This window comes from Ictidomys tridecemlineatus, chromosome 8, assembly GCF_052094955.1.
Source record: "Ictidomys tridecemlineatus isolate mIctTri1 chromosome 8, mIctTri1.hap1, whole genome shotgun sequence".
Taxonomy (NCBI): domain Eukaryota; kingdom Metazoa; phylum Chordata; class Mammalia; order Rodentia; family Sciuridae; genus Ictidomys; species Ictidomys tridecemlineatus.
In genome coordinates, this window is record NC_135484.1 from 128,305,465 (window position 1) to 128,356,878 (window position 51,414).

Genomic DNA, 51,414 nt, shown 5'->3' on the forward strand with positions numbered 1-51,414 from the left:
AAAGTAGAAGAAATAAACACATATCAACACATTCCGATTGACATAAGATTCATTTTTCTATATTTCCTCGGTCACTCCTTTTTCCTCATTGTTCTAAATCTTAAAACATTGTCTGGAAATGTCTGTTAATATCAAAAGGAAGTCCATATATAAAGAAGCAGGGGAAGAGGTCATCTGTCACAGTGGAAAACAGATGCAGAGTAAAAGGTGAGTAGGTCACACTCATCATAGGTGTCTTGGGCACTTTTATTTATTTATTTATTTTAAAATTTTAAATAGACACAGTACATTTATTTATTTATTTATTTTTATGTGGTACTGAGGATCAAACCCAGTGCCTCACATGTGCTAGGCAAGTCTTCTGCACTTTCGTTGGTAAAAACAATCCAATTACACCTGCTTTAATAACCAGGGAATTCCTAGAGATTTCTCATCCATTGATGGTATCTTTTAAGGATTTCCAATACTTTATCTTTTCAAAATTGCTATTATCTGTGTACATATTTCCTGTTGAGTCGAATAATCTTTGGGAGGGAATGGAAGCCAGTATTTGTCCCAGTCTACCAGTCCAATACTCTTTGTCATGGATGTTCTTACTTCTTGATTCCCTTTTCCACTGAAAAAACAACATAACGATATTTAGGAGGGACACTGGTGAAACCTGCTTGGTATGGATTGGTTGTGTACCCTGGGGGCAATTCAGAATATTTTTCTTTTTGGAGGGAGGTAATGCAGACATTCTGTGTGTCATTGTTGCTGTTGTTTTTCTAGTATGCATTTGTTCTGTCCAGGCACTTTACGATCCTCAGCACCACATACAAAAACAAAGGTGTTGTGTCCTCCGAAAACTAAAAAGTAAATATTAAAAAGTTCTCTCTCTCTTAAAAAAAATTAACGACTCAAACCACCAGAGGAAACAGAAACCTGTATTTGCTTCATATCAGGGATGGGCATGGGTTTTTCATCTCTTTCAGATCCTCAATATTTTAGGTGATTTTGGAGGTCACCCAAAAGAGGTCTTCATTTTCCTGTGGGCACCAGGAAATAGACACCAGGAGACTCATTCTAGCAAAAATACCTGTGGCCTTGTCAAGCTATTTGAAGCTTCTACTACAAAATACACACTTGGAAGATTCCAAGCCCTATGACAGAATTGAATCACTCTCTCCATCCTCATGATTGAGACTCCAACCCCAGCTGCCTCTCTAATTGGTCCAGTCTAATTGGTCTTAAGATCATATTGTTAAAATCTACGCTGTGTGTGAAGTGTAATGGCAACATCTTCCCAGTATTGTCAGACTTTTGCCATGGAAAGAAATGTCTTTATCATTAACAGACTATTCCTTTCCCTCCTTGGGAAAAAAAAAATCTCACATCTCACCCATTGCTTTACTTCCAATTAACTCATGTAAGGGCCTTCTTGGCTTTTCTTGCTTTTCATGCTTCCAAGAGTTGGATGTCGACAATATAGAAATCTACTGCAAAAGTGCAGGTGAGATTCTCTACAAAGAAATTCGGAGTCTTACTTAAGTGAAGAAAAGGTTAAGATTAGATTCAGAGGTCTGACTCAGCCTTGTAGGTTGAAACCCTTACTCTCATCTACTTAGAAACAAAGCACTTCTGAAAACCATTTTAAGTTTAATTTAGTGTTTTATTGACCAACTTATTACGCACGCGCGCATGTGTGTGTTTTGTATTCCAAGCTTAACAGGCTAAAAAACTTTATCCTATCAATGATGCAGGCGCAAGCGTGCATAGCTTCTACATTCAACACTTTCTCTTTTACAACCAGGTGGGGATCCGAAAAAAAGTGGCTTTCCTTTGGTAGCCATCAATATCACCAGCAAGTACTGAAAATTAGAACTCAACCATACGCGTGCTCCCAAGGCCTTAGCGACGAAAACAATGTCGAGCCTCCCTTAAAGCCTTAATGGCCTTGGAAACAAAGGCGGATATTCTTGCGGGAAAGCGATTTTAGTTTACTTCTTTTACCGGAAAAGACCTCTCTTGCTGATTACGGACCGAGGAAGTGCTGCGGAGGTGGGCGCCCGGGATGTTCCCAGCCTTCTTGCCTATCCAAATATTGCGCAAGACTGATTTTTCTCTCCCACTTCTTTATCCCTCTTTTACGCGGTCGCCGCAATCACGCGCACTACCTTGTTTCAGATTCCCTCTCAGTACAACAAGTCGCATTACAACCAACTATCCTCCTATTATTGAAATTCCTAAGTAAATCAGCTCGTTCACGTGCCAGTCTCTAAGATTTTGTCAAATCTGATATGCAGAATCAATGTGAGAGTGAAGCAAAGACGGGGGGTTGAGGAACGGGGCGGTTAAGCAGTACCGATTCTTGGCTCGCTCCAGCAGAGATGATTTAAGATTTTCTCTCAAGGTAGTACCTGAGGATTGGCTGAACTTTGGAAGCCCTTTTCGCACAGAGAAAAGGGGGTCTAAGAAAATAACTTGGCAAACAACGAGTTCGTTTAGCAGGTGGTCCCTATCTTTCATTTCTTGGAGTCTCAGAACTAGAGCCACAGGGTTGTCAAGATGAAATGAGTACTGGGTTTGGCTACCACAGGTGCTGGGCCGAGTATTGATGATGGTCTTGACTGGCAACCATTCACATCATGGGTCTTAATTTTGTTCCAAATACTGTGAAGACTTCCTTTTTTAATCGCTTCACTCAGAGGTAAACCCTCCGTTTATCAAAGAGAGAAAGTAGCATTTTCCTTTCTCTTCCTTTTTATTTTTTTTTTCTGTCTTTTCCTCTTATTTTCTTAGATGATCGGTAAGTGAATGTAGTCAAGTATGAGCTGAAGAGATGGAAGCATCTCTGAGGTTTGGTATACATTTGCTTCAAAGATGTGCTGCTCTATCCTATATTTTCTCACGCAATGAACTTGAATTCTGAGCTAGTAGAAGCAATTGGAGCAGCTAGCAAATTTGTCTCGAACTCAGAATCTAGTTGCTCCTAGTATTTTCTTTTAATGAAGTCACAAGCAAACCTGATAAAAACTCGGTTTTTTACATATAAATAAATATTTAGTTGCTTTGTTTATTAATATGCGGTGCTGAGAATTGAACCCAGTGCCTCATGTGTTTGAGGCAAGCTGAGCCACAACCCCAGCCTAAAAATCTCAGTTTCCTAAATTTTGCGACCTGCATGTCAGAGAATTAAACTCCAGGATATATAAAGAACTCAAAAAATGTAACACACATACACACACACACACAAACCCAATCAATAAATGGGCAAAGAAACTGAACAGACACTTTACAGAAGAAGAAATATGATCAGACAACAAACATATTAAAAAATGTTTAACATCTCTAGTAATTAGACAAATGCAAATTAGACAAATGCAAATTAAAACTACACTGAGATTCCATCTCACTCCAGTCAGAATGCAATTATCAAGAATACAAGGAACAATAAATGTTGGCAAGGATGTGAGGAAAAAGGCTCACTTGTACATAGCTGGTGGGAGTGCAAATTGGTGCAACCACTCTGGAAAGGAGTATGAAGATTCCTGGTTGCTCCTAGATCTTCTTCTATAGTAGTTGCTCTTGATAAGATCACAAGTAACCACAAGAATGGGAATGAAATCCTAATTAGAATAAGTTATACTCCATGTTTATATGTCAAAATACACTCTACTGTCATGTATATTTAAAAAGAACAATAAAAACCCCTCAGTCTCCTGAAATAAGGGTTCCTCTCCTATTATGCAAACTCCTGAATGCAAAAGTACATATATAGATAATTCATGTTGCCCTGCAGAAATTGGGACAAGAAGAACCAACACAAATATTTAAGTTGTTTCCTTTTTTTCTTTCTTCTCTCTTTCTTTCTTCCTTCCATCCCTCTCTCTCCTTCCCTTTCTTCTCCTCCTCTTCCTCTTTCTCCTCCTCCTCTTCCTCCTCCTCTTCTTCCTCCCTCCCCCACCCCTCTTCTTCTTCTCCTGTAACATACTGTCTGTTTCTGGTTCTCTAGTCATATATTTTTTCTGTCAAAAGTAAGGCAGGCAAACTTGCTGACTTTCTAGTAGGGTAAAATTTCAAAACCTTCTCACTTTCTGACTTAATGGAAAATAGAGAGATTCCTAAAACATAAATAAACTATCTTCTCCAAATGCAACTAAAACATAAATAAACTATCTTCTCCAAATAAGGCCAACAATGATTAAGTAAAATGGTATGTTGCAAAGATAGATATACGCATAAATACATTTGGGAAACTGCAAAGAATAACATAAAAGCTAATTACTGGCAAACCTAGAGAAAAAACATGACCCAAACATTCTGGTTCTGACAAATCCAAGACAGTATCTAATCACATACCATCTTTTTCAGATTCTAGAAATGTTAAACATCCAGCTGATATATTGCAGATTATTTTGAATTGAGTATAATAGGACATGAATGGGTTCTGTATACTGAGTATAATCTTTAAATCACTAGAAGATTCTCTATTAAAAAAAACTATCCTATGCCTTCAGCACAACAGGATGGTTCAACATTAGTATAGTTAGATAGTATACCTATTGTGACAGATATTTAATAAATAATTCTGTGGTATAAGGCAGGTAAAAAAAGAAAAAGAAGAAAGAAGGAAAGAAAGAAAGAAAGAAGTTCTAAACCAACACTTTAATACAAATGTTCATGAATCTAAGAAACATCCAGTTTCTCTCAGATGCAGCACCAAGAAATGTTCACTCAGCAACTCTGGAAACTTTCCTAGTTGTACTTTTGTATGATCAAACATCTAAGTACACTTTTCCTTCCTCAGCAGCATTTTGCCACATACATATACATTCTACTCATACAATAGAACTTGATCTTTGTGTATGACAATTCTCTAATTTCCACTTCTGTAAGCTCATCTCTTTTCTAGTATTCTATTTGACCATTTGTATAAGTCAACTGAGAGAAATTCTGTCAGAATAGTCTGTTTCCATAAGTTAAATAATGGGCTCAGTGGTATTTTCCATAAATGAATGTGAGAGTAAAGCAAAGTAGAAAGGATAAATAACCACTAGAAATGTGAATAGAATTTCTCTTTGTCTTCATCAAAGTTTCAAGAAGCATAACACTAGCCAGTGTAAACTTCAGGGCTCGAGAACACTCTAGCCATGAACTCAATTCTTTATTTTCCACAAATGTCATTAAAGAGATCCTAATTTCCAAATTTGACTTCAGTTCCTCACTCAGTCCATTTCCTCCTAATATGAGCCTAATGATTACTCACTATTTCAAGTCTCCTGGCCATCACACTCTACTGACTTCTGTGTGTATGTCTTTGTCAGACATCTGTAAGATGTTCCATAAACATCTTAAATTCAACATATCTAGAACTAGACTCATCCTCTCTGCCCTCAATTTCCCTTTCTTCCAAAAGATTGAGCTATATCTCCTTTTACATTCTTCTTTAGGCTAAATAACTTCATTATACTTCATGTTTCTCCAAATTTTATTCTTTCTTCCTTACCTGCCCTGAGTTGCATGGCTGGTGAGGGACAATGGAGAATTGAGAAAAGAATTGAGAGGAAAAGCTGAGAGCAGGTGGAACATTCTCCTCTGATGGAGGAACAATGACCCAGAGCTAACTTAGCACATTTTTTATATAGGTTTTATCATCAAAAGGTTATTTGTGGGAAAGTTTCTGCAAAGCAGACAGACTTGAAGTTCACAGTGAAACTTGTGAGACATCATGGTTATTTTGTTATGCCCAGAATTCCCTACCCCTGGCAGATTGTGAGCTCAAGGTCCAGCCTGATATAGCTCCCTGCTTGCACAGAGCCACCTCAGGCCAGGCATTACCATTACAACTGGGCAATCTTGATCTGAATCTTTGCACAGGAAGTTCCTAGTGCAAACGCAGCCATAAGGCAGTCAGAAATCATGATCCAAGACATAGCTCTCTACCCTAACTGTGTGTTTATTTACTTTCTGGATCACTTTTAAAATTCTCTCATTCTTTCAATTCTTCAGACTGTTGTGTATTTCATTTCTGAAGCATTTATCCTCTGTAATATTGACCAAACTTTCTAAACTGCCACTGTGCTTAGAGTAGAATAAAATGATAAATGAATTGTTTAACAATTTATCACAAAATACTAAATAAATTATTCCATTTCTATTCTGATGCTAGTTTTCATCAACAAATCCTGCCAGGTCCTGTTTAGTTAGCAAAAAAAGTGTGTTAATCATGGAAAAGTTGATTTTAATATCCTTGCATTTTAGGTAAGATATATCTGGTGAAAATCAGAAAAGTCCCAAATGGAGACTTGATTCTTATCACTCTTAAGGGAAGGTTAAATCTTTAACAATTTAGCTGCTTAGAACTGCAATGTAAATTGCATGCAGTTATTATTTGATACTTATTTCTAATACTTTCCTCTTGTTATAAGCTGCTACACAAAAGAAACGATAGACTCACCACTTATATATTTGTCTCTTTTCATTACTGTTATGGCACCCAGGACCTCACACATGTTAGGCAAATGCTCTATCACTGAGCCACACCCCACAGCCCTTAGGTTCACTTTTTTACATCTAACACTACTAACAAAATGTGCAGAAATCGGGGCTTCAGAAAATTAGAGGTATCCCAGAGATGAATGAGAAGATGTAGCTTTGTAGTGACCAAGCCTTTAAATTCTCATACTTTCCTTTATTGTGACAAAACTTTAGTCAGGTCCCTGGAGTTCCTCCCTTCTACTCTTCTGCCTTCAGGCTCTTCAAATCTGCTTTTCTGAAAGCCTGAGCAAACACTAAAAGCAAAATTTTTGCCTAGCACTCTCTCCCTATAACAGGAAAGTCTTGTCTGATTTTGAGATAATTTAGGTTTCTAAGATTGGAGTAGTCACCCTTTTGCAATAATCTTTCTTTTGAATATGGTCTGTTCTTGTTTGTTTGGATTTTTTATTTGAGGCCCTTGTTTTAACTCTCTGTATTTTTAAGTTTTTACTTTTTTTCTGATTCAAACCTACTTCTCCAGGAGTTCTGACTCAGCTCCTTCCCCATTTCTTGGTCACATATAAAGTAAAAATATAACCCAACAGGGAGCCTTTTAGTATCAGGGATTCAACCACTAAGCCACATCATCAACCCCTTTTTGCATTTTATTTAGATACAGGGTCTCACTGAGTTTAGGGCTTCACCAAATGTTGAGGCTGGCTTTGAACTCACAATCCACCTGTCTCGGCCTCCCAAGACCGTGTAATTACAGGCCTGCACAACCATACCCAGCCAACAGGTAGCCTTTGATGCTCTCCTATTTATATTTCTATTTGGTCAGGTTTAGCATTAGCCAAGATAATTGAAGCAGTGGGCAAGGGAAGGAGGAAAAGGAGAAACAGCTTCCTTTTGCAAGAACTCTGGATCATGTTGTTTTTGTTTGTTTATTTTTAATTATATTATTATTTTCAGCTTTTTCTGAGAATTTTTGTTTTCTTGCTTTTCAAATACACCTATTGAGGTGTAATTTATACTGCAATGCACACATTTTAATGGATGAGCTTTGATAAATTCATATAAACATATAACTACAATAAAACCTGTCAATAACGACAAATAGAACACTCATGGCAGTTGATCTACCCCTCAACACTTAGCTACAGGCAACTATGTTTCTGCATTCTGATTTATATTGTTTTCTTATTTTTTCATGTTGTATCTAAATTACATAAAATTATATATAAAATTTTGTGTTCTCCCGCTGTACTTTTTGTCCTTTTGGCATCTTCGTAGGCAGTCCCCTTAAGGGGACTGGAACTTACACAACGACAGCTAAAAGGAGTCTTTGTAAGGGCAAGACTGTAGGCAGCCAGCGTTTCTCCTTCTAGGACAGCTTTCAGAACAGGTCCAATTCAGGAGTTTTGGAAACAGAAATCAAGGAGTCTTTACCTTACCAGGACTTAGAATGGCCTCTTTAGATAAGAGTGTAAATCAATAATATGAAATCGTGCAACTATTGCATGCTGGGGGTGTAGCCCAGTTACCATGTGCGGGGGTGTAGCTCAGTGGTAGAGCGCGTGCTTAGCATGCACGAGGTCCTGGGTTCAATCCCCAGCACTTCCACTTCTGGTGTTTTCTTTCACGGTTCCCCCTGACGCGTGCACTTAAAGAATGATGACTTTGTTTCAACTTTTTCTCTAACCTTGTACTTTTCCTACTCACAACAATGGTAAACTGATACTCATTTCAATGGACCTTGACGGTCTTTGGGTCTCCTAATCTGCTTTTGCATAATAAAACCCTTTACTGAAATAAAAGAAACTGCTAACTCAGTATTTCCTGAAAGCAAAACCACAAGGATGCCAGCCATGGAAGACTCGTTCCCCTTTGCTGTCAGAAAAAGATGGAAAGAGACAGGGGAAAAAAGCTTTGGGGAAAGTTTCTTCAGTTCCCTCCCTCTCCCTGTCCCAGTTGACCTGTGTCAGTGGACAGACGGCAACCTCTGAGGAAAATTTTCCTTTCGCCAACGTTCCTACATTTCCACCACACTGACTCTTGGTGGGTGACAAGAGGTTGGTCCGATAACCAGTCATGGTTAAGACGCTGTCCAAGGGAATGACGCTTCTGGCTAAACTCCGAGGCCGCCAAAGTTGAGGAAATTATTTTCAGAGGTAGAGCTGATGGTCAGTCTCAAAGCCATGACAGCGGGGCAGTGAGTGTTGCGCCTTCCTGTAGGACAAATGCTTTTAGTCCACTTCCCTTAGGAGGAAGGGACCTTCTGGCTTCCTGCATGGAAGACCAAACAAAGGAGACGAGACAATGCGGGCGCCCTCGGGGGCATCAAAATTGTACTTACGGGTAAAAGACCTAGCCCCAAGCTCTCTTTCGCCCCTGCTCCTCTTGTTCCTCCTGGGCAATCACTTGCTTCCTTCTACCCACCCCAACCACCCCAGTTTCCCAGCTTTCTTCACGAACTCCCTTCGTCTCCATTTCTCTGCTTCTTCCAAATTAAAATTTCCCCAGCAGCTCAGGTCACTCCAATTCCCGCAGCTCCGCTTCACAGGCTAGCTTTCCTAAACCTGGATGATAAACAATGGGGGAAGACTTTTCAACTATACAGGTCCCCATCCTTCAGCCCATGGAGTAATTCTCAGTTCACTGAGGAACCATAAGGTGGAAACCCAGTTCTCAGGTTCAGGAACCAATGTACTCCAACCTAAAACTGCTTCTGGCTATCTTATTCACCACATTACTTTTAAGCATCCTTTGGCCTGTAAGTGTCCATCTTAGCGATTTTCCAGTGCTTCACTCAGTCTTTCCAGGGTGAAAATGGGAGACAACTAGAACTGAGTAGGAAATAGAAAATTGATGTATACCTAGTTTATTCTGGTATTCAGGAAGATAGGACTTTTGCACAAGTAAGAAAAAACATTAGAATGAAAATTTCAAGTAAAAGAAACAACACAATGGTTTAGAATGACCCTCTAAAACTCACACATGAGCCAGGCCCTGTGGCATAAACCTGCAATCCCAGTGACTCAGAAGGCTAAACCAAAAGGATAACAAGTGAGAGGCCTCAAGCAATTTAGGGAGATCCTGTCTCAAAAAATAAAAAGGCTGGTGATGTAGCTCAGTGGTAAAGCATTCTGGGTTCAATCCCAGTAGCATCAATCAATTATATATGAACATATTTGGACATCCTAAATCTTGGCAACAGGAAGAAGCATCTACTCTTCTTGCCACTGTGATGCAGAGGTTAGAGAATTTGCCCATGGGGTAGAAGTGAGAAAGTTATTATAAAAGTGTAATTTGCTTAGCAGTTCTTGCTCTCCCTCCAAAATTCCTTAAAGTTTAAGTTTCTTTGTGAGTCTTAGAAACATAACTGCAGCCAGGCGCAGTGTAATCCCAGTAGTTTCAGAAGCTGAAACAGGAGGATCAGGAGTTCAAAGCCAGCTTCAGCAACAGGGAAGCACTAAGCAACTCAGTGAGACCCTGTCTCTAATAATATACAAAATTGGGCTGGGGATGTGGCTTTGTGGTTGAGTGCCCCTGAGTTCAATCCCTGGTACCTCCCCGCCCCCACACTCAAAAAAATAAAAATAATAAAAAACCTACAAAACATAACTTCAGTATACCCAAGTCAAAGCCACTGCCTGGTTTCAAGACCAAGATGCCCCATCAGAAAGTTTTTGAGAGGAGTGACTGTGACAGCTTTAACTTATGTTTTAAATTTGGAATCTGTGTTTCTTTAACCAACTAGACCTAATTTTTAAAGGCAACTTTTCAGGTTCTGATGTTTTGTGCCCTCCTAGCATTTCTTACTGGGCTGAGAGCCAAGTTATGAATGGTATGGGTCATGGTATGGGAAATTCACGATACCTCAGAGTCTATCTGGCAAAGGAGAAGCACATTTGGTGTTCCAACCTGAGGCCCCTTGAATTGTCATTGTCTATGCATGTCCCTGGCTGTGTTCAAGGTCCTAGGGCATAGGGTTTTCCACTTTTCTTGGGAAAAAAAAAAGTGTTCAGAATATTGATTCCCTTGAGAGTTAAAATGGCCAATGCTCTATTGCTTTATGGAAACTTCTTACGTTCCACAGCTTTGACAGCTGCCTGAGAGATTCTCCACACTGGATTAGTGATATTGTAAAGATGAGAGGGAAAAGATGCATTGGCATCTGTGCTTGGTGAAATAGAAGACGATCCAGGTTGTTTTTTGCTTCCTTATTTAGAGCCAAAGTAATGAGAATCAAAAAGAAATAAAGTTCATTCACTTAGTCTTTACCCATAGATAATTTAAACAGCAGCACAACCACAACATTCCTGACAGGGATAGCTCAGAAATGGCCGTGGTAGAATATTCCATGGTTTAGCTGATTAAAGCTTAGTTCTGTGTTTCAGTCCCAGAGGGAACTGTGCTTGTAATTGATTCCTGCTCCCTCTCCAGATTCTCAAGGAATATGCTTTTTTTTTTTTTTTTGGGGGGGGAGAGAAAGAGAGAACAAATTTTTTTAATATTTAGTTTTTAGTTTTCGGTGGACACAACATTTTTATTTTATTTTTATGTGGTGCTGAGGATCAAACCCAGCACCCCATGCGTGCCAGGCGAGCACACTACTGCTTGAGCCACATTCCCAGCCCAAGAAATATGCTTTTAGCTTCTCCAAAACAAAGAAATTTAATGTCCTTTAAATAAAATGACTTCACAATAAAAACATGGTAATACAAAAGGCAGCATGCAAACAAAGGCTTTGGTAAAGAAAAATGGAACTGGTTGAGTAGATACACTCAATACATGATTTGTACAGAAAATAAAGTGTTTCCATTTGGCCAGCGTTGACTTACTCAAAAAACTTGGACCTAATGCTCAGCACTTCTGTTGCTTATGTCCAATTCTCTGAGGCTGAGGAGATGGAGGAGTGAGCCTGGAGGAGAAAAGTGTTAGGAAGCTCATAGTAAGCCTTTCTGTTCCTTTGCCAAACATGATCCATGCTCCCAAAAATGAGACTCAAGGAAAATTTTCGTGGACTGCTAATTTTTTTCCATTCTTTTCTTGTCTTGGCTTCTTAGTTATACTGCCAAGTGGAAACTAAAGTCTATTAATATGGCTTCAGACTTGATAATCTCTCCTGGGGAGGAGATTCTGATAGATGGGTTGGATTCTTTTCTTCTCTTTACTCTTTCTTCCCTGTGGAGTCCCACATTTTGGAAAGCACTAAGGTTTACAGAGTAGAAATGGCATAACTAAATGAAAATAATTCATTTGTGGTCTCTCCTCAAATATTAAAAGTAATACGAGGAGATACATGTGAAAAACCAGAAGTAGAGGAGCCAGAATTTGAACCCAGTACCATGTACATGAGAAGCATATGTTCTACTACTGAACTACACCCCATAATCGCAAGTTCTTTTGCAAATTATTTATAAAATGTTGATGTGGTCTTCAGTTTTTGTTGGCAAAAGTTCACTGGCTTAAATTTTACTGGTGATGAAATTACTAACCTGGTACTATCTGGTAGCTTTACTAACACTGTTAAGATTTGGGTTTGGATAACATTGTTTCTGACCTTAGGACTTTGTCATATTTGTTAGCCTGCTCCACTGTCTACTTGACTGCGTGAAAGTTACTTGCCTCTGCCAGGAAAAAACACAAAATGTCCAACACAAATCTCCAGCAATACTGATTCAAAGTGTTTCTCAGCTCAGAGGCAACTGCCCACTTCAGTTGAATTGGAGAGTTGAACTGCATACCACATTGAGTTGGGTGCAGAGCCAGCATCTACTTTCCAGCTGACTCTCAATCTTCATTCACGCATTACAAAATTTAAGAATTATCCTTTTTTTTTCCTCTTTTACAACTCTTATGTTTTGTTTACTTATTTTTATGTGGTGCTGAGGATTGAACCCAGGGCCTCAGACATGGGAGGCAAATGCTCTACCATTGAGCCACAACTCTATTCCTAGAATTGTTCTTAATTCTGGCTCCACACTACTATCTCTAACTCTCACTTCAGGTATAGGGATGTTCACAAAGGATTTCAAGAAAAGAATCCACTAAGATCCCACATATTTCAATAATTTCCTTTTCCTGGTGCTGGGGACCAAAGTGTGAACCTCCCATATGGTGGAGTAATTTTGAATAACTGATATTTTCCAGACTGGGAAAATGAACAGGGCATCAGCAAACATAAGGCAGAGTAGTAAAGACAGCCTGCTGGATACATACAGTAGATAATTGAAAGACTAAATCTCCTAAGATTGCCAGTAGTGAATTTGAAAAACACAAGAAAGTCCTGGAAAACACAAGAAAGTCTTGGAAAACACAAAGCAGATAGGATTGTATTGAATGACCAGGGAAGAACAGAAGTAAAGTCTTATTCTCTTATGGGGGATGTTTTTGGCTTTATGTATATGGCAGATGAGCTCCATAAATAGTTCTAGGTCTTATGGTGCTTCTGTTTCAGGAACTTTGATACGATATTGACGGAAGTATTCCAGCAAGGTTTTAATTTAATGGTTTAAAATACTGAATATAAGTGTTGATGGGTGAAGATAGGAAAAATTAAAGACATGCATTTCCAATTCTTCCTATAGCTCTCCCCTCACTTGGGTTCACACTTGAACTGATTGATGGTAAGTTGATATATGCCAGCAACTCTTCAACAGATGGTGCTCGAGAAACTAGATATTCTTATTTAGAAGAATGAAACTAGATATCTATCACCCTGTACAAAAGTCAACAAAATGAAAACCATCATTTTGTATAATTGAGAAGTATCAATTTTTTTTAAAAAAGTATTGGGTAATAAGACATCAAAATTTAAAAAACAAAAAAACCACATACACACTTATGGGCATGCTGGGAATCAAACCCAGGACCTCATGCATGCAAATCATGAGCTCTACCACTGAGCTACATTCCTACACATGTAGTACCTTTTCTTTTTTTACATCCTATATCAGGAAATAAGATGCACATTTTCTGTATTTAACAGTTTTTTGGGGGATGGGGATGTGGCTCAAGCTGTAGCGCACTCCCCTGGCATGCACAGGGTGCTGGGTTCTATCCTCAGCACCACATACAAATAAAATAAAGATGTTGTGTCCACTAAAAAAAATATATATATATTAATATATATATATATATAAATATATATATATATATATATATATTAAAATAAAGTTTTTGGTTCTTTTTCTTTCTCTTTCCTTCCCTTTCTCTCTTTTTTTCCCCTTTGCAGTTATGCTTGGAGAGTAAGGGAATTCTAGATCAAATTGCCTTTCTTGCCAGCAATCTACAAGAAAAAAACAAGATATCATTCTTCCCTGAAAAATCTAGGACATATTATGTACAAAATGTACTCTAAAACGAAAATCATATCTTCTTATTTCCAATCAAGTTGTTTCCCTCAATTTCATATCTTGAGAAATGTCTTCACATTGACAAATCCAGAAAGGGGGGAGTGAAAGAGAGAACATGCTGATAATTTAAACTCCTTTCCCCTTTCTTCCTGCCTATTCATTCCTAAACAGCCAGTGATCTAATTGCTGTCACTAAAGATTAGTTTGCACTTTCTAGAGTTAATTATGTTTCAGTGATGGTGTATACTTTTCAGATTGGACTAAAAATGACCTAGGAGCACAAGCATTGTCAATTGGTCTGAAATTCAATAATTTCTCTCTTGGTGTAGCAATTATACAGGGTCCAGTTTGGTGATTTCAGATTTATTTTTCAGTGGATTTTCTCCTACCAACTATTAGATTTTCTAAACTAGAGATACTTACAGTATTCTAAGCTCTATTATGTAGCTTAGTTACCTATGAGAGTGTTGTTTGGTAATAGAATGTGTACTTAAAGTGTATGTGTTTTTCATTTCATTTCCTGATCCTCCTTCTCTGTTCCTTAGCTATTCAACAACACCATCTCCTTTTCTCACATTTCTCTACTAACATATAATACAATGGACTTCCACTAGGGCTGCTTCAGTTGTACTCCATAGATTTCTGTACCATACAGGACAAAAGACTAGGGTAAAGAGTAGATGAAAGAGGATAAAGGAACAACTTACTCAAAATCATCTGTAGGAGAGAATTCTGGCCCCATAAAAATTAACTTTGGGTTCTGTTTCTCAGCTCTTTGACAATTATAAAAGACTGAGCAATAAAAATAATGAGTTCCTAATTTTTTTCTTTAGTTTTCTTAATTTCCTGAGCTGTGTGGTCAACCACAGGATGTGGAAAAACAGAAAGGCCTTTTTGGAATGTGTCACAATTTTGTCTTCCTCTTCTAGTGATCTGGCCCACAGCTGGCAGGTATTGAATCCTATCAATATGCACGGGAGACAATAAATTTCTGAATTTTTCTGGATGGGTAAGTACATTGGACAAAAAGCAACCTTTAAGAATCTGAAACTTTCTAAAGTTGAAAACCATTGAAATATTGAAAAGGAAATGGAAGAAGCAGCTGAATGGGAGGGGCTGAGATAGCTCTGTTGGGAGAGTGGAAGAGTGAAGACCTGAAAGTCCCAGGTTCAATCCTGGGTCTCAACATTTACTTTGAAAAGCTAGCGACCCTATTAAGTCTACTATCTTGAAATCTAATAATCAGTTATATCTTTGAATTTGTGCTTCATAGTGTGATGGGACCTTAACAAAGGAAATGAGCAGAAGATGTTTATGTCTACATTTCCATACACACAGGGAGATCTTGACATCCCATGAATTTTGGTGGCAAAACAAAAATAACTAAGTTTTTGGAGTGTAAAATAAAGATGACCTAAGTTTATGTTGAGAATTAACAATTGATAGCAAATTTAAAGGTACCAGGAGAGGCCTGGGAAGAGAGAAATAAACTGATAAAGAATGGAAAACCAGTATATTTCAGTACCTTTAATGGCACCTTTCCTTGCTTTTTGCTTAGGGAACCTCATATTTTCATTTTTCACTGGGCCTGTACATTTATAGGAGGCCCTAATCAGTATTAAATTGACATTCATAGCATGCTTTCACAAATTTTTTTAAGACATCTGAACCTACTCACACCTATAGTTGAATTTTTAAAATTATTATTAATTCCTTTTGTTTCACATATTTATTGGTGCATTGTAGTTGTACATAATGATGAGATTTGTTGCTACATATTCATACATGAAGACAATATAACAATATAATTTGGCCAATATAACTCCCCAACATTTCCCCTCTCCCTTTCTGCCTTCTATCCCTTGATCCCTTTCCTCTACTGATCTCCCTTTGATTACCATGAGGTTCAACCCCACCTTTCTTTTATTTTTCCTCCCAAGCTTCTACACCTGAGAAAAAACATACATCCTTTGACCTTCTGAATTTGACTTATTTCGTATAACATAATGATCTCCAGTTCCATTCATTTTTCTGCAAATGACATAATTTTATTTTTAAAATGGCTGAATAAAACTCCATTGTGTATATAAACACCACATATTCTTTATCATTTATCTGTTGATGGATACTTAGGCTGGTTCCATAGTTTCATATTGTGAATTGTGTTGCTATAAACATGGGTATGCACGTATCACTGTAGTATGAAGACTTTAATTCCTCAGGATAAATACCAAGAAGTGATATACCTAGGTCATTTGGTTCCACGCCTAGTCTTTTGAGAAATCTCCACACTGATTTCCATAGTGGTTGTACTAATTTACAATCCACCAATAGTGTAATAATACTCCTTTTTCTCCATATCCTCTCCAGCATTTATTATTATTTGTATTCTTGATGACTGCCATTCTGATTGATACAAGATGAAATCTCAGTGTAGTTTTGATTTGCATTTCCCTAATTGCTAATGATGTTAAGCATTTTTTTCATATTTGTTGGCTATTTGCATTTCTTTTTTTTGAGAAGTGTCTGTTTAATTTATTGGCCCACTTATTTATTGGGTTATTTAATTTTTCTGGGGTAAAGTTGTTTGAGTTCTTTATACATTCTAGATATTAATCTGTCAGAAGAGTAATTAGCAAAGATTTTTCTCCCATTCTGTAGGCTCTCTCTTCACATTCCGTATTGATTCTTCACATTCCTTTGCTGTGCAGAAGCTTTTTAATTTGATACCATCCCATTTATCAACTCTTGGCATTATTTCCTGAACTTTAAGTGTCCTATTATGAAAGGTGTTGCCTGTGCCTATGTAGTGTTGACCCTATGTTTTCTTCTAGGAGTTGCACAATATCTAGTATAATTCCTAGGTGTGTGATCCATTTTGAGTTGGATTTTGTGCAGGGTGAAAGTTAAGGGTCTAGTTTCATTCTTTCACCTATGGATAACCAGTTATCTCAGCATCATTTGTTTATAAGCCTGTCTTTTCTCCAATGTATGTTTATGGTTCATTTGTCAAGGACCACATGACTGTATTTGTGTGGGTTTGTCTCTGTGTCTTCTATTCTGTATGATTGATCTATGGGTCTGTTTTCATGCCAGTACCATGAAGTTTTTGTTACTATAGCTCTGAAGTAAGGTACTGTGATGCATCTAGCATAGCTTTTTTCATTTATTTTCTCCTCCTTCTCCTCCTCCTCCTCCTCCTCCTCCTTCTTTGTCTTAGAAATTCTTTGCTATTTTAGATCTTTTATTCTTCCAAATGAATTTTAGAATAGTATTTTTTAGTTCTGTAAAAAATGTCATTGGTATTTTCACCTCGATTTCATTGAATCTGTATAATATTCTTGGTAGTATGACCATTTTAACAAGATTAATTCTGCATATCCATGAACATGGGAGGTCTTTCCATCTTCTGAGGTTTTCAATTCTTTCTTCAATATTTTATAGTTGAAGAATATAATTTGCATTGTAGAGGTCTTTCACTTCCTTGATTAGATTTATTTCTAGGTATTTTATTTTATTGGAAGCTATTGTAAGTAAAATTGTTTTCCTGATTTCTTTCTCAGAGATTCATTGTTGGTATGTAGGAAAGCTGTTGGGTTTTGTATGTTGCTTTTGTAACCTGCTGCTTTGCCAGATTTGTTTATTAGCTCTCGTAGTTGTTCGGTGGAGTTTTGTTTGTTTGTTTGTTTTGTTTGGATCTTCTAGGTACAGGATCAAATAATCTGCAAGCAGTGATAATTTGACTTCTTTGTTTCCTATTTTTATCCCTTTTATTTCCTTCTTTTATCTAATTGATTTGGTGAGTGGTGAGAATGGACATCCTGTCTTATCCCAGATTTTAAAGGAAATGCTTTCAGTTTTTCCCCACTTACTATGAGTTTGGCTTTGGGTTTTTCATATATAGCCTTTATGATGTTGAGGTAGGTTCCTCCTATCCTTAGTTTCTTCAATGTCTTTATCATGAATGGGTGCTTGATTTTCTTGAGGGCCTTTTCTGCATCTATTGAGATAACTACGTGATTTTTGCTCTTAATTCTATTTATGTGATGAATTACATTAATCGATTTGCATATATTAAACCATCCTTGCATCTCTGAAATAAAACCAACTTGATTGAGGTGTACAATATTTTTATCTTTTTTTTAGATGTTGATGAGCTTTTTTTAAATTCACTTATTTATATGTAGTGCTGAGAATTGAACCCAGTGCCTCACACATGATAGGCAAGTGCTCTAACAACTCAGCCACAACCCCAGCCCTGTGGTGTACAATCTTAATATGTTGTTGAACATGATTTGCTAATATTTAATTAAGGATTTTTGCATCTAAGTTCATAAGGGATGAATTGTATCTGTAGTTTTCTTTCCTTGACGTCTCCTTATCTGTTTTTGGTGTGATATAATTGAATTTTAATCTCTAGATTGATGGCGGGTATCATATTAAAATCCACATCCACAGTCTATATGCCAATTAGTTGTTCTTAGTTCTCTGTTTGGCATTCCTGAAATAATACTACACAGCAAAAACCCAATGGTAGATTCGGTTTGGAAAACAAAATAGGGTAGAAAGGAAACTTTAATCTCTGTCCTGCTCTTTTTTTTTTTTATACAGTTCTGCCTTGGGTGAATGTTTCAAAATTGTTTCCAATTTTTTTCCTCTAGGCCTTTTGGAACCTCTTTTGTCCCAAGTCAGAGGTGGAAGGGAGCCATCCATGGTAGAAAAAGAACTAAATCTAACATTAGAACTCCAAAGCCCCACAGAGATCCAAACCTAGGGCTCCCACATTACTAGACAGGTGCTTTAACCAGCTGAGCCATGAAGCCCATAAGATATGCTTCTCTTTACTTTTGGCACAGAGTAGTGGACACATAATGTTTTAAAAGAATGTCAATAATATCTAAACTTAGGGAATGGCTGAGAACATTATAAAGATTCCTGAACCCACTACTCAACTCCTAAGTTGATTAAAAATAAAGTGGTGCGGGCAAGAATCTTAATCATTTAAAATCCTTTCCGATGATTCCGGTCAGCCAGGTTTAGGAACCACCTATGAAGTTCAATGAATAAACATGAATAAGGTAAAATACTGGTAAACTTCACCAGGAAGAGGAAATTGGAGGAACAGACAGAATAAAAAAATGCCTGGAGTCTTGAGGAAGTTAGGCAGCAAGGTTTGAGGGTGGGAGAAGAACAACCCAGAAGAGGAACAGTCTGAGGAAAAAGGGCTTGTACATGTTTTTCAAAACGTCTAGTATTAGAATGTTCAAGTTCCTGTCCTTCCTTTAAATAAATGGGAAGCAAAGAGACGCTCCTTACCTCTAGAGAAGTTGGCTAAAGGATTCTTCCTACTCTCAAATCTAGCTTGATTTTCCCCCAAGACCTTTCAGTTGAAATCATTGTGACCATTCTATTTTGAATAGAAAGGCTGAACATTTTAAGGATGCTCTTGAGATTTAGGTTTTTGTTTTTCCCTACAGGAGGCATTAGTTTGATGGCTCTCAAAGAGCCGCAGGAAAGTTGGATTATCCTAATCATGCACTTATGATGAAAGCAAATTCGGTGTGTTAAAAAAAAAAATAGAAGAATAAACCAGCAGCTCTGGGTTGGGGCATCACTAACAGGTGGAAGCAGTTGATTTTTAAAATCTTTTTGGTTGAAATGCAAAGCAAAGTTTGTATTTTCCTTGAGTAGATTCTTAAGTGAATCCCTGTACCTATTTACCTCAGGTGGTAGAGGATCAGATTTTGAATTTGAGGATATAACTTCCAAATTTGTTCAGGGTTATGTCCCCTCCACTACCATCTTAAACTTCTAGAAAGAAACCCACTAAAAGCCTGTGTTTTGTTGAGTAAGCAGTTCTGGGCAATTGCAAAGATGTCTTATTCTTAGCGCAAGTCTGAAATACATAATTGTGAGTGAGGAAAGCCAGAGTTGTCAAAGAATTATTCAAAACTGATTATGTAGCCACCTGTTATTGTTTAGATATTAGGTGTCCCTCCAAAGCTCATGTGTGAAACAATGCAAGAACATTCAGAGACGAAGTGATTGGGTAATCAGGGCCTTAACTCAATCAGTGAATTGATGGGATTAACTACAAAGGCAGGTAGTGCCTAGCAGGAGGAGGTGGGCGTGCCTTTGGGGTATATATTTGGTATCCAGTGAGTGAAGTCTATCTCTCTCTGCTTTCTGATCATCATGCTAGCTGCTTTCCTCCACCACACCTTTTTACCATGATGTTCTGTCTCACCTTAAGCCCCAAGGAATGGTGCTGTCTTCCTATGAACTGAGATCTCTGAAACCGTGAGTCCCCAAATAAACTTATCCTCCTTAAAACTAGTATGGCATTATGTAAAAATGTGAATGTGTAACCTATGTGATTCTGCAATCTGTATTTGGGGTAAAAATGGGAGTTCATAACTCACTTGAAACTATTGTTCGAAGTATGATATGTCAAGAGCTTTGTAATGTTGTGAACAACCAATAAAAAAAATAAAAAAATAAAAATTGTTCTTGTCAGGTCTTTTAGTCACATCAGTGGAAACACTGACTAAAAATCACTGTACTATGTCCTAACAGAAGGGAGACCACTAACCTTGGGGAAGCACTTAGAGTGGTTCCATGAGTGAATTCAAGAAGAACTTTAAGGATGAAAAGGAGGTGTCTAAATGGAGTCAGAAAATTTAAAGGCGTAGGATTAGATACTTGAGAAGTTGGGGAAGCAAAAGGAGCAATGCACAGAGGAAGGCCTATTGCTTGGTTTTGGGGCACATGCATGCAATTTGGGAATTTGGTCTGGGGTTAGATAGAGGAGATGAATTGGGTTTAGAATATGGTGAAAGATGCCTGAAGGAGAGTCTCATTAAAAATATATGCTCACCATCTGACACCTAATTTTTCATATGGCTATGGAGAAAAGGAACCCTGGATGTTAGTATAATGAGAACTGAGCAATCAGAATTGAAAGACTAAGAGTTCATGATGGATATTTTTTAAAAACAAAAGAATGAGGGCTGGGGATGTGGCTCAAGCGGTAGTGTGCTTGCCTGGCCTGCACGCAGCCCTGGGTTCCATCCTTAGCACCAAAATAAAGATGTTGTATCTGCCGAAGGGGAAAAAAAAACTATAAAATAAATATTAAAAAATTCTCTCTCTAAAAAATCAAACAACAACAACAACAAAAAAGAATGAGCTTGTTAACTCTTGGACTCTGTGTGACTTGTATTTGCCATTGTGATTCTGATACTTCCTTGAAATATCTGTAAAATTTCTACTCCCCTTGTCCAGGTTACAATTGAGGTGATCCTTATCTCTTCTTTATTTGGAATTTGGTGTACTAGGAAACAGATTTTATACTAGCAGTGCACTTCCAGATATTATCTCCTTTGATCTTTACCACAACCCTTTGATATAGTCATTGTAGCTCCTACCACTTGGCTAAATTCAAAATAGTAGATAAAGGGGAAATATACTAAAGGAATTTGAACATTTACCATTGGATTCATAATTAGATCTGTTGTCCATCAGACTGCTGAAACTCACAGTGTGAGAGTATTCTTATTTCTATGGAAAGCAGAGATCAGAAAAATTTCTTGCTTTAACTTTCTCAAAGGTTTAATGCAATGAAAGTAAATCAAGTATTTGCTCCAGGTATTTTCATTTCAGGCTGTCTAAGGCAACTGACTTCCTGTTTATGTTGAGTCTCTGACAGGGGTTTAAGACCCACCAATTCTTTCTTTTTAGGTGACAGTTTCCAGAAGTAAGCTCAGGCAGTTCCTATTGTTACAGAGCCGGGGCCTTACAAGAAACTGAGGCAGTGCAAAGACCCTCCTTTCAAACCCCAATTCTTATGACCAAGTCAGAAAGATTTCAGACATGTCACTCAGAGTAACAGTAATGAGTTTATTGAAGGGCTAGGAAAAGAGAAAAGGGAAACTCTCAAGGAAGAGAATGGGTCCTTTCAAAGAAGGACAATGTGCCTCTCCTGCACTCCAGTTTTATTGGGGAAATCCCAGAGAAATTTCCAGACTTTTGATTGACAGCAGGGTGACATCAGACTTTCAAGTCTCTGCTGCCATGGCATTCGAGGTCACCTTGGCCCATGCTGACCAGTTTCAACTGGATTCTTAACCATACATTCTTACAGATTTTATGAAACTATCCTGATGTCCCAGAGTTTCAGGATCTAGTCCCAAAAGTCTCCGCCTTCAGGGGCTCCTCTTACTAGCATTATTTGGGGCCTACATTTCTCCTGCAGTTAACAGATCATTGGCTGAAGAATGTGACATATCCTATCCACTTAGGCCAGGCAGGTTTGCAGGTAAATTGATTCTTGGAAAAGAAAGCATATGGGGGTCAGCATAATGGGCCCATTTTAAACAATTATTCTCTTGACTTCTTGTTTCCACCACTCCCATTTGTTTGTTCCCTAACATGATTTGCACATGTTTGAAGAGGAAGACAAAAGTGTAATGAAGGAGAAACTAATACCCTCAGTGGCTTTTTGGGGTGTAGTTCAGTGGTAGGACACATACACAGCAAGTGTAAAGCCCTGGGTTCCACCCAATTACTTTTTCTAGTGCACAACACAGGTCTGGTATTGAACCCTTAAAAATATGGAAGAGAGGAGAGAGAGAAACTGGGTTCTTGAGAGTTAACAACAGTAGTCTCTTTAAAAAAAAAAAAAAGGAATTTTTAGACAATACAAAGGAGATTCACAGACTAGGACAAGGGCTATCAAATGAATTAGGAGAATATATGTGCTCCATCCAAGTCTTTAAGTCCATGTAGTTTAATTAGTAAGCTCTTAAGTCACCAAGATAGGAAACAAAGCTTTGAGGCTGTCTGTACAGGATAGATCCCTCTGCTTTTGTTACTAATCAGTTCTAACTCATACAGGGCTACCAAAATTGTGCTTGCTCTTAATCTTGGTATTTGCAATGGGGTCCTCTGCCCCAGGTGAGTAAAAGATTGGTTGCAATCTAAGAATATTTTTCTACATTAAAAGAAAAACAATATATATGGAATGCTTCATGATTTTTGTGTATTTGTTGTACAGGGCCAGGCAAATCTCTGTATATTCCAACTTTAGTATGTATGCTGCCAAAGTGAGCAAGGGTTTTTACATTTTAAAAGACTGAAAAAAATAACTAGTATTGCCTAACATGCAAAATTTTGTAAGTAATTCCAATATCTTTCTTTTTTGTGTGTGGATGGGAGTATTGGGGATTAATCCTAGGGGCACTTTAACACTGAGTGACATCCCCACTCCTTTTTATTTTTTGAGACAGGGTATGGCTAAATTGCTGAGACTAACCTCAAATTTGTGATCCTCCAGCTTCAGCCTCCAGAGTCTCTGGAATTACAGGTATGTCCCACCACATCTGTCTGAACTTCAAATTTCCATGGCTACATACACAATTTTATTTCAACACAGACCCCTCATTCATTTGTGTGTTGTCACTGTAGCAATAGTTTTAAGACTTTCTTTTACTTTACACTGCAACTCTGTGTCCCTTAAATCATAGTGACTCAGTGACATTTTCACGACCTTTTCAGTGTCATGCACATCTCTACCAGGACAATTTTTTAATCATACACATCATGTCAAACAAAAAAGTTGTCTTTGTAGCACATTTCTTTACTGAATTTCAAATATATCAAGAATTATTGAGTTATACTAAAACCAATCCTTTTACTTAGTTAACACCACTATGTGGTATCTAAAATATAAGGGCAGTCAGATTCTGCTCTAATGGATCATTACATTCTTTACTCATATCGGAACTATTCAATCATCCTTTTGTTGAATTTGAGTAAACAAAACCTGCCGAGACCCGGGATTGAACCAGGGACCTTTAGATCTTCAGTCTAACGCTCTCCCAACTGAGCTATCTCGGCTCCTTGGAAAGGGTGGGCTTCTTTCACTTCACTTCCAATATTTTGTTTTCAACTTTGATTTTTAGACTGGTTCAAATTCTGTTTAAATTCCATCAGACCCAATCCTTGTCTCCCACGCAAACTGGATCAAAGTCCTGGCACAGTGGTGTAGATAAATGAAGGAGGGAGACAGAAAAGAGGGGACAGGGATTTAACAGAAAGCCTTTCTGGGATCTCACCACTAGAGTAGAGAAAGGGGAGAGACAGGGAGCAGGGTATGGGGAAGTACTTTAGATATAATTATGAGTAGAGTAGAACAAGCAGACCAGGGAGAAGAAAGAGGATTGGGAAACATGAAGGTAAAGTGGAATGAGCTTGGTCAAATTGTTATGTGCAAGTACAAATATGGCACAATGAATCCAGCCATTAAGTATAATTATAATGAACCAATAATAAAAAGGTCTTTTATGCTCTTCCACAGACACAGCTCAGAAAATTAAGGAAATTAAAGAAAAAAAAATTCCTGGGTTCCTTATTTTTTTTTTCTTTTTTTCTTTGTTTTTGTCTTTCATAATCTTTAAAGATATCAAGAAATTGAACTTGATAATTCTGTAACTTTGCAAAGAGAATATATGTGAATGTTAACAAAGCACTCATCACAATACTCCCAACTTATATGAATATAATTCTAAGAAAAATTAGAAAATTAAAAATGGCACTTCTCATCATAGCAGCTTTTCTTCATAATTTTTTTTTTTTTTTAACGATGAGGGAGGACAGGTAGGCATAATACAGTGGCAGAATAATATTTCTGGTATCCTGAAGATCATGGTTGGAACCCCTGTGTTTCTCAGAATATCCCTTAACCCAGGCTCTAACCAAGCATGGCCATGAAAGAAATATTTGCCATGATGAGCCGTGTTTCTATTTTAGTAGCCAAAGAAATCTGTCATGAGAAAATAAACTTGTGAAAATGGTTGATAGAAGACTTGAAGATAATGGGAGTGGCATCAATTGTTAAAAATACAGGCAAATAACTTTGTTTTCCATTGGTGCTACATGAGTCTACTGTTACCAATATTAATCCGTTGTTTATTCAAAAAGTCAATAATAGTTTAAAATGAAGAAATAAACTCAACTACCTACATGGAACAACAACAGTGAGAATGTTTTCTAAGAAGTTGAAAAAGCAATAATTCATTATAACCTGAAATGAAATTGCTAAGCCAAATTATAACTAAGGATGATAAAATTATAAAAAGAACAGAAAAAGATTTACTTGAACAAGTTTAATTGCTTATAAAAATGTGAAAAATATTCGAGTGCATCGTGTTGTCGAACAAGTAATCGCGACAGAAAATTTAATTTGTTCTGGAAGTGCACTTTCATTGTTGTGGAGAGAGATTTGAATCATCCCACCAGTATAAAACAATTCTCCTAAATCAGTATAGACAGAGTACTGATACACTTCTTTGATGCTTCCGTATATGCTAAGTTCATTTCTATTTTTGCAGACTTTTCAAGAATTTGCCCTCTCGCAACTACTCGGAGAGTCTGAGTTTAGGACTGGTGGAAGGAAGAAATGTTGTTACCACAAAATTGTGTGAGGTAAGGCATGGATATAATATATGGATTATCTCTATTTAGCTATTGTAATATATTATATCTGTTTCAGAACAGGTACACAGTAAGTGCATACAATTTTGTCAACTTAAATAATATGATTTTTAAAAAAAATAAAATGTATAGCTCATGAAAAAAAAAAACATAAACAAACAAAGTTTGCGCATCCCAAAATGATTAAGAAACTTGCTAAGAAAATATATTGTTGCCATGTAGAAAGAGTAAGAATTGCAGACAGAAATTTTTCAAAAAGGGACGGTTCTCCAATTGGAGGTGCCGGGGATTGAACCCGGGGCCTCGTGCATGCTAAGCACGCGCTCTACCACTGAGCTACACCCCCGCTGGCTTAACTTTGCTTCAAAAACATATTAGTGGCATGTATCCGCTTGTGCACTCCCCCGCCCCCTGCATACCCAAGCCTGAAATTTAATACGTACAAAGATTTTTTTTTTATTCTGTTTCTTCTGAATCCTCTATGTTGTACTCTGTCTCAAAGCTACATCAAGAAAAAGTTAACAATATTAGACAGAAAGGCACTGTTCAGAGAAGTTACACATTCTTGTCAGCCTACTCAAAAGTCGGCTCCCAAGATGCCTGAAGAACACATTTCTCCACATGAGGGCGTCCCAAGATACAGTAATCTCCTGCATTTTGAAAATTTTTCGAGTGACACTTTGTGTAGAAATTCTTTGGAATCGTGTTAATGTTTTATATAGGCAAACTTAAAAATCAATTCAAGAATATAAAGAAAAAGTACTTTAAACTTGAATATAAATAGAAAAAAAAACCCAAAATGATCTCAAACGAATAAGATAACACTAAGTAGGAAAAAAAAAAAAAAAGGAAGTAAGAAAGAAAGAAACAAACAAACACTGGACAGGGTTGTGCATGCTTGTAATCTAACTCTTCAGGTGGTTGAAGCAAGAAGATCTCAAGTTTGAGATCTAGGTAAAAGGCAAGAGTCCACCTGGTGAATGAATAAAGTAAGAGAGAGGAGTTCTAGCAAACGTTTTACACGGTACGTTGACTTCTTAGAATTGCATTCTGGATAGAAGAGAACTACAAACAAATCTTAAATTCTACTAAGTATGTTTTTGTTTGTTTGTTTGTTTGTTTGTTTTTTAATGATGCTCTGAATGTTTTTAAATCACCGACAAAGGTATACAGGAAACTAGGACAGAGAAAAGCAAAAAACAGTGCAAAAACATTACATGTAGTAGCAAGGAGCAGAACTAGTTTTATACCTCTATTTCTAAAAACGGATCTCCATCACAAGGAATCAAGGTTTCTATGAGATTTTAAAGGGCTGGAGCAGGGAAAGTACAAGATAGGCCTAGAACTTCTTTATGTGCTATCCTGTAAGAAGGTGTTCAAAAGATGATAGGATGCTCTAAAGGACATAGGACCTAATAGATTTTTAAAACACTGAGGATTTAAAAAAATTTTTTTGAACAACAAAGGAATATAATCTGTTGAATAAAATAAGAATACTTGAGTTCATACTGATAAGAAAGAACAAGAGAAAGATGAAAGGAGAGAAGAGAAAGGTTTTCTCTTTTTTTAAATTTGTTTTAATTAGTTACACATGACAGTACAATGATCTTGACATATCATACATTTGAATCAGATGGGGTATAATTTCTCATTTTTCTGAGTGTTCAGGTTGCAGAATCACATTGGTCATGCAGAAGAGAAAGGTTTTCTTACAGTAGTTGCAAAGTTATAAGTGTGGAAGGAATGACAGTAATGCAATGGTTGATTCAGGCAAAATTAATTAATTATGCAATGCTAAAGTTATGGGTGAAAGTCTGATGAGGAACAAGACATTTATATAGTTTCCCAACAGATTACTTATGAAAATGGTAACCTTACCTTGAAGAAATCCAAGTGGTAATACTTTACCCACAATGACCAAACTGACATCACCATGCTGGGAACATTGAAATCATATAGTGCTCCTCTACAACAACTCTCCTACAGCATTCTGGCCAAAAACAGAATCAGAGGCCTTAGGTGAGGATCCACCTTCATTTTTTTTCAGGTGGATATCCAGTTTTCCCAGTATATATATATTAGGGTATATAGCTGGGGATATAGCTCAGTTGATAGAGTGCTTGCCTTACATATACAAGTCCATGGGTTTACTCCCCAACACTACAAAAAATAATAAAGAAAAGTATAAACCCTTAGAGGAAGAAAATTAGGAAAATGTCTTCAGGATCTAGAGGTATGCAAAAACTCTTGAGATTTCCTAAAAATATAAACCATAGAAGGAAAAACATGTCTACATCAAAATGAAAAATTAATATTCTGTGAAAGACCTTTCTTATAAGATGAAAATATAAGGTAAAGAGTGAGAGAATAGTTCCAAATCACATATTCAAAAGGGCCTATTATCTGGAATATATAAAGAGATAACATTTACAATTTTTTTTTTTTTTTTTTTTTTTTTTTTTTTTTTTTTTTTAAAGAGAGAGTGAGACAGAGAGAGAGAGAGAGAGAGAGAGAATTTTAACATTTATTTATTTTTTCTTAGTTCTCGGCGGACACAACATCTTTGTTGGTATGTGGTGCTGCTGAGGATCGAACCCAGGCCGCACGCATACTAGGCGAGCGCGCTACCGCTTGAGCCACATCCCCAGCCCAACATTTACAATTTTTAAAAATACAGACAAAAAAAATTTACAATGCAGGTTAGAATATAAAAGAAAAGGGTAAAACCTTTTATACACATCTGTCATTATAATATAATTTAGTTAAACACTGAATTTAATAACATAAGTTTTTCTTTCCATGAAATATTTATCTGTTCTGTGGTGACAGTGTAGTAGCAATGCACAGGCATAGATCTTACTGAGAGCAGTTTAATTGGCAAGTGGTCCCAGTTCTTGCACTCTGGATTTATCTCTGAATCTACCACCATTTTGGTTCCACAGTACACTTTCCACACACTGTTCTCAGTTAAGGAATACAAAAGGCAGGCCTGTTCTTGCCATACTGCTCCAATCTGTGACTTTGGTAGAAGATTTACCACTGGTCTGGCAGTCTGAGATCCTGCTTATCCAATTCCCCTTCCTTCTTTTTCTTCTTCAAAGAAAGCAGGTCTACATCAAAATCTGGTGACTTTTCTGTCTCCTCTCCCTCTTTCTATTTCTCATATTCTAGGGCCTCACAAAGAAGTGAACTTGAAAACCATTAAAATTTAAAACGTTTAAATTAGGAGTTAGTGAGTAAATAAATTTTAAATCTTATATCCATTAAAAAATGTCATATTTCTCATTTCACATTGTATGGTTAGGGGAAAAGCAAATGGTTTCTAGTCCTAAATTAACCAAAGTAGTCTAATTGTTCTAAAGATTCCTAAGAATTAAAAATAACAACAAAATTTTCTTATATAATTTTTAAGACTGTTTTTAGGTGAGATCTTTCAAGATTTTTTTTCTTTTATTTTATAAAGCTGAGGATCAAGCCCAGGACCACCTGCACTAGCACTCTACCACTTAGCTACTTTCCCATCCTCCTACAGATTTTTTAAAGCAGGGGTTGGAAAACCATAACTTGCATACCAAATTCCATCATTTGCCTATTCTTGCAGACCTACTAACTAGGGATGGTTTTTACATTTTTTTGATGGTTGACAAAATCAAAAGAAGAAAATCTCATGACATGATAAAATTCTGATATTTAAATTTTCAGTGTCCAACAACACAGTTATGTTCATTCATCCTTTTGTCTACTTTCCAGCTGTAGCATCAGAATTGAGCACTGCAACTGAATACTGTAGTCCTGAAAGCCTGACTTAGTTACACTGGCTCTTTACAGAATAAATTTACAAATCTCTGCCATATACCTTTGGGTGGGACGTTTGTGTAATGTTTTCCTTAATGAGACCCATTGCTTCCTCTTTCTTATCCTCAAATTCTATCTTGCTGATAGGACTATTTGAGGCCAGATATGAGAGTAGTATGCCAAATATTAAAGAATAAATAAGTTCCTTACATGAAAGAGGACTCCATGAGATTCCTGTGAATAAGGTAAAGACTCCATGTGAACAGAGGGCAAAAGTCAGTTAATAATCACCTCATCTGGAAGCTGGTAACTTGAAATTGGTTTTACTTGAGCTTTCTAAGAACTTCAGATCAACTAGTATGAATCTCAGAGTTTTATACATTTTGAATAAAGGCAGAAATGTTTACATTTGTGCCCCAGGAACATATAGGGTTTGAGGACCTGTCCAGATATAGGGAGGCTTTATAAAGAGCTAATTCCTTTCTCTTGTTTCCTTCATTTTTGCTTCACTGGAGAAAGGATTCTGTCTGCAAGAGGCACTAAGTCAATAAGAGTGCCTTTTCTAATCCTTTCACTGGGGTCTTTAGTCCCTAGGGCTCTCAAACTTAAGGCAAGCATCTTGGGCAGAATGCTTTTTCATTTTTCCAGACAACAGTGCTGTACATATCAGTTTACCACAGTTGTGAATGACACATTCTTTTCTCTTCATTTCACTGATAGTGTGAATTTATTCCAATTCACTTGTATCTCCCCATCTGGACCTAAATCCAGGTTTTTGTACTCCCCAACATTACCTTTTATGTTTTCCTGGCAGCTCTTAAATAGAAAAGAAGGAAGTTGATGCTTTAAGAGAATATTCCATTCTGGGACTCTCCTTGGTAGTGAAAAAAAAGCTGTAACTCAGTAAGTGCCAGAAGCAGTCCTTGCAGAGTTTGGTTCTACAGTTGTGAAAGATCCTAGTAGGATTAATGGAAACTTTCCATCCAAAATGAAATTTAAGGGTTTCCGGGACAGCAGAGTTGAAAAATAGATTCTGCCATTTTAGCTTATGTCTGGGAACACTGGCAGACAATTGCAGTATCTAGGTATTTAAGAGTTGTAATGAATGTAGAGAGTGGGTGTGGCTCAGTGGTAGAGTGCATGCTTAGCATTTATCAGGCCCTGGGTTCAACCCCTAGCATCTCCATGTATACTCTTGGTACTTTTTAACCTGGTGGAGTTGACTCCTCTCAATCTACCTACTTCAGTACAACTACATTAGAATTAACACTCTTTCCTTTGGGATGGTATGTCTGCATATTTCTACTGTGTTGAAGCTTCCAAATTGGGAGGAATGGAGGCCCTTGGAATGAAAATGAATTAGTACTAAATACTCAGTTGTGATAGAAGAAGGAAAAAAAAAACACCAACAGAAAGGGGAGCAGGCTGTGTAAGAAGTCCTGAGCAATTTATTTTAGATTTACCCCTGTACCTCTACCTCCCCATGCCCATTTCAATACACAGACTGTGAAGGACAAGGACTTCACTTTCTTCTCTTTTGCTTACTCTTCACTCTCCTTTCATATGCATCCATTTATGCCTGGCATGTAAAAAGTCATTTGTATCCATGTCCTGGAGAGTTATGATGCTAGTTCTTACTAGTCTAGGGAGTGGGTGGACGTACCAAGAAAGAACTCCCAAGCATCCTTAAAGCATGAAAACTGGACAGATGAGAAAATAATTTGTAGAAATGTTCCAGTGTGCTAAATCAAAACAAACCACCCCCGCTCCAAAACAAAAAACAAAACAAAAAAAACCCACCTCAGTTGGTAGAGCCTATTTAGCTCCCAGTCTTTCCTATGGAAGTTTGTTGGTTTGGGTCAAAATGAATTATTGGCTTTCAGGTCATTTGTATTAATTCACAGATACCTTCTTGCATTCACTTCTGAAAGGCACAGTGAGAAACAGAATTCAGTGCCCTCAGTTATTCCTGGCTTCTCCACATTTGGTCATTCTTTCCCACTCCCTTTTTTTTTTTTTTTTTTTTTTTAGTGGTAAAGTAAGCATATTATGAAATTTGTTAGCATCTATTTTTAAGTTCAATGGCATTAAGTATAGTTTGGTGGCATTAGCATATTTCGTATTTTTGTGCAACCATAACCAATCATCCAGCTCCAATACTCTTTTCAACTTGAACCCATCACATAATTACCCATTGTTCCCTTTCCCAGACACTAGCATCCACCATTCTATTTTCTGCTTGTAACTTGACTATTCTTAAGTACCTTACAAAGTAAAATCATACAAATATTTGTCTTTTTGTGACTATAATGTTTTACTTAACATAATCACTTCCAGCTTTATCCATGTTGTAGTACATTCTGGAATTGTTTTCCATTTTTAAGGCTGAAAAATATTCCACTATATGTATATACCAGTTTGGCTTATCCATTTATCTGTCAATGGAAAGTTGGTTACTTCCACATTTTAGGTATTGTGAATAATGCTGCTGTGAACATGGGGGTACATGTCAAGACTGTTTTTTATCCTTTTTTTATATACATAATTTGATGGATCATGTGGTAGTTTTATTTTTGTTATTTTAAAACCATTCCATACTTTTTCACACTGGCTGTACCATTTTACATTCTCACCAACAATGTACAAGGATTCCAATTCCTCCACATTCTCACCAACACTTGTTATTTGCTATCCTAATAAATTCGAGGTAGTATCTCAGTGTAGTTGTGGTTTACGTTTCCCTTATCATTAGTGATGCTGTGTATCTTTTCATGTGCTTATTGGTCATCTGTTTATTATTTTTGGAGAAATATATATTCAGGTTCTTTGCTTGTTTTAAAAATGCAATTGTTTTAGTTGTTGATAGTTTGGGGAGCTTTATATACATTCTGAATATTTACTCTTATCAGCTATGTGATTTGCAAATATTTTCTTCCATTCTTTGAATAGCCTTTTCATTTTATTAATAGTATTTTGTCAAATGCATAAATTTTAAATTTTTCATGAAGTTCATTCTGTCCATTTTTTCTTTTGTTGCCTACAACTGATGTCATATTTAAGAAATCATTGCCAAATTCACTGCTGTGAAGATTTTGCCCTGCTATCTTCTAAGAATTTTATAAATTTAAGCCTTTCATTTAGGTTGTGATCCATTTTTAGTTATTTTTGTATAGTATTAGGTAAGGGTCCAGCTGCATTCTTCAGTATGTGTATATACAGTTTCCCCAGAACCATTTGTTTAAAAAATTTTATTTTCCCCCATTGAAAATTATTTGGTCATATATGTGAATTCTAATCTATTCAAGGTCTGCATATTACTCAGGAGTAAGTTCACACTCCTTTGGGTTTATTTCACTGTAAATTGAAGAACAGAAAAATGAAAGAAGTATAGGGAGTGGAAGAGGCCCTTGGGGATCTTTGTAAATAGAGCCTTTTGTATTCCCAGTTGTGCCTATGTGAAAGCTGAGGAGCAGAAAACCTACCCACTGATTTTTCAAGCCCTCACTTTCCTTCCACACACAGATGGCAATAATTTGAATCAATCACCAAATATGGCAGGATATTTATTCCGACTTCTGAATAAAGGGAAAAGGGAAAGAGCTCTAAAAGAATGAAGGGCTTTCCACACACATCAGTGAACATAAAATTGTAGACATTTTCACTCAGTTGGGAGAGTCCTAGATTAAGAGTCTGAAATTCCCCCAAATTTGAAAAGCCCACATTTTTTTTTATTAGAGTATTATAGTTTTACCTCATAGTTGGGTTCATCCAGACAAAATCATACACACATGGAATTTGATTTCAGTTCACAATTCCCCTCTTCTTTCCTGTCTTCTCTTCTCTCTTCCATTTTCCTTTCTCTACTCTACTAGACTTCCTTTCACTCATCTATTTATTTATATTTGATTAGTTCTTTTTATTTACACATAAAGGTTAAATTCCATGTGTTATATTTATACATGCATATAATGATTTTTTAAGAACTCCTTCTGGGGGCTTGGGTTGTGGCGGTAGAGCAATTGCCTTGCACCTTGGAGACCCTGGGTTCGATCCTCAGCACCACAGAAAAATAAATGAATAAAATAAGGGTATTGTGTCCAATTACAACTAAAAAATAAATATTAAAAAAAATTCATTCTGCATTGCCTTGCCTTTTCCATCCCTCCATTCTACTTCTTCTTCTACACTGAGGATCTTCTCTATATTTTTATGACATCCTACCCTTTTCTCCTCCTTTCATTTATCTTAGTCTACCTTCCACATATGAAAAAAACATTGATCTTTAAGTTTCTGTGTCTGGTTTATTTCACTTAGCACAATATTCTCCATTTACATCCATTTACCAGCAAATGCCTAAATTTTATTCTTCTTTATGGATAAGAAGAACTCTATCACAATTTCTTAATCCATTCATCTATTGATGGGTATCGGGTTGATTCCATACTTTAGCTATTGTGAATTATGCCTCTATCAACATCAAGGTGCTTATATTGCTATAATATACTGATTTTAGTTATTCTTGGAAAATACCAACAAGTGGAATAGCTGGGTCATAAGGTGGTTCCATTCCTAGTTTTTTCAAGAATCTTCACACTGCTTTCCAAAGTGGTTGTACTAGTCTGCAGTCCCGCCAACAATGTATACGTGTACCTTCCCTACCCCTAACCTCGACAACATTTATTATTATTTGTATTCTTGATAATTGCCATTCTAACTGGAGTGAGATGAAATCTTAGTGTAGTTTTATCTGCATTTTCCCAGTTGCTGGAGATGTTGAGCACTTTTTTCATATATTTGTGTTTCTTCTTTTGAGAACATTTATTGATTGGGTTATTTTTATTTTGGAGGGGGTGTTAAGTTTGTTGCATTCTTTATATATTTTGGATATTAATCCCCTCTCAGTGAAGTAGCTAGCAAATATTATTTCCCATTCTATATTCCCCTATTCTCTCTTCATGCTTTTAATGATTTCCTTTGCTATCTAGAAGCTTTTTAATTTGATGGCATTTCATTTATTGATTTTTGGTTTTCTTTCTTGCACTTTGGGGTTCTTGATAAGGAAATCTATGCCAGCATCAATATGATGGAATGTTGAAATATTTTCTTCTAGAAGTTGCAAGTTTTCTGGTCTAATTCCTAAGTCTTTAATGTATTTTGATTTGAATTTTGTGCAGGGTGAGTGATAGGGATCTGGTTTTATTTTTCAACATAGAAAGTCCCACAATTTACACAATAAAATCTCCTCTGGCAGCTATAACTTATTCACAAACATCCGCCTGCACTCGTTTTCTCAAGGAAATCTTCCAGAGGGCTAAGAGCAGGAACATGGAAATTGCATGCCTTCAAGGTTCCTTGGCTTTACCAATTAATAGTTTTGTTCAGAATTTTAAGTCTTCAGATGAAAACCTGCCTGAAATACTTCTGTTGTAATTATGCAAGGATCTTGAAAGGTTCAGGAAAGAAGCAATCTCCATATTGATCATATAAGCCAAATTGAAAGCAGCCAGTGATCCAAAGCCATGATCTGTGCCATTGCTCAGACAATCCCATCCTATTTGCTTTGCAGTACTCAGGAACCTTTGGATTTTCCAATTCACAGAGGGCAGGCACCATTTGAAAATTTCCAGGCCTCTCCTTCCTTCTTTCAAATATCTGTAGAGCAGGACTTTTCCTTATATCAATGGGTTCTCAGAGGGAAGGCATTTTGACAGCTTTTGCTGGGTCCTCCAACTTTTCTCACCACCTTGCATCTGCCCTTGCCTTGTTAATTCTGGCAAAAAAAAAAAAAAGGGTAGGGGGAGGGGGAATTGTCACATTACTTAAAGTTGATGGAGTTTTGATGTTGTTAAAAAAATGCTTTGGGGCCCGGGTTGTGGCTCAATAGTAGAGCGCTCACCTAGCACACATGAGGCACTTGGGTTTAATCCTCAGCACCATTTTATTTATAAAAATAAAATAAAGGTATTATGTCCGCCTACCAATAAAAAATAAATATTTTTTTAAAATGTTTTGTGGATATAATCCTCAAATGAGGATAAAGATGGAGTGTGGAATCAGAACTAAGGATATGATCTTAGTATGTGGGATTCCTGGATCAGCTGTGAGAGTCAGCTGGAAAATGAATGTTGGCTCTCCATCTGATGCAATGCTGTGTAAAGCTCAATTTGCCAGCTGGATTAAAGTTGGAGGCTACTTCTGGACTAAGGAGCACTTCATTCTGAACCAGTATTGTCATGACATGTGTTGGAGACCTGAGATTTTTCTGGATCTTTGCCTGATAGAGGCAAGGCACTTTCATATGGTTACTGGTAAGTGAACCTAGAAGCAAGTTAAGGTGTGAGAAGGTCCTAGAACCAGAAATGTGCTATTTAAACTACAAGGCAGTTATTCTTCTGATGAACTCACCGGACAGTATATAATACTAATGACATTTTAAGAAAGATTGGAGTTGCCTATCAATTAGCAGGTATAGCTCAGTGGTAGAGCATGTGCTTTGCATGTATAAGGTCCCTGGTTCAATTCCTGGTACCTGCAAGAAGTATTTTTATCAGCCACCTTCCTCTCATTCCCTTTCCTGTATTTCCCTTAGTCACAAGAAAAGGAAGTCTAGTGGTTTAGATTTAGCACTCTCTCATTTCTACTGCTTGAAGATTAGCACATCCTAGGGCAGGGCATCAGCAAAAGAGGGTAGAGGACAAAGTAGGAATCATCCCCACCAGGATCTATGACTTCTTAAGCAAGAGCCTGAATAACCACTACCCTATTCAAATTGGGTTTTATTTTGCATGTCATGGAAGAGTGTATAAAAAGAGGAAGAGGAAAAGAAATGGCTCATGTGCCAATGGCCAATGTCTCGGCTTGGCACCAGAATCACGAGGCACTCACAGCTTTGTAGGTTCAAACAGCAATTCTTTATTCCAGCTCTCACACCGCCTCCACACAGGTCCAGGGGCAAACGCGTTCTACCGTCTCCCGCACAATTCACCTACTCCACGAGGCTCTCTCCAAATCCCATTTTAATCTCACGAGAACTCAACGGGAACAAGCAGCAGGAACACCCTAATCCCAGCAATAATCTTCAACTTCCAGCTTCCCTAAAACCCATTATCTTAAACTGGCAACGCCTTAAACTCAAGGAGCCGGTTACTTCCTCAAACCTGATCAGCTCTAAACCCGGATCTGCCTAGGTCCTTGAGCAAGGTCACCTCATTAAAGCATGCATGCAATGTCCCATCAAATGTCCTCTAAGCAGCATGGGGTACTGCTTGGCAAGGAAATTTCGATGCGTCATTCCTACTTGGTAATGGCCCTCAGCACTCATGGAAATTTTCTCTTAGTTTTCTGAGCAGTGTGGACTTCCTTTTTTAGCTATAGAGAAGGCGTCTGAAATGAGAATAGCATAAAGACTGAAAAGAATCCACAAGAATTGGGTGAATTAGGAGTCACTGATATGTATTCCTGAAAAACAAAATAATAGTTTGCTCTTCAACTGATTTGGACTCTGAGATTCTTTGTTTTTGTTTTAGGAATCTTCCTGGCCTGTCAGCATTCTCCAAGGCTGTTCCACAGCCCACTCTGATAGGTTTTTCATTCCATCACCAAGGAAATTATCTGGACTGGGGCATTTTCTTAGGTAGGTCTTCAGATTTCCCCTTTTCCCCAGTTTCCTTTTCCTACAAACCTTCCCCAAAGATGACAAAGGTAAAACAGAAAGATATAAAGAAGACAAGTTAAAAGCTGCCTGGGGAAATTTAGGTCCTTGCGACAGAAACTGAAAGAATTCACAAAACCTAACATGTAAAGTGAGAGTATATGTTTAGCCAGTCTAGGGTGTGTGTGTGTGTGTGTGTGTGTGTGTGTGTGTGTGTGTGTGTTTATTGCTGAAGTTTAGATTTTAAAAACTGAAGGCAGCGGGGAGGAGGGAGAATATTAACTGTTGAATACATAGTCTTTTAGATGGAATTCTCTGCGGAATAAGGAGAGGGCAAGGGAAAAGATGATCTATGAAATGAACCAGTACTTTGTATACTTAGAGAGTGTCTCAAACTTTAACACTGAGTGAAAATGGTCCATGCTTTTCTCCTTTTGCCACTATTTTGTATGATAGTCAACCGCTATAGGAGTTTTGAGTGAAGACTGAAAGCACATTGCATACAAGAATAGTGATTTATATAATTTCAAAATCCTCCCTTGATTCAAAATCTGGCATATATGGGAAACACGGCCAATAAAGTCAAACACCCAGAACCTGGATGGCATTGGCTGAATTACTGGAAAGATCTTACTCAAGAGGATGTAGAGTGAATCCAAGATGAAAGGGAAGTGATGAGCACTTGGTAAGAGTGATGAGGCTAGGTTGGGGTTAGCAAAGTGGGAAGAAGAGGGCTGGAATGTGGATCTTTAAGTACTTTAAGGAAAGAAGATTAAAAAAAGTTTTGTCCTGTGGGAAGGTCCCACTTTTCTTTACTCAAACTCTGTCAACTTTTGAAGGTGTCTGTGAGTTGTCTGCATATATCTAAGTTCTTCAGAAGGCATCAGTGTGGTTGAGTTTTTGTTTTAAATGTAGTAGCATCTGGTATCGGTGGCTTTCCAGAAACAACAAGGAAGCCAAATGATTGAATGGGAGCATAGATATGTTACCTTAGAGTAGATGACAATGAACAAATGAGTTCAGCTTTATTAAGTTATCAGGGAACTAGGGGTAAGGTGAGACTGGGTAGCTCAGTTGGTAGAGCATCAGACTTTTAATCTGAGGATCCAGGGTTTAAGTCCTTGTTCAGACATAAACTGCTGGTATTTATCTAGATTTATCTAAATAGATTTATGTAAGTCCAGATAGCATAACATTGCTGGAACTCCCCCAGAAAACTCATTAAATGGGTATATACCCAGGTGAGGCTGTTACTAGTTTCTTCCCCCTCCTTTGCCTATATGAGTCTTTTTTTATGTTCTCAGAAATCCCATGACAGTTATTAAGCTTGGGAAGGAGAAGGAACATCCCATTTCTGGGGTTTGAGGTTGAACAGTTGGATAGAAAAATAACTAACAGCCTGAAGAATTCAGGATTTTATGGACATAAATTTTCCCATATTTGTATATGAATACACAACCAGTATAACTCCACATCATGTACAACCACAATGGGAAGTTTTACTTCATGTATGTATAATATGTCAAAATATATTCTACTGTCATGTATAACTAAAAAGAATAAATTTTTTTAAAAGTACTTTAAGAATTCAGGATTTTGTTTGTAGGTCTAAATTTAAGAGATCAAGGTTTTGTTTGAAAAGCAGAATAGAGAATGAATTTTCAAAAATAAACCCATCTTCTTGCTAATGTAAATGGTGGTACCTTTTAGCAAACAATGAGAGAAGATGTTCTTCTGCTTGCTGGTAGGTTGTTTTCTTTTTTGCTTTGTGGTGGTTGGATGGGACCAGAATGAAGGAGGAATTTGGGTTTGATTAAGAAGCCTACAAATTTAAGATACAATCTTGTGAAGGTATTTAGAAAACTCTGAAACTGCAACTCTGCAGAAATCTCTGGCTGGAATTCTTATATTGAAGCTACAGAAAAGAGATACAGTGAGAGTTTTAAAAGGGTTCATTCTGATTTGAAGATTAGGATCTCACTAACAGCATTTATGGAAAACCTTATGGTAAACTACGGTGATTTTAGCTCTAGATTCATTCCAGATAGCATAACATTGCTGGAACTTCCCCCAGAAAACTCATTAAATGGGTATATACCCAGGTGAGGCTGTTACTAGTTTCTTCCCCCTCCTTTGCCTATATGAGTCTTTTTTTCATGTTCTCAGAAATCCTATGACAGTTATTAAGCTTGGGAAGGAGAAGGAACATCATTTGTCTGACAGAACTTGCCTCTCCAGTTGGTCTAAAAGGCTCATCAGGCTGCTGGAATGTGAGAATAGGAAACATAAAAAGGACAGGCCTCACTGAGGGAGAGAATTAAGATGGTGTTATATGCAAATGTGTGCAGGCACGTATATTTGTGTATGGGGACAGGGCTGGTTCAAACTTGGTTCTGGGGTTGGTGTAAAGCACAACTAGGATTATGTCAGCTGTTTCTGGTAAACCATTCCTCTGCATTGTGATTGGAACAGACTATATTCCAAGCAGACTCTTGCTTATTTCTTATATAAAAAATTTTTTCCCATTTACCTCCAGCTATATCTCATAAATAATTTTATTTTGTAACAAGGGCCCATTTTATGTTTTCTTTGCACAACATTCTTGAAACATATTTTTCAATGAAAGGCAGTGTGGTTAGTCCTTAAGTCACAGATTTTTCTGAGGAACCCAAAATCTTACACAAAAGACAAAACATGCCAATGCCTAGTATACTGTATTGAGAAGTCCCCAAAACATATGAAACTGAAGTCTAACTCACCTATATCCTGAGAGGAAATAGAAGCCAACTGAGTCCTGTTTTAGAAGATGTTCTAGAGAAACTATATTGGAATATCACTTGAGTGTGTTGAGATATCATTGCATACAACATGTATGATATCATCTGATATTACAAAAAAAAAAACTTTTACATGACCCTACTTTACAGATATGGAAAGAGTAATGAAGTATGTTCCAGAAATTGCCTATATCACCAACTTTTAAATGGCACTAAGTTAAAGATCTAGTTTTTAGGACCGCAAATCTTGAATTACTTTTTTATAATATCATATTTCACTCACATATATACAATTTAATGTGTCCCAAGCTGTGTCATTCACTGTGTGTAGATTGTGTTGCACATAGTAGCCTCTTGAGGGGCTAGGTGTGGCTCTGCAAACTCCCTGTCATGGAATGAATGCATGGTGCAAGTGCACCTCTGCCTCTAGCTCTGCCTCAGATCCCACACAGTACCCGAGATGAGTGTGACTCGCTGTCAATCAATCTGCTGACCAGGAGATATCAGGAAGCAAGACTCCACCCTTGAAACCTTATCCTCCCTCTAATGTCTCCACTATAAAATAAAGAAACGTGGGCTCACCCCATAGTCTCTTTTCCAGTGCTCTTTCCAGCGTGGAAGCTGACCTTTAAGGTCACAGAGCTGTCCCTCCCTCGATTTGAAAACTACTTTTTCTGTCATGTGTTTTTTTTGCCTCTTTCTTAGCTTAATGTTGCAGCAATTGAACACAGTTCAACAGTTGAACACAGTTCATCTCGACTATATGGGTCGTTGGCAAGATTAATGGTCTCCTTTCATTTCAGGTCTTGTGCCAAATGCTAAAGACAAAGAGTTCAAAGAAATGGAGGATAAATAATACAATCTTATTTCCTTCACAAATTTCACATGTTTTTCAGTTCAGGCTCCTTATAAACATTCAAAAGTTATTTGTTTAATGATGTCCCAAGTTTCCAATCAGAATCTTTGACAAAAAGAATTCTTACACTTTTATCACTTTTTAAATTTGTGAATTGCCAAAGTTAAGTCAAATAAATACCAAAGTTGAATCATTTCTGCAATTTAGAATAAAGGGACCAGAAGGAACAGAACAATCTTGAAAGGACTAGAACAAAGGAATATGATACTTTTACATTTTGGACAAGTGACCATCCTTACCAGTATGTTCTCCCTGTTGTTTGTCCCTAAAGTATGAGGAGTTGAACTCCAGCCTCACACATGCTAGGGAGGTACTCTGTCATTCAGCTGTATTTCCAGCCCTCTTTTCTCTCTATTTATATATTGAGGAGTGGAAGGATACTTTGTTACTTGCTTTAACAATTCAATTTTCCTCAAAAATCCCTTGTAATAGAAGGGATTTTCCTCCAATATTGGAAAATATTGGAGGAAAATTAAAAATCTCCTAAAATATCTGAAAATTATTATCTACGAGTAACAAACTTGCAGAGGACACAAGTTAATATGGTTCTTCAAGGATACTAGTCCCTAAATTAATGGTCATGGAAATGACAGTTTCGGTGGGAAAAGGTGGGATAGAAACTATGTTTATCATAAAAAATAATATATAGGCAGCCATCTACAACTCAAGGAGAAAGAATCCACCAGAAATCAAACCTGCTAGCACCCTGAATTTGGATTTCAGTCTTTAAAACTGTAAGGGAGCTGGGGTTGTGGCTCAGTGTTGGAGTGCTTGCCTAGCATGTGTAAGATACTGAGTTCAATCCTCAGTGAAAGAAAAGTGGTGCAGGACTAATCACACACAAACCAGGGGTAAGAAGCGGGTTTATTGTCAGGAGCCTGACAATGTACAAAGAGAAGGACAGCAGCAGCCAGCAATGAAGAGCAACAGCAACTCCTCCTTGAATGTTACCTTTTATAGGCTAGAATCATGGCCCCACACTAGGGGCAGGTGTAGTCTTAACTGACAAAGTAAGCATCTCCTGATCTTCTGGAAGGCAAGTTTGTTTCTTGGGAACAGAGACAAGCAGTTTTCCTATCTCTCAGAGGGGGAACAAGGAAACCAGAATGTCCCTTTATCTTCTCAAGGAGAGAACAGGGAAACCAGTACATCCCCATCTCAGGGACCAGAAGTTGTCTTCAATCTCTCAATGAGGGAAAAGGAAGAGACCAGAATGTCTCCAGGCTGGTAGGTTTTATCTCAGGCTACTTTCTTGGGAATAAAAACAGTATTCATAAAGTGACGGTGGGGAACAGGAAGATGACTGCAATTATGCTAACACTCAGCACCACATTAAAAAATAAATAAATAAAAATAAAGGTATTAGGTCCATCACAACTAAAAATATTTTTTAAAAACTAAGAAATTAAATTTATACTGTTTAAAAATATTATTTTCCAACAATTAACTTGTGATAATTAACTCCATTTTACTTTGTCATTGAACTTATTTAGAAAAATAAGAACAAGTCAATTATTTAGATACTAGCAAAAAATAAATTTTATGGTGTTAATATATATATATATGCATAGAGATATAATATTTACATTATAGTATAAATATAAATTATGTATATACTCACACATACCTATATATACATAAATAATCACCCATTAAGAAGTGGTTTTCATTCATACACTTTGTGTGGATAACTAATTTAATTCTGACAATAGCCAAGATGGAAATCAGATTATGTCTCACTTAAGTCACTTCTTAAAGTTGATATTGATTTCTATTGTTATACCTGTCATCTTAGAAAATTTGTGAGGGTAGAAAATTTCTTTAGCATGACAAGTTTCGTACATTTAAAAATGTAATCATTATCTCACTTAAAAACTTGCCCAGATAAAGTCATGTCAAGCAGCAATGCTATAAGAAAGAGAGAGAGAGAGAGAGAGAGAGAGAGAGGGAGACATCAATATTGAAATAATATAATGCCACAGTCTGGCTGGGCAAACTAACCCCGGGGGGGTGACGAGCAACTTGTGAAGATTGATACAGCAGGAGTGGGAGCCGCTTTATTGTAGGAGAGTAGAGGTATATATACACTTAACTGATTTTTACACAGCTTATCTTAATTAACATAAACTAGATACAACAGTCAACCAATAAGGAATCCTCATCATCTTAATGATTACACACAGCTTAACTTAATTGACATAATCTAGACCCAGCAGTCAGTCATTAAGGAATCTCTATCATCTTAATGGCTCACTGGCATTACTTCACAAACCATTCCCTCTGGCAAAATGCCAGGCGCCATCTTGACTTGTCTGTGGCTCTCAACAATATAAGAGCAAAATTGTATTTGTGTTCTGATAATATAGAAGCAACAAAAATCCAATAAGAAAGTTCTGACAAAGACTAAATAGGAAATAAATATATACTAATGTATTAGTTCTTTATTGCTCTACAATACATTACCTTGTCTTTCATGCCTCAGTCTCTGTAGTTGTACGAGTCTTCTGCTTCATTCTAATCATCACAAGAATAGAACTACACATCAGAACTCTGATTATGAAGCAAGATTACTATCAGTTGATAATAAAGGTGAGTAACAGATATGTAGGAATTCATTGTAATATTTTTGCTCTTTACATATTGAAATATTCTACAGTAAAAAGGAAAAGGGAGAAAAAATACACCGATTGACTTGCACAAAAAGAAATAAACAAGCTAGGCGCTGTAGTATATGCCTATAATCCCAGTGGTTTGGGAGGCTGAGGCAGGAGGATCACGAGTTCAAAGCCAGCTTGAGCAACAGATAGGCACAAAGCAACTCAGTGAGACCCTGTCTCATTAAATAAAATACAAAATAGGGCTAGGGTTGTGGCTCAGTGGTTGAGTGCCCCTGAATTCAATCCCTGGTACCCTCCCCCAAAAGTAAATAGATAATCTGAATGGGCCTATATCTATTAAAGAAATTAATGGCCTTCCAAAACAGAAAGAACTAGGATCAGATAGTTCACTGATGAATTCTAATATTTTAGGAAGAAATTATACCAATTCTCTACAATTTTCTAGAAGACAGAAACAGAGGGAATGCTTCTGAGGCCAGAATTATCTAAAACCCAAACCAGATAAAGATATTGCAAGAAGAGAAAACAAACATAAGTACAAACATCCTTAACAAAATATTAACCAATTGAATGCACAATAGATAAAGGATGTGGCTGTGTGTTTGGGAGAAAGCATATAGGAACTCTGTACTTTCTACTTAGTTATGTTGTCAACTTTAAAGTACTCTAAAATATGCTATTTTAAAAAAGTAAATTTAAAAAATACTAAGTTCATTTTCTCCATTGTATAGTATTCTAATTTAATGAACTTAGGAAGTACACCTGTTTTTATCATCTATGGAAGAGCTAGATTTTCTTCTCAGATTGTCCAGTGAAAAAGTCCTTCCCTGATGGGAGTACCTTGATACATATAGCTTTAGTGTAAGCAGCTGGGTAGATTTCAATAGACTACCCACTTCCATTGCCTTTTTAAAAAAAATTATTTATTTACTTTGATTAGGTATATATGACAGCAGAATGCATTTTGATTCATTATACACAGTTGCAGCACAACTGTTCATTTCTCTGGTTGTACGCTATGTAGCGTTGTACCACATATACAGTCATACGTATACCTAGGGTAATGATGTCCACCTCATTCCACCATCTTTCCTGCTCCCATACCTCCTTCCTCCCCTTTGCCCAATCAAAGTTCCTCCATTTTTCCCATGTACCCCCTTTCCCATTATGGATCAGCATTCACTTATCAGAACATTTGGCCTTTGGTTTTTTGGGATTGGCTTACTTTACTTATTGGCTTTTTAAAAGACAACATTGAAAAGAGATTATCTGCTTGAAGGAAGTCATTGTGAAAGAAGAAGGAGCAAAAGGCATTAGCATCTCTTTAATTATGTCCTAAGTAACCAGGCCTGAGAATTGGACCTGGATTGTGATCATATTTGGCAGAGTATTTTTTTTTTCATCATCTAGAAGCAAGTCCCTACCTGTACCAACTGGCCAATCTGACTTGTCCAGCCACAGCATAAAACTGGAAACTGTTTTCTTTGCCTTCTTCTTCATGGATAGAATGCAGGCAGAGGATGTGCATGGAATGGCATGACTTCCATGTCACTTTTCTTGAGGCCACATTTCCTTTTTTTTTTTTTAATCATCTATATTTTTAGGACATTTTTAGGTTCACAACAAAATTGAGTGGAAGATACAGAGATTTCTTGTATAGTATCTGCCTTCCCTCTCCTGGCACTGCCTCCTCCACAATTGTTCCACTGTCACTGACAACGGTCCCAGAGAATTCCTCCAAGGGAGCAATGAGACTTCAATTCTGCCTTGGTGGGTTTTTGGTGTATGCCACTGAAAAGAATTCCAGGACACATAAATAAAATCAAGGCACAATAAGAGGTTTAAATATTTAAGGACAGCAAATGAATATATGTCCCAAAGGCAGAGTGCAAGCATCACTTGCCTCTCAGAGAAGAGAAGACAACTGAGGCTCCCAGAATTGAAATCTTTGATTGCATATATGATTTTCCTGGGAAGAAATATGCAGGTTTTCTGGCAAATTTTTTTGAAAATCAAATCTCATGGCAATCATTTGAAATTTTGGATTTGGGTGATTCTTTTTGGTTAAGCAGTCTAGCCATAAATCAGTTGTGGGCACATTATGGAAGTATTTAAATCTGGTGACATTTAAATTCATTATGTTTTCATTCTAGTTGATCTGTTACAAGTATATACTGGAGATTTTGTTCATGTTTGATGGGACAAACATAACTGAGGATTCTGCTATTTTCAGATCTCCATCTATTAAGAGTCTCTTTTTCTTTCTCCCCAGGAGCCTACTTATCTCACCACCAGAGTGGTAGAATTGTTACAATTTGATAAACCTACACTGACACATCATAAACATCAATGTCCATAGTTTACATTAGGGCTTTTTTTTTTTTTTTAGCTATTGATGGGTCTTTATTTTATTTATTTATACATGGTGCTGAGAATCGAACCCAGTGCCAAACACATTCTAGGTAAGCACTCTACCACTGAGCTACAACTTCGGCCCTGGGGTTTACTCTTTTTTTTTTCTTTTTTTATATGTTGTTTTTAGTTATATATGACAGTAGATTGTATTTTGACATATCATATATACATTCCCATTCTTGTGGTTGTACATACTGTAGCCTTACACTGGCTATGCATTCATATATGAACACAGGAAAGTTATATCCAATTCATTTTACTGTCTTTCCCATTCCCATCCTCCCTTCCTTCCCCCATTCCCCCTATCTAATCCAATAAACCTCTCCTGCTTCATTTTGAGTCAGCATCTGCATATCGAAGAGACCATTCAGCCTTTGGTTTTTTGGAATTGGCTTATTTCACTTGGCATGATAGTCTACAGCTCCATTCATTTACCAGCAGATGCCATAATTTTATTCTTCTTTATGCCTGAGTAATATTTCATTGTGTATATGTATCATATTTTCTTTATCCATTCATCTGTTGAAGGACAACTAGCTTGGTTCCATAGTTTAGCTATTGTGAATTGAGCTCCTATAAACATTGATGCTTATAGCGTATAGTATAGTATTGATGTGATGCCACTGAAAAGAATTCCCACTGTACCAGGGGAGGGAAGGCAGATACCATATAAGAATCCTGTGTCTTCCATTCACTTTTGCTGTGAATCTAAAACAGCTCTACATATATGGTATGCTGATTTTAAGTCTTTTGGGTATAAACTGAGGTGTGGGATAACTGAGTCAAATCTTAGTTCCATTCCAAATTTTCTGAGGAATCTCCAAACTGCTTTCCACCAATTTGCAGTTCCACCAGCAATATATGAGTGTACCTTTTCCCCCACATCCTCACCAATGTTTATTGTTCCTTGTATTCTTGATAATTGCTATTCTGACTGGAGTGAGATGAAATCTGTGTAGTTTTAATTTGCAACTGTCTAATTGCTAGTGATGTTGAAATTTTTTTCATATATCTGTTGACCAATTGTATTTCTTCTTTTGTGAAGTGTCTGTTCAGTTCTTTTGCCCATTCATTGATTGGGCTTTTTTTGTTTGTTTGTTTTGGGTTTTTTTTTTGGGAGGGTGTTAAGTTTTTTGAGTTGTGTATATATATCCTGGAGATTAATGCTGTATCTGAGGTGCAGGTGGCAAGGATTTTCTCCCATTCTGTAGGCTCTCTCTTCACATTCTTGATTGTTTCTTTTGCTGAAAAGATTTTTAGTTTGATACCATCCCATTTATTGATTCTTGATTTTACTTCTTGTGCTTTCAAAGTCCTATAGACGAATTTGGTTCCTAAGCCAACATGGTGGAGATTTGGACCTAATTTTTTTTCTATTAGGCATAAGTTCTCTGGTCTAATGCCTATGTCCTTGATTCACTTTGAGTTGAGTTTTGTGCAGGGTAAGAGACAGAGGTTTAATTTCATTTTGCTACATATGGCTTTCCAGTTTTCTCAACAATCAATGGATTTTTTTTTCATTCTTTCTTTTTTTTATTGTTGGTTGTTCAAAACATTACATAGTTCTTGATATATCATATTTCACACTTTGATTCAAGTGGGTTATGAACTCCCATTTTTACCCCGTATACAGATTGCTGAATCACATCAGTTACACTTCCATTGATTTACATATTGCCATACTAGTGTCTGTTGTATTCTGCTGCCTTTCCTATCCTCTACTATCCCCCCTCCCCTCTTCTCTCTCTACCCCCTCTACTGTAATTCATTTCTCCCCCTTGTATTATTTTCCCCTTTCCCCTCACTTCCTCTTGTATGTAATTTTGTATAACCCTGAGGGTCTCCTTCCATTTCCATGCAATTTCCCTTCTCTCTCTCTCCCTTTCCCTCCCACCTCTCATCCCTGTTTAATGTTAATCTTCTTCTCAGGCTCTTCGTCCCTACTCTGTTCTTAGTTACTCTCCTTATATCAAAGAAGACATTTGGCATTTGTTTTTTAGGGATTGGCTGGCTTCACTTAGCATAATCTGTTCTAATGCCATCCATTTCCCTCCAAATTCTATGATTTTGTCATTTTTTAATGCAGAGTAATACTCCATTGTGTATAAATGCCACATTTTTTTAATCCATTTATCTATTTAAGGGCATCTAGGTTGATTCCACAGTCTTGCTATTGTGAATTGTGCTGCTATGAACATTGATGTAGCAGTGTCCCTGTAGCATGCTCTTTTTAGGTCTTTAGGGAATAGACCGAGAAGGGGAATAGCTGGATCAAATGGTGGTTCCATTCCCAGCTTTCCAAGAAATCTCCATACTGCTTTCCAAACTGGCTGCACCAATTTGCAGTCCCACCAACAATGAACAAGTGTACCCTTTTCCCCACATCCTCGCCAGCACTTGTTGTTGTTTGACTTCATAATGGCTGCCAATCTTACTGGAGTGAGATGGTATCTTAGGGTGGTTTTGATTTGCATTTCTCTGACTGCTAGTGATGGTGAGCATTTTTTCATGTACTTGTTGATTGATTGTATGTCCTCCTCTGAGAAGTGTCTGTTCAGGTCCTTGGCCCATTTGTTGATTGGGTTATTTGTTATCTTATTGTCTAATTTTTTGAGTTCTTTGTATATTCTGGATATTAGGGCTCTATTTGAAGTGTGAGGAGTAAAGATTTGTTCCCAGGATGTAGGCTCCCTATTTACCTGTCTTATTGTTTCTTTTGCTAAGAAAAAACTTTTTAGTTTGAGTAAGTCCCATTTGTTGATTCTAGTTATTAACTCTTGTGCTATGGGTGTCCTATTGAGGAATTTGGAGCCCGACCCCACAGTATGTAGATCATAGCCAACTTTTTCTTCTATCAGACGCCGTGTCTCTGATTTGATATCAAGCTCCATGATCCATTTTTAGTTAACTTTTGTGCATGGCGAGAGAAAGGGATTCAGTTTCATTTTGATGCATATGGATTTCCAGTTTTCCCAGCACCATTTGTTGAAGATGCTATCCTTCGTCCATTGCACGCTTTTAGCCCCTTTATCAAATATAAGATAGTTGTAATATTGTGGATTGGTTTCTGTATCCTCTATTCTGTACCATTGGTCCACCTGCCTGTTTTGTTACCAGTACCATGCTGTTTTTGTTACTATTGCTCTATAGTATAGTTTGAAGTCTGGTATTGCTATACCACCTGATTCACACTTCCTGCTTAGCATTGTTTTTGCTATTCTGGGTCTTTTATTTTTCCATATGAATTTCATGATTGCTTTTTCTATTTCTACAAGAAATGCCATTGGGATTTTGATTGGCATTGCATTAAACCTATAGAGAACTTTTGGTAATATCGTCATTTTGATGATGTTAGTTCTGCCTATCCATGAACAGGGTATATTTTTCCATCTTCTAAGATCTTCTTCTATTTCTCTCTTTAGGGTTCTGTAGTTTTCATTGTATAAGTCTTTCACCTCTTTTGTTAGGCTAATTCCCAAGTATTTTTTTTTTTGAGGATACAATCAATGGATTTTGATGAACGTATAATGACATGTATCCATCATTGCAGTATCATATACAGTATTGCCATTGTTCTAAAAGTCCTCTGTGTTCTGACTATTCATCCCTCACTAAGCACTGGCAATCACCGATCTTTTTATTGTCTCCACATTCTGGCTTTTCCAGAATGTCAACTGGCTTTTCAAATTGACTTCTTTCACTTAATAATATGCATTTAAATTTTCCATGTGTCTTTTTTTTTTACTCAAAAACTCATTTCTCTTTAGCATTCAATACTATTTTATTGTCTTGATGTACCATGGTTTTTTTATCCATTCACATACTGCTTTCAAATTTTGGCAACCATGAATAAAGCAGCTTTAAACATTTGTGTGGAAGTTTCTATGTGGACAGAAGTTTACAACTCCTTTAGGTAAATACCAAGGAATGCAATTGCTGGGTTACATGGTAAGTCTATGTTTAGTTTTAAAAAAAATTGACAAACTATCTTCCAAGAGATTGTACTAGTGTGAATTCCCACTTGCAATGAATGACAATTCCTATTCTTCCACATCCCCCTTAGCATTTACTCTCAGTTTTCTGGATTTGGGCTATTCTGATAAGTTTGTTGATGGACTATTTTTTCATTGTTGATTGACTATTTTTTAATTGAATTGTTTGTTTTATTATTGATTCATTTTAAGAGTTCTTTGAATATTTTTAGCTATCAGTCCTTTATCAGGACTTTATGTTTTGCAAATATTTTCTACCAGTCTGTGACTTGTCTTCTCATTCTCTTGAAAGTACCTTTCCCAGAGGCTACCTTCTTAATTTTAATGAAGTCTAACTTGTAAATTACATAATTTATTTTCGTGAATCATTCCTTTTGTTGTTGTCTCTCCTAGTCTTGGAAGAGCCATTATTCTCTGCTTTAGAATTTCTGAACCAAAAGCTAAAAACCTTTGTGCCTCCAGCGGCTCAGCAGTCTTAATTGTACAGATAATTTAAAGAATCACAGCGGAGCTGCTGCGCTGTAGCCCCTGCTCCTCCTGGCTCAGGCAGATTCGGCCTGTTTGATTCCAGGTTCATTCTTCTGCACAAAGACTGAGAAGGACCTAGGAGTCAAAGTTCACAGATCTGCTCCGATGTCAGTGGGCTAAACGGTCTGTGCGGGCTGATCCATCGCCTGTGTGGACAAAGATCAGGCAGAATTTTTACAATTGCTTGAACAAATTTCTTCTCCAATCAGGACCAAGGGGGAGCGACAGCTCCAGAGATACATTTGACCCTTCAACCTAAATCAGCCACAAGGAATTTGGATTGCATTTTCCATGAGCCTTAACTGGCGGGACATTCCTCAGAGTACTGGAAAGAGGGGGAGGGAATCCTTAATTCTTTCAGCCTGGAATTCTACGTGGTAAATAAGGGACCCATTGTGCTTCTAGGTTTGTATTATGCTGTTAGCAACGGTAAGAGCTGGATGTTGTCGGTGTGCTCTGGGAAAGTATTTGGATGTAATCTGTATGACACTTTAGGTGGAATTCATGCTTGGAGTCTTCTACTCCCGAATTGAACACAAAATACCAAGGTAATTATGCAAAATGCTTCGGGGTTTTAACAGGACAGGAATTTTACTCCTGCGCTGTCTTGTGTCAGGGGATGTAGCTCAGTGGTAGAGCGCATGCTTCGCATGTATGAGGCCCCGGGTTCGATCCCCGGCATCTCCAGGAAGGCTTTCCTATTGCCATTTTCAGGCTTTGACCTACAATTGTTAAATACTTAGTTTCATTTCCTTCGTTATCATTTCCTTTAACTGGAGCTATATCTTGCCTTTATGCTTATTTATCTTCCATTTGGTTAACTAGCAACCTACTTTTCTGTTTCCTGTAGCGTTCCCTGGGCTGTTTTATTATGTTGTGAGCGGTGCCAGAGGGACAATCCAGGAAATGGGAATACAGCTGCATATCAAATAATGTTCCAACCTGTATTAAAATGAGACCTTGCCATTCCCACTTACAATGGGAAACAATCTGAAATTAATGTCTTAGTATTTTTTTAATTATTTAATTATTTATTTATTTTTGTGGAAAGTAGGTGGTAGGTCTGGGAGAGAGGCCAGCTAATGTGGTTTTTTTAAATATTGAAGGTGAGTGTTGCACTTTGGTATCCAAGGGTACACCCTAGAAGTAATTTCCTCATGTGCTATACTTACTAACCCAATTGTCATTTTATTTTTCACTACATCTCAAGATTTCTGTCCAGGAGAGTTGGTCATATCCAGCACAGAAGGACAAGAAAAGTAGCAAAGGTCAGGAACAGCCTGTGGAAATGGTAGAGAGAGTTTGTTAGAAACCTAGAAAAGATTGTCTCAGCACTGAAGAGCCAACTAAGGTTGCAATCTGGACAATGAATTTGATGAATTTTTCCATTTATGTGATTTCTGTCTTGC

At 37.2% G+C, this 51,414-nt stretch overlaps 6 non-coding genes across 6 annotated transcripts; 4 read left to right on the plus strand and 2 right to left on the minus strand.

Moving 5' to 3' along the window:
- Nucleotides 1–8,010: 8,010 nt before the first annotated feature.
- Nucleotides 8,011–8,082, plus strand: Trnaa-agc (transfer RNA alanine (anticodon AGC)). The gene has a single exon. It is a non-coding gene; the product is annotated as a tRNA-Ala (tRNA).
- A 15,562-nt stretch (nucleotides 8,083–23,644) lies between these two features.
- Trnaf-gaa (transfer RNA phenylalanine (anticodon GAA)) lies at nucleotides 23,645–23,717 on the minus strand. The gene has a single exon. It is a non-coding gene; the product is annotated as a tRNA-Phe (tRNA).
- Nucleotides 23,718–25,587: 1,870 nt separating this feature from the next.
- Nucleotides 25,588–25,659, minus strand: Trnaa-agc (transfer RNA alanine (anticodon AGC)). Its single transcript has one exon. It is a non-coding gene; the product is annotated as a tRNA-Ala (tRNA).
- Nucleotides 25,660–35,570: 9,911 nt separating this feature from the next.
- On the plus strand, nucleotides 35,571–35,642 carry Trnaa-ugc (transfer RNA alanine (anticodon UGC)). Its single transcript has one exon. It is a non-coding gene; the product is annotated as a tRNA-Ala (tRNA).
- A 2,176-nt stretch (nucleotides 35,643–37,818) lies between these two features.
- On the plus strand, nucleotides 37,819–37,891 carry Trnak-uuu (transfer RNA lysine (anticodon UUU)). The gene has a single exon. It is a non-coding gene; the product is annotated as a tRNA-Lys (tRNA).
- Nucleotides 37,892–50,620: 12,729 nt separating this feature from the next.
- Trnaa-cgc (transfer RNA alanine (anticodon CGC)) lies at nucleotides 50,621–50,692 on the plus strand. Its single transcript has one exon. It is a non-coding gene; the product is annotated as a tRNA-Ala (tRNA).
- Nucleotides 50,693–51,414: the final 722 nt, after the last annotated feature.